Below are 72089 nucleotides of genomic sequence, written 5' to 3' on the forward strand. Positions count from 1 at the left end.
CCTGATCACCTCTCTCCACCATTCGCTCTTTCTACCCCCTTCCTCCCCTCTGTCTTCGCATCTCTCAGCCCCCAGCTTCAGCAGCCATCATTATTCTATGCCTACTCTCCCCGACACCTACACTTATTCTTTCAGCCTGAAGTCGAGGAGCCAGTGGGGAGGAGCGGGGCTGCACATTTCCTTTCTGCACCAAACTGTGCATTTACAATGCAATGGTCTCGGCATTGTTAAAGTTAGAGCTATTGGCATTGCTCATGACATTATTTTTGTTTGTTTTTGTTTTTAACAATGCCGTTTCTTTAAATGTTTTGAAAACAAAAACATAAACAAAAATAATGTCATAAGCAATGCCAATAGCTCTAACTTTACCAATGCCGAGACCATTGCATTGTAAATGCTTGTTCACTTTCTGTTTATCACAAGAATCTTACAACACGCAAGATAATCGCAGCCATGGTCACCTTAATTTGGCGGGAAGTCCAACTGTACTAATCCCGTCGCGTTTTTCCAAAGCAATAACAAGGGAAGCTGAGAGGAATCACAAGGAAGCTTCGTGAGAGACATTACGCGCCACCAGCAGCCCACAGAATTACAAATGCGTCACACACCCTCTGAAAGCAGGTCTCCACATGGGGTGCCCTCACCCCTCCCGGTCACCCCACTGACATGAGATAACATGTTTGTCAAGTGCAGGAAGGGAACAGCTACCACCATCTTGCGCGCCCAAGTGTTGGGGAGAGGGTCTGCATACGGAATGTGAATACATCACTACAACAGTGCATTAGCCAGCACTTTACCCCGCCCCGTGGAGAATCCTGTACTGAGAATTGAAACCAGGTCACATATAACTCTGTGGGAGTTCCCTTGCCTAAAGCGGCCCTCCTAATGGGCCCTCTGTGTCAAATGCAATCGTATCCAGTGAGGTACCTGTCTGTAGCCTTTGTGTACAGGAGTGACTGTAAACAATAACAAATCAATCATCGAATTCCGAATGATGGAGTGTTACGTTGGTAATATTACATTAAAAATGTCCCAATAAAAAAATATATACTTTTATACCTTTAAAATATTATTATTTTTTAAGTTAGTTTATTCACAGTTCCTTCTTTTTCTTGGACAAAAAAAATTGAAGACCAAATTCAGTCAGTGGTGCACATTTCAATGCCAAATTACCTGTCGATGTTAAAAAAAAAATAAGTCTTTGGGGATCAGTTTCGATTGAGAGAAACTCTTGTAGTGAAATTTTGCACCAGCAGTTTTTTAAATATGGCGCTTCATAGCGCATTCCTGTAGTTTGAAGCGCTGTAAATTACATATCTTAAAGTAATGTAATGGTTCCCCATTGGGTGACATGGGGAAGAACGGAAGACTGAGCTGGTTTTGCCAGGATTCGGACTAAAAATCTGCAGGTCATAGACAGTGGTTAACTCACTGAGCCATTTTACCAGGTAAAACATTTCCACCGACCTAGCAGTGCAACAAGTACGTTTTTCTTTCGGAAATTTCAATGTGTTTGCTTTGCCTGGTGCACGAAAATACATTCAAAGTGCATATGGTAATGCAGTTTTTAATTTCTGTTTATTTTAATAATTATCTTTTATATCACAGGCCCATTAAATTAAACCTGCATTCAGTTATATATCTCCAGGCTCATCTTTGAAAGGAGACAAGAAATGCTTGTAAATCAATCTGCCCAGCAAATGCTAGTTTAGGATGGCTCCCAGCACCAGGCAGGTGCAGTTCTAGATGCAATTTCTTGCATCTAATTTTAAACTTTACAATGCACTGCTCTGAATAGCGTCCGCATAAAAAACAGGTCTGAATTCTCACTTCAGTTCTTCCTAAATTTCTGGCTGTTGATCCTGTGGTAAGAATGGGGTGTATTATTTCTCTTAAAATAGTATTACATAATAACAGAATTGGCGTTTTTTCTGATTTTCTGTGCACACGACATGCACTTTCACCACATATTTTTTTTTATTACAATGTTAAGAAGCTATATCATTTGATGTGGTGTGACAGTTTTATGATTTTTCAATATGTAAAGGAGTACTGATACACTTTTTTCCTACTTTAGTGCAGTGATTCCCAATCAGATTATGATCTATAAGTCTGCCAAATAACAATTCACAATGGAAGCACAGTGAGGCTTATTTACAAGCTCCTTGCGCCGCCGGTAGATCACTTTTCCCCTTGTTAAAAGTGACGCACCGACGGCGCAAGGGACTTGAGAATAAGCCCCAGTGGGTTTTCAGTGTGTCGGTGTATGCACTTATGTAGTCTTCGCCCTTGAAGCTCACGTTGATGAAAGAAAATCTTTTAAGCCTAGATTTACTAAGGATTGCGCAGTGTAGCGCAACTTTGCGCTCCAACCGTGGGATTTCATAATGATTACATTTTTTTTTTTTTAACTTTATTTTTCCTTTTAAACATACAATCTCGTTACTCCCCCCTCCCCCCGACATCAGTGAAAAGCGGTACAGCCAAGTCCAGTCAAAACACATATACTTATGTAGCGCTTCAGAGTGAGACAGAGCATAGTCCATATCGTGTGAGAATCCGGCCCAGCCCAGCTCAGTGCAATACAGGAGTAGCCTCGCTGTTATCCCCTCCCCCCTCCCCCCTCCCCCTCAGAGGGCATCGGGGAATACAACTCTCCACTCGTTCCCTCCGATTCACTCTGTGACAACTGCCCCTCCACTGCCAATCCTTCCATACACAGAACTCGCCACGCCAGAAGGTCCTCCTGCAATTTTTCATCCCTCCTAGAGCACTGCATATGCGTTTCCTCTGCCAGCGTCCATTCCCGCACATCCCTGAGCCATGTGTCAAGCTCCGGGGCTTTCCGCCCCATCCAAGTGATCGCGACCCTGCGCCTAGCCAATACTAGCATTAACTGCAGCAATTTATAGGACAATTTCCGTTTCCTCTGCTTGGGAACCAGGGCCAACAGGCAATGTAGGGGTGTCCGCTGGACCCGGAGGCCAGTGGCGGCCGCAACCACCCCAATCCAGAACCTCTCTACCAGCGGGCAATCCCAGGCCAAGTGCAAGAATCCTGCTCCTGCTGCATCGCACCGCGGGCAGTTGTCCACCCTGCCCGCTCCAAATCGACTCAGCGACTTCGGGGTAAGATAGGTGCGGTGCATAAAATTAAAATGCGTGAGCTTGAATCGCGCATTACAGGATACACGCCTCGTCAAGGCTCCGATTCGCGTTCGTTGCCACCGATCTAATGGCACTCCCAAGTCCGCTTCCCAGGCCGCCCACGCCGGAGGCTCCGGAGGAGCCGAGTCGCGTTTCATAGCTGCATATAGCAAAGCAATCAATCTGCGGCCCCGGCCACACGTCAGTATTACATGAAGGGTCTGAGTCATTGGAGGTATCTCCGGGCACTGCGGCCAGACCGATCGCACCATCGCACGCAGTCCCTGATAATGTAGATATTGTCCCCCGCTGAGGCCATAAAATTCCTCCGCTTGTTCAAAGGACAGGAAGGTTTCCGAGAGGTACAAATCTGCCAGCACCTCACAACCCCCCTCTTTCCAGTCCCGGTAGGACACCTGGCGTTCCAGTTCCACCATGGGGGCCAGTATCCAGATTGGTCCATGCTTAGCGCCAGATCTGGAGCGAGCATGTAGCCTGACGGTCAGAGCTGCCGACTTTTGGAACTGGGGAACGGGGGTTCAAGTCTCACATCCTGCGATTCAGGGGTTCAAGTCTCACATCCTGCGATTAATCTCTCCGTGCCTAAAACAATGAATGTGTCCTTGTGCAGGCGCGGTGCGTCCATTGGGGCGTTGCCCTTCCGCCCGCAGATCCCTTGGCGTCTCTGAACCTAGTTTACTTAAGTTCAGAGACGCCGAGGGAGAACTGACAATCATGTCAGTCAGCATGACGTCGAACCGCCCAACCCCTTCAGAGTCTGAAGGGGGTGGGCGGTCCGGTGTCATGTTGACTGACATGCATTGTCAGACCAGCCAGGGACAGGCAGCACTGCAGCACAAGTGCGCATGAGTGGGGAAGGTGAGCGAATTTTTCGCCCGTGCCCAGTCATGCGCACTTGTGTTTCCACTGGCTTGCGCATGCCCATTAGGAGCCCCTCGGTCTCCTAATGGGCAGGCGGCGGGCGAAGAGTAACCGTGCCCTAAGCCAATCCTGGTGCTGCAGCAGCGCCAGGATTGGCTGAGAGGTTGCCACTCCAGTGCTGTTCCTGTTTGAAGAAGCGCCATTGCAAACGCAGAGCAGAGGCGGTCAGGTAAGTTTTCTTTTTCTAAATTTTATTTCACCGGCGCGACACCCCGCGAGTACTGCGAGCCGCGACTGTACATTTCCCTGGGGTATGAAGTAAGGCTGTTTGGGGGGATTCTAGAGCTGAAGTGCGTGCCTGCAAGGGCGCGTGGTTGGTACAGTATTGTTGTCTTTGTTCTTTTAGCCCTGGGAAGGGCTTCCATGTTGAGTGTGTGACCGCCAAGGGGCAGGTATCGTGTTCTGCAGGCGCGCAATACCCATTGGACTCAAAGGGCTTCAGCCCCGCTGTCGTGTGTGGCAGCCCAGGATGAGACAGCTTCCCGGCGCACACATAGCCGCTTCCCGGCGCACACACAGCCGCACCCGAGCACTTCACAGGTCTTTAAAAGACCATTTACATGTTAATGAGGCCTCACCCCTTCTAAGAGCCCCTGCAGCTCCACTCTGCCTATTGCTTAAAAGATTCAGCCCCCCCCCCCGAAATGTTTTCTTAGCCCCCCCCGAAATTTGGCTCTAGTTGCGCCTCTGGTGTTCTGGGACACGCACTTAGCAGCAGTGTGTATGACGCAGTGAACAGTAAGGAGCACTGGGACTGCTAGAGGGGGCTGGAATGGCGGGTTTCCTTTCCCGTATGAAGAATGGCTGCGGCGAGGCCGACGTTGTAGACTGTAGCATGGAGAGCTGTAACTGCTTGAATGGGCAGAAGAAGGGCTTTCATTTCCCTGGGGTATGAAAGGTGGCTTGTAAGGCTGCCCTTGACGAATTGTGTGCTGGGCTGCAAGTGACTGCTGGTGATGTCTGATTCAGACAAGCATTTGCAATGCAATAGGTCTCGCATTTATACGAGTTTGAGCTATTGGCATTGTAAATGACAATGCCTTTTATTTATGTTTTAAAAACCCACACATAAATAAAAGGCATTGCCATTTACAGTGCCAATAGTTCAAACTCTTAACAACTGCGAGACCTATTGCATTGCAAATGCTTGTTATGGTGAGTTCATGTTTACTATGCGAGCAAAATAGTGAGTAAAGCATTCTGCACTTGCATTTTTACATGTAAATGTTTGTGTAAGCAAAATGTAAAACGAAAGCTAGCAAAGGCATTGAATTAACTTTAGACGTTGTTTTAGAAAAAAAGAAAGGATAAAAAAAAAAGGAATCTGCTGTGAAAGGAAACAGCAATGCTACAATAAACTGAAAGTTAGCCTCCTAATTAAGATAGTTATCAGTGTTGCCGTGGCACCCTTTCAGCTGAATGTGTTTGAAAAGCGTTCACACCTCGGTTTGGGAAGAAGACCGAATGATGCGCCAAGAAGTCTGGAGTGGTGTGAAAAGTTTGAATAGTTTGTAGATGTGTTTGATGTGGAGTCTGCAGTGGTACAATACAGAGAAACGTCGCCTCCTGGTTAAGATCGGTATCACTGGTAGGAGCTGTATATGCGGCTTTCATCAACTTGTACATATTGATGGAAACAACAAAGTGGGAAGTTTCAAACTGAGACCAGAATGTTGTTTTAAAGTTCCCTTTCCGTTCCCGCTCTAACAGTTGCACTTTCAAAACGTTAAAATAGGACGGAAGTAAAAAAAACTATGAAATTATACAAAGTGTTTTGCGGTTAAGTGGACAAAAAGTGTAATTACTTCTAACTATATGCACCCTATGGAAACCAGTGTGTTTGTTTGTTTGAGCACACACACACAAGCACACATACAGAAACTACCAAAAACACAAGCACTCTTACAATCACATGCTCCAGAACAAAAACACCCAAGGACATAAACACAAGTACATGCAAACACACACACACAGACACACACACCATCACACGCACAGACATGCACAAGCACACACACACATGTGCGCGCACACTCTCATACGCGAACAGAAGCGCGCACACAAGTACGCATACAGAAACATCCACAAGCACGCATACAATCCCATGCTCTAGTACATAAACACTCAAGTACATGCACACACTATTACACGCACAGACATAAGCACACATACAGAAACATCTGCGCGCAGAAGCACACATAGAATCACATGCTCTAGTACAAAAACACCCAAGTACATGCACACACCATCACACGCACAGACATGCACAAGCACACACACGTGCGCACACTCTCATACGCGAACAGAAGCGCGCACACAAGTACGCATACAGAAACATCCACACACACAAGCACACATACAATCCCATGCTCTAGTACATAAACACTCAAATACATGCACACACCATTACACGCACAGACATAAGCACACGTACAGAAACATCTGGGCGCAGAAGCACACATAGAATCACATGCTCTAGTACAAAAACACAAAAGTACATGCACACACCATCACACGCACAGACATGCACAAACACACACAAACGTGAACACAGTCTTTGATACATGCACAGACGCACACACAAAAGCACTCATGACACATTTCTCCAGGACTGCCGCAGCATTGATGGCACACAATGGCAGGTTTGGACAGACTAATGAAAGACATCTGCTGCCGGTTCCGAAAGTGAAAACAGTTCTCGGATAATTTACCAGATAGAAGGGGGCGCGGGGTCACGAGCAGCGACGGGAGAGAGGGAAGATGATAGACGCAAGGCAATAATGGGTAGTAAGCTGGTTAAGAAACAAACGACGTCGAACCGTGCACATGCGGTTTAAGTAAGGTGTATGCTTATGTAAAAAGCCTGTAGTTTTGCAGAAAGGCGACATTGACATTTCCGGGTGTTTCAACCCTCCAGAAAGAAGCAAAGAAAGATACTCGTTTAAACTGATCGGCAAATAAAAACAAGGATCGGAAAAACAGAAGTGTACATATAAAGGCACTGTGGAGGCTGTGACACAGGGCCCGTTGCCCCGCTACGCCTTACGTCACAGCGTCGTTGGTATATCTGTGTCTGTTATTCTTGTAAAAGGATACCTTTGTGTACCAATTGCGACAGTGAAACTTTTCCTAATAGGGTTTCACTTGTTTTGGACCAGATGTTTTAGGGCTGTGAAGCGTTGTCACACCAGCCAGAGCTTTAAGTAATTATGTGCTATCTTTTTCAAACAATTCGGCAGCGGAATGTGAACAGAGGAGCTCAGCTCCTTCCTTTCATAGACACAAGCCCCCCGCCACGAAAGTAAATGGTACCGCTCTGCGTGCCTGGAGACAGCAACACCCATCTCCAGAATGGAACAAAGCTTCAGAGGGGCGGCACTGCGGCGGGCTATCGAGTAAATCACTCGCAGGGAGTGGGATAAGGGAGGGGGTAGGGGAGAGAGGCAATGCAGGCTGGCAAATGGTGAGCACTTTTCGCGGGCGGCCGTGCGGCCAAGAAAGTGAAAGAAAACGAATGCTTTCAGGCTGCCAAATGGTGCGCGCGCCCGGAGCACATGCACTGTAGTTGGCGGCCTGAAATGCACTTGTTTCCACTTCCAAAAGTCGCTTACTATAAGTCTCGCCAGAGCAGCGCTAAAGCGCTGTCTCAGGCGAGACCTAAAAAACGTGCAGGGATAAGGGAGGAGGGAGAGTCTGCCCATGGTGTATGAATGACTCCTCTGGGGGCAAGATGTGCACAGGGTATGAGGAGTGCTGTAGTGGCCTGGACTTGAAGCAGTGTAGGAAGGCAGCTGGGCCAGACAGGCCTTTTATACCATCCCTTCCGAGCCCCTCCCACCACAGGGCACTCAACTCGGACCTCCACGCCTCGCCATCTTCAAATGTCACCAGCCGCTACTGTCCTTGTGTGATGTAACTAGTGCTCATGTAAAGCGCTCCAATAGCCTCGGGTTAAGTTCGCGCTATATAAAGCAGCAAAAAAATAGAAAAAGAGAGCTGTAAACAAGTATCCCTTCAAGCCCTGGTCGCGGCCCGTAGGGGAATTTTTTATTTTATTTTATTTATTTTGTTGCATATTTATATAGCGCGAACTCGACCCGAAGGTATTGGAGCGCTTTACATAGCACCGTATTTACATTACACATTCAGGACGGGGAGATTAAGTGATTTGCCCAGAATCACAGGATGTGGACGCGACCTCGAGGCTCGAACCCTGGTTTCCTGCACCAGAGGTGACAGCGCAGTCGAATATCAATCTCAGGCTGAGTCCCAGGAACGGGGCAGCTTCAAAAGCTGTCAGTCAATAAATAGATTGTGACAGGATTTAGACCACTGCTCAATCTCATAGTCTGGTGCACTACTCCACACGGCACCCTTCGTTCTTCCTCTTCACCTGCGGACCAGGTAGCAAGCTGCTGCTACAGCCTAACTTGGCCTCTAGGGTCAGAACTACTGACATTCGCAGTCCGTGCCTAAATCACATCTGCCAAATATCCAAATGAAACCTTGCCGGTGTTCCAAAAGTAAACCGTAGCCACGTGAGGATTACAATAGCCAATAGTCTCTTCGGAATTCAGTGTAGCCACTAGACTGGCTGAAATACGCTCAATGGTCCAATCATATGTCACCTTAAATATAAGTAAAGCCTACCACTCCCAGGCGACTCACGGAAAATGTACGGCTGTTGGATTGGTTGTCAAGCGACCCGGAAGTGGTAAAATGAAGGCAAATGACATTCGTAAAAGATCAACAACGGACGAGAGACAATTGGCAGGTTTCACGAACGGCTGGTGTAAGGAGCGGACATTTGACCACCTTCAGGTGTGCAGATTCCAAATTCGAAGTCGGAACTGTACCGTGTTGTATTTGTTTATAGTGGTACAGGTGCGAATATCTGCTTAAGGCGTTGAGGAATTAAAAATCTGTTATATGGCGTCCTTAAATAATTGTAGGTGTGCACTTATGAACTGTGATCAGTCTTGAATTTTAAAAACGTTTAAAGCTGTTCGTGTTTTTATTGCAGGTATGATCTGTTTGCTGTTTAGCAAAATGAATATGTTTTCCTTTAATGGTCACGAATGGATTTTAGAACATACTTAAAGCTTTTATTGATGCTATAAACTGATTGTTATTCTGTAAAGTATGTAAGGTTGATTTTTAATAACCACAAAGTAAGTGATTGTAATAACGCGAACAAGAAATATGCATCATTTCTCAACAACTATAATACACCCACGCTTCCAAAATTATTTTACTTTGTGTGAGTGGAAATAATATACACAGCATTTCCCCGAATATTAACTATTTTGGATGCGATAGCGATATGTGGCATGGAAAGATAGTCTTTATATAGTAAAGTAGCAAACACCTATTTTCTGTACCCTACTTACTTTAGAATAATTTGAAAAAACCTGACAAATAAGCACAGTAGACTATTATTCTTGCACCATCGATGCTGTAAAACATCCGCAAGCCTTCATTTACGTGTCTTAATGCATTTCTCCATACAAGTACACCTGTTGCTGTTCCTTGGCCAAATGATTGCTCAGTCTAAATCAGTTTTGTATAAATTATTACAAATTATTTGTTAAGCGCGCAGTTACTCTAGCAGGATGTCCTGGCTATAAAAGAAAACTAAAGAGGAACTTATCAAAGATGATCCATTCTTGGGAGAACCCAAGGTGCTGGGAATGGCACGGGTTTAACTTACGAACTATCAGATGGTTGGTGACATTATTATGCAAGGCTGGGAAGTAAAAGAATTTCGTTGTTTGGCTGTAGAATGGGCAAAAGAATGTGCGCTTCTGCGGCCTCGTTCATCTTGAACTTGTAGGAGGTATGGGAAGTTTTTGGTGGCCACAGTCTAGCGGACACTGCAAACAAAAGGGGAGTTACACTTTCTCAATAAAAGGAGTAGAATGAAGAGGCACAGAAAGGCAAGTCATGTGTACGGAATCACAAAACTTGGCCAAGTGGGAACTATTTGCTTCGAGAAGTGCTGGTACCCTTTCAAAACCTGTATTGCAACAGTGCTGAAAAGTGCCGGTGCTCTCCCTCAAAAATTAAAGAAATTCAGGGACTCAGTACCAGACAGTACCAGCCCGTTTAAAGCTTTGTTTGTTTGTAAATGCTTTTTAAACTTTATCCAGTTGTTTCTGTCATTAATATCTTTGCCCTGGTCATACGAACGTCCCTCATGAATATGTATTGGTGCACATGTTTAATCATTGTAATGTACTCTTGAAAATATACTTATTCAATTAGTATTTGTAGAGGACAGCACTGTCACCCCTGGGGGTATCTGGGCGCTGAGGGTGCAGAGTCTGTCGAAAAGCCAGGCCTTGAGTTTCTTTCTGAAGTCTGCCAAGGAGGTTGCAGTTCGGAGGTGAAGGGACAGGTTGTTCCAGGACTTGGTGGCGAGGTAGGAAAAGCAGCATCACCCACTGCGGTGGGTGGGTGTGAGGGCGCGGCAGGTGGAGCGTTGGTGTCTTGCCGGCAGGTGGAAATTCAAGGACTGTCCTACATCAACAATCAACTGATCATGTAGGGGCTTTGTATGCGTGCATGAGAATCTGGAACTGGCATCTCTTCTGGATGGGGAGCAGGTACATGTTTCTGAGGTTGGGGGGGTGAAGCAGTCTGTTTTCGGGAGGTCCAGGATGAGTCTGGCTGTGGTGTTCTGTATGGGCTGGAGTTTTCTGACATGCTGGGTGGAGATTCCGTCGTAGAGGACGTTGCCGTAGTTGAGGCGGCAGGTGTCGAAGGTCTGCGTGACAGTCATTCTGGTGTTGATTGGGATCCATCTGAAAATTCTGTGGAGCATGCAAAGGGTGTGGAAGCAGGAGGAGGCGGCTACGTTGACTTGTTGTCTCATGGTCAGTTGGCTGTCGAGGATGATGCCCAGGTTGCATGCATGGTCTGTGGGTGTGGGTGTTTGTCCGAGTTCTGCTGGCCACCAGCTGTGCTCCAAAACTGAGGTGTTCTTCCCCAAGATTAGTAGTTCTATTTTGTCGGAGTTGAGGCTGAGGCAGTTCTCCCATCCAATTGGCTGCGTTGGTCATGACACTGCGAAAGTTGGTTTTGGTGTTGCCGGGGTCCTCGGTGAGGAAGAGGATAGGTTGTGTGTCGTCCGCGTAGGATATTATGCTGATTCCGTGGGTTCCGACGTCTGTGAGGAGCGCTGTGTAGTTATGAACTAGGCGGGGCTGAGGGATGATCTTTGGGGTACGCTGCAAATAACGTCCTTGGGTGCGAAGGTTAAGGAATGCAGTTGGATGCTCTGAGTGCGTCCTGTTAGAAAAAGATGCAATCCACTTGAGGGTGCATTATTGTATGCAGATGTTGTAAAGTCTGTTGATGAGGGTGTGGCATGTTTAAAATGAACTATAAAACACCTTAATATGTATAGGGTGCGCATTGACTTCTGTAACTCCCCACATGAATAGCTCCCCTTAAACGCATAGCTCAAGCCACGATTGCCCTGGTGCGGCCTCTTGCATGTCAAATGGATCCCTTGGGACATCACCCACCGTAGCTTCAGGATGAAGCTTCGCTGCTTTGATTTCATACATTCCATTCTGGTTTTTTTCTTCCTTGCTCCAGGGTAGAGTCCAAAAATGTGGTCATAAGCAAGTCCAATAAGAAGTGTTTATGAGCTGCAGGTAGGGCTTTAAGTGGGACAGATCTCTCTGGGTCTCGGACCCAGTTGTAATTAAAAATGAACACTGAAACTGATCCCTGTCTGCCCTGTATTCATGTCCTTAGCTTTTCTGGCAAAAACACTGATGGAGTTCTGAACTATGAATGTAAAAATGTGAAGGTAATTCAGGTCAGCGATGTAGTTTCTGTTTTATATTTCATGTTTTACGTAATTTTGCATCCCATGTGAGTGTTGGCTATTTATGCATTATTGATTTTTTTTTTTTTGTGTATCATGTTACTCTTGTTCAGGGCATACTACAAACTGAATCGCCTCCAGGTGTTTATAATGAGCCACTAGTGAGAGCTCTGAAGTCAGGCTGAAAATAGTGCAACTTTCTCACAGTGCATGTCCATGAGTTAGAAAGGTGTTCAAAATACCTGGTCATCCATTCCTTCGCTTTTCTGCAAAGCACACAGAGCAATGGACACGTATTCCAGCTACAATTGTGATTCTGTGCAAATGTGTTTGAAGGAAGTATACAGTTGTCAAAATATTGACAAGACATAGGTAAAAGAAAATGCAGTGCTTACAGATAGATGGATGCGTTGTGTTAAGGAAAGAGGTGGAGGAGAAGTGAGGAAGTGGATTCAGTACAGAGTAAAAGAGGGTGCTGAAAATGAAAGAGATGAGGTGTATGCAGATGGACGAGATGTGAAGAGAAAAAGGGTCTTCATGTCTAACATACAGTGAGCATAACAGGTGTGATTGAGACACTCTGAAGATCTCTATCCCTTCCGCAGATCTCAGTGGTGTTTAATTCAGTCTCACAATTTCAGAATTGAAGCTTTTTAAAAATTAATTATTTACAACAAAATCTTTGTTACTCATTTAGTTTAAACCGCTAACGACAATTGACCAAGCCAATAGTCCTGGCTGGTTTTAGGTGTGGGTCACGTGTTACTTATCTGCAATAATAGAGCTCAGACAGGAACCAAAATACTGGTTTGAGGGGGCACAATAAGGGAATAACAGTAATTTAGTTTACGTGTTTAAGCCACAATTACATTGGTCATGCCACTTTTAGACATACACACACCACTCTTTTTTTACATCCCACTTGAAGCCCAGGGAGCAACATTCCATAAGTATGGCTCTCGCTCTTTTTCTCTCACACGCACATGTGCTTACATTAGATAGCAGAAGTGCAAAGTTCGCTTCTGCGATAAATAGGTGCAGTACGGTTAGCATTGTGGTCAGTTTCCCTCAACCACAGCAAAGGTAAAAAACAGTATTGGCAGGTACAGTGCTTACTGTGTGCGCACATAATCAACCTCAACCTTACAGCATTAAAAACACTCATCTATATTTTGAAACAACTAGTTTTAGCTAAAAATTAACAAAATACATTATGTTTGAACTTGCTGTTCCAAACCGTTGAGAACTCTGGTACTATTATTACCTGAGCTTGATATGCAAAGGTACCTCACCTATGTTCAGTCACCACTATGGCTGTTCGCTTGTGGTTCTTCTTTTGAGCTCAGTAGGTTAGACATAAAATGCACACAAGGGATGCTGCCATTAGCTCTCGGGAGGAAGTTTTAGGGCGCACGTGTGCTATGTTTCAGCAAACTATACTGACTCATCAGTCTGCCACAAAACTAATAGGATATCGGATTCCTTAGAAATTCTTTGTAATATTAAATGGAACACCTGCATATTTTTATCCAATTATACTTATGATTTCCTTATTTTTATAGAATTAATATCTCCACTATATGTTGCAGAAAATGTTTATTTAATATCATATTGCTTTGCTGTGGATCCAGAAGTGTGGAACATGATTGGGTGTTTTGTAAAAGAAACCGTTCCAGACCCCAGGACTCCCTTTTTGATATCTAAGCACTTTAGAAATGCCATTCATTTATGAATTCAAAATGTTTGTAGAATGCGGAGTACTAAAAGCATATGTTTGTTAACTTTGGTATGTTCTACCTAGGCTGCCTTCAAAGGTGTCATATTAAGGCCTCCTTATTGGACCAAAGCACCAGAGGCATGGAAGCAGAATTTGGTCTTCAAGTAAGTCTTTCTATGGTTTGTTGTTGTTTTGCCTTGCTTAGTACCCATTCATTGAGAAAAGTATAGATTACTTGCAGAAGCCTTTGCCTCCTGTTAAGGGTAAGGGTTTCCCAACCGCGTGAAAGACATTTGTAATTTATAATATTTTCTTTATGCAGGAGCCATTTTAAGCTGTTTATGGAAATGTGCATGCCATAGATGGTTAAAACCTATTCACCTCAGTCCCTTGGCTATTTTGGAAGCACAGTATGTGTATTCTGCAGTATTTTTGAATGGAGGATTACAATTTACAGTGCAGTCAACACTACTAAATAAAAATAATTAAAAACGAAATTTAATTAATCTACTCTCTGCCATTTTTAGGTCTCGCCTGACCCAGCGCATGCGCTGGTTTGGCGAGACTTTTTGTGAGGGCTCAAAAAAATGCTACCATGGCCAGCCTAGAGCTACAGTGCATGTGCGCGGGCGCGCGCTTAGGAGCAGAGGCTGGCAAACCTCATCATGCCCATTAAGCGCCCGCGATCACTTTCGCGGCGCCCCTTTGATGTTCTCGTTCAAAGAACATCAAACATCAAAGAACATGTTGTGTTAATGCTTTGCTGCGCCCGTTTGACTTGGAATGTGCTTTCTCTTTCAACAAACTCGATGTTTGTGTTCCTTTATTTTGAGATGCTTTTAGTATTACTGTTTTGTGACTTAACCCCTTCGATGCGGCGCCGATTCCCGCTCAGCGCTGACCGTTTCTTGGGCGGGCGTGGTCATGACGGAACGGTTCCGTCATGAGCACAGCTCAACCGATGCTCATGACGGAACCGTTCCGTCATGAGCGCCGAAGGGGTTAAAGAACATTAAGGAACTGTTACTGTGAAACTGGACAACGTTCACAGTGTTTATTTCTGATCTCAGCGGCTGCTTCATGTCCGTTGCACCATTCAGGGAGTCCTTTCGTTGGCGCTTTCATGAGGACATGATAAGGAAGCTGGAAACTTTTGGCACATTCTCTTTAGAAGCACAGCATGTTGGCGACTGGTTAATTGATTAGACCTATGTAGCGCTTTAGATCTCAAAGCGCTATGGTGGGTGCAACAGTTACAACTCATGAAATATGGGGTGCAACTCACAAGGAGGGGGCAGGTTTGAGTGCACATTGGCTGCAATCGAACTCTTAAGATGATGGGCTGTGTGTATCCATTATCAGCACTCCGTTTTCGCTAAGTGATCTTGTTTGTTTTGTTGTTCTGTTAATGCTTTGATGCGCCCGTTTGACTTACAACTTGCTTTCTCTTTCCACAAACTCGATGTTTGTGTTCCTTTATTTTGAGATGCTTTTAGTATTACTGTCACACACAACCGCACAACCACACACACACGCACAACCACACACACGTACAGCCACACACAACCCCACCCACACACACCCACCCACACACAACCACCCACACACAACCACACACACAACCACACACACAACCCCCCCACACACACAACCCCCCCACACACACAACCCCCCCCACCCACACAACCACACACACACACACACACACACACACACACACACAACCACACACACACAACCACACACACAACCACACACACACTACACTACACTACACACACACACACAAAACACCACACACACAACCACACCAAGCATTGGCATAGCCAATAGGTCTCGCCTTTGGGACTTTATAAGTGTTTAGCCACGCAACAGTTGATGTAGTTGTACCGAGGATATTGTGCTGCATAACTAAATACTTATAAAGTACCAAAAGCGAGACCTATTGGCTATGCCAATGCTTGTTTATTCTTGAAGTGAGAAAGAGGCACGGTCCGCGACAGGTATACACATTTCTTGGAAACCACACTTCTCTTTTTCCACAAGTAGATTTTTTATTTTTTGAAAACTAGTTTTATTCATCAAATGACACATAATGGAGCAGAGCTCTGCGCCCCTGAGACTTTTGCATAATCCATACACAACATCCTTACTTTGATGTATTTTTTGTCAATAAAAAGAACCAGGATAAAGAAAGCGCAATACAGATGAAAACATACCTCAAAGAATGGTGGCTTGGATGTTGGCTATCTTTAATTTAACTTTCATTCTGCCATTTTTCATCAGTAGTCCGTCTACAATCTATTTTACAAACTTCTTACATTTATGGGTAACTGACTACCAGAGAAGGCTTTGAAAAGCAAGAATTTATGTCCCTAATAAGCTGTTGGGGACAAAGTCCCATGCATGGTAAAGATGTGTACCCCTACCCGGAGTACCCAACTGTACCGTTTTCTAGATCCCTAATGCAGATTTTGTTGTAGTTGACTTTTTGTCATAGGCGAGCATAGGTCATGTGTGTGTGCCATGACATCGGCCTGTCTCATGAATTGCGGTCCTGTTGGACTGGGAGGGGTGCCTAAAACACTACCCTCCTAGTGGTGGGAGGTTACTGCCTTCACCAGAAGTCCTACTTTTTCACCAAAAGGAAACTGAGCCGAGAAGTAGACAGGGGAAGGAAAAGAGGGACAAGGGTCCCGGTAGAACTCTCTAATCTCCCTGGGGTATCCAGAGATTTTGGGATAGACGCCTCACTCGCTTATCGTTACATGCTATATCATCTGCGCCTTTCCACACCCTGATAGGATGATACCACCAATGCGGACTCAACCAGAAGACTGTCTCTAAGAGTTCTTACATATAATGAAGCTGGATAAAGCAAGAATCCAGAAAAGAGTAGTAGAGCGTGAGTAAAAAATATCTCGCAGTAAATCTCAGTCTTTTATTAGTAGGGTACTGGGATTATGGTTAAAAATAGAAGTGTAATAAGGTTACATTTTGGAAGCTAACTTAGTTAACCTTGATTCAATCGAATGCCAACATGTTTCGGCCCTCACAATGAGTCCAACACAGATCTGGGGCCTTCTTCAGGACTAAAGTTTCATCCCTGCTTGAAATGACTAAACCTTTATTCCTTGTGAGTGTATGAAGCCTATAGCTCTCATCCACAGTTAGGATACATCTGTGGATTCTGCCTGAGGACAAAAAAGGGGTATGTTATTAGAGACACTTCTTCACTAGTGCCTCCCCAAAAAGACCACGATTTAACTACTGGGTACCAGGTGAAGTATGTCCTTCTTTTCTAGTATACTCTAGAATGTATGACTTTAAAATCATATTTCGTTTCTAAACACCTTGATGATGTGTAAAACATTTCTTTACCACTATTCGACACACCTCCCGGAAATCACGTGGAAAAAAACGTGTGTGATGTTTATTTAAAAACAAGGGGAAACATCGTCCATGCATTAAAATGGGGATACCAACATATCTCTTACCCCGATTATGGGTTATTTAAGCATTGTGTGTCTGTCGCCTGTTGCCTTCCTGTAGTCACTCTGGTTGTAAAGGGAGACCCAATCACAGCTCATTACGGCTCATCTAAAGATTTTGTTTCTAGAGCATGCCACTGGATGTTTTGTCACCAGAAGCTTTTCCCATCTCTTTTGTGATGGTTTTCTTTGAAAAAAACTTGCGATGTCTCCTCCCACCAAATCAACAGGATTTAAAAACACTACCCTTGCAGGGTGGATTAAAACCTGCATTGTTCATGTTCTCAAACTGACCTCCTATAAAATACAAGGAGTTTTTTGCAACGTTTGCTGTTATCCGAAATAATTACTCTCACTTTCCTAGTGAACTACAGTGAACGCAGTGAAATGACTGCTCCCGCCAAGCCTATATAGTCTCGAAACAACTGTTGCCGGGGAATTTGAAGTCTACGCCTTTCCACTGTAATAATGCTCCCATACATTATCCATTCAACCCTATGTAAATTATGGGTCAAAGAACAACCGTTTTCTAGGTAGATAGAAACCTCTGTTTTTTGCTTAGATCGTAATCACAACTCAACCTCATTGAAGGTGTGAGGGGATCCTGCGGTGTTGGTGTTACCTCAACATAATTCCTCTCGCCTTTATGATTCCTGCGAAAACCCAGGAGTCAAACAGCACAAGCGCTGTGGTGGCAGCATACTGTGTAATGATCAGTAGTAGTGACCAGGTCCTTTTTACCTTGTCATTCGACTGAGGCCTACAGGCTCACTCACCTTTTTAAAAGTTCCGCTGCTGTGTGTTTAACTCACCCTTGACCTACACTAAGTTGAAAATACAGTGCGTGCATGGTGAAAAGATGTGCTAAGTGCATGCGAGTGTGCAAGACGTACCCTACACAGTGGGTGCAGTGTGCACATGGTAAATGTGTTTGTGCTGGCAGAGGGTGTTTAAAGTGACACACTCTGGTGCAATACAGAGAGACTGCAGTATTGAACTGCGTGCTTGTGCTGCATGTGGAAATGCTGGTGGTAGCAAGGTACATGGTCACAACCCTACTAGACAGTGGAGTGTGCTATGAATGTTTAAGGGCAGAAGTTTCTTTTTGGTAAGCCAAGGCCTGGCTGGTGATAACATGAGGAGTAGAGTAGTCTCTGCCCAGATAGAATTGTATGTTGCTGCATTCCTATAAGCTGGGTGGGACAAGCACTGGGTGTGGGGGAGCTAGGCTCTCCCTGTGCATTTCAAAGGGCTGTTTGATTCAGTAAGAGATCACATGGAAAGGGCCTTGACACATATTAGGAAGTGGGAAATGGGCCTGATAGGAGAGTCATAAAGTTTAGGGCCCAGAATTAACATTTGAGCACAGATCACTGTGACTGACATACAGGTTTAAAATCTCGTCACTCCCATGAATCTTGTTGTGGGTTAATCGTCTTCGGATTCCTACCTGCTGTGACAGAAATCCTTCAGGAGGAAGACCAAAGGAGAGAGTTTTCCATTTCAAAGAAGCAGAACCCCAGCATAAAACTTCAAAGGTCCAGACCCTAAGTCACATTTTGTGTCTGAAAAAGAACGATAAGTAGGGGAGTCTGAGACCTCATACTTTGTCATCTGCTGAGCAGCCAGCCGGGCTGCATGATGGGGGAAGCTCTGCAAGACTTCTGCCTGTGACTAGGACTAGGGGTCTAACCTGCTAGTCTCTCTGCTGGGTGAGGAGACCTCCACCAGGGAAACCAAGCTAATCTTCCCTGGAGTCTGGAGCATCAGTACCTGCCTGCTCACCAAGACAGATGTGACCTTCAGGGAGAGGAATGAGATCCAGAGAGGAGCCCAGACGTGGGGCACCAGAGCGAGGTGTGAGGAGCTGTGTTTCACCGATCGGGCCATTGCCCATGTGCCGAGTTGTGAAGATTGATGACCTGTATGGCAGGAGGGGCTGCTGAGCACCAAGGACAGTGCTGCATCGATAGGGCTGCTGCCCATGTGCAGCGTTGTGGATGTTGGTGACCCAGTATTCCGGGGTAAGCATGTTTGCCAAGAAAGTGTCACATCGATCGGACCGTCGCCCATGTGCAGAAAGTTGCTGCGACCCCCATAGGCCAAGAGGGGCCGCAGAACAGGCAACCTGTTGCCAGCGTGACCGGGCAGTGTCGTTCATTGGAGTGACCCCGTCTGCTATAAGAAGCTACTTGAAGTGCTGAGGCCTGCTGTCCGGGTCATTGCTCATGACCCAAATTGCTGCTACAACCAAGACAAGGGAGACTTTGTATCAGAGGATCCCTGAGGACAGAGTTTGCAGTCGTCTCCCTGCCGGAGCAAGGAGACTGCCCTCATCCACAAGCATGGAAGAACAAGACTTACTGCATGAGGCTGAAGCCTCTCCGATTGTCAGGACACCGGTAAGCGCTGCTCAGGAGAGTGAGTCCGCACCTGCTAGGAACTGTGCATGTTAAAGCGTGCAGCCTTACTTTGCCGATCCGGGCCAGGACTGCATTGCACCACTGCAAGGGTTTGTAGGGTAGCAAACAGAATCCACAATTGTAGAATCTTGACAAGAGGTAATGATGATGTGACTCAGTGATAAGAAATAGACCATGATTATAGGAGAGCAGGGTAAGGAATAAGAAAAAGATGGATAAGACAAAGAAAGTGGTGCATGAAATAAAAGTAACAGAGTGACAAGAAAGGAAGAGAAAGTTTCATGACAGAGGTTGTCCATTAGGGAGGAGTAGGAGGGTGATGCATGTGTTACAGCAGATAAGGCGTGTGAGAAGTTTGGAGTGACCAGGGGCTCGGTAGCCGAATGCCCACCAATGTCGGGAGCTTCAGGTGTGAAGGAGACCTTGACTCTACAGCTGCAGCGACCAGGAGACGTCGAGGACGACCAGGAGCCGGATATGATCTGTCCCACGAAGTATGTTGAGTGCTGAGGAGTCGGTGTCCGGCGGGAGCACCAACAAGCCTTGGCAGCGGCAACCCATGAAGGTCAAAGAAGGTTACGGTCTGACCCAGCAAGGACCAGAGGACTCTCCACAGCAAGGGGAGTCAGGGCAGACCTGGAGCAACCAGGAGAGCCCAAGAAAAGCAGTGTTGTTCCTCAAGTGAACCCTTCGGCCGAAGGCACAGGAGTCGTGAGGGGACCTCCTAGCAGTTTCACAAAGTCACAGCTTGTGGGGGCACAGAGTGCGAGGAGGCTGAAGTCCTTTGTACAAAATGTGCGCAGAGGTTGGGGCTATCGATAGCCCAAGACACTTAGTTGGGGAATGCCAACAAGTATATGCACTTGCAAATGTACGCGGTGCACAGGGGTTCGGGTTATGCAGTCCCCACGAGGGATACTGGCCTTAAACTTGGTGAGAGGGCAGCTCGACCTCAAGGAACGTAGTAACCCGCCTCCTGTGTTGCTGGAGCCTTCGTAGTCCGCAGCAGACCGGTAAGTTGCGCTATGGTGCCTGCAAATGCTGGCACGGAGCCTGTATGGTGCACGGGCACCGACAATGCTTTGGACTGAGAGGGAGACTAAGTCGGGCCCAGGTGAAGTCCAGACGGTCGAAGGTCAGTGGTTTCTTGATAAGAATCTTCTCCACGTCGAAACCAGGGTCCTACCGTCAAATATGCCATCTTGTACGCACGGGAAAGTGTGGAAATGTGCCTAGGGTCACCCTCTTGTCCACGGGTCCAAAGACCAACAAAATAGAGATCGGCACTGGAGTTGGAATAAATAACAAGTTTATTAATTACTCATGAGTGGGACCACGTCCACACAACACTCTAGTGCTGCAGGAGGTAGTACACTGAACTCACAAACCATCGTCGCTTTTTTACCGGTTTTCTGCAATGTAAGCATGTGAACAGAAATGGAAAGAACCGTTTTAGAAATGGCTATCAGCAAACAAGGGCAGATGAATAACCACTTGGTCAGCAAAGTGGGAGGGGGAGCGGAAATGCTTATGGCAGCAGTAAATGGTCGACAGTTAAAATCTGAGACCAGGTGCACTGGCAGCTACAAACCCCCAACATGTACATTGCTTTAGCTGAGTCAGGAAGGCAACTAAAATAGATAACACAAGCAGAGTGAAAAAGACGAGCAACAGAGGACGGAAGAATTACGAAGGAAACTAAATGGACACCACAGCCAACATGGCTGTCACTTATGCTAAGTAAAATATTACACATTTCCATAAAAGGGTTGGACAGATTCAGAGGACCCTCCCTGGGGAGGGTCAGGACATTGGAGAGGTTACACCCATGTCCTTTGTCCAGTTTTGCGCCAGAGCAGGAGCCAAAGGCTCCCAGGACTGGTTTGAGCTGGACTATGCACAGGGACACCAAATGTGCCCCCAGTGCAGACTTTCTGGCACTCTGAGTGCACCCACCCTACCCCAATACACTAAATCCTTCTGGGAAGTGCTCACATCTTCCTGTGACAGGATGTCTATTGTGCAGATTTCCTCTGCTCAAGCTTGGCTCTGCAGCAGGAGGGCAGAGATGTGTCCGGGTCGAGAAGGCTGGTACCGGGAAGACCAGGGACCTCACGAAGCTTGCTTCTGAAGGGTGGAATCATGCCTCCCACACCGGTTACTGGTGTGGAGGTATGATTTCAAGGTGTTTGACACCAAACACGAATGGTTTGTTGCAGCCGTTTTCGAGATAGCATTTTACGCGAGCATATAATGTACCTCTACCTATATGTCTGGCTGCATCACCGACAACCCAGGAGAATGGTCTCTGAAGGCTGCAGGGGTACTCTGCTCATGTAGGGGCACCCTCTCATGTAAAACCCAGTACCCTGCCTTCAGGATTGTCCAGGCTTGCTATAGGGGTGAATTATAGGTTTTAAGTGTAGTGACCTATAGATGTAGTAAACCTATATCTAAAGTAAGTGGTGCATGCACCATCTTACACAGGCTGCAATGGCAGACCTGTAGTTCCATTTTGCATGGCCACTCATGGGAGGCATAATACATGCTTCAGCGCATGGGAGGCCTCTGGGGTACCTATGCCCTGGGTACAGGTGTACAATATACTAAGGACTGACAAGGGTACCTCCGTATCCAATCTGGAGTGTGCCTAAGTACATGGCATAACATTTTAGGGCAAAAGCAGATAGACTGGGGCCCTTAATAGCAGTATCCCAGTCAAACTAGTCCACAACCAGCAAAACACCATGCAAAAAGTGGGGGTAACTATGCAATCAGATCCTACCTTCCTACAAGGCGATAAAGATGTTGTGAGGGGTGGATAAAGGAGGATGAAAGAGGAGTCTGAGGAAGTAGGATGATGGATCAGAAGAATGCTGAACACATTTTGTGATGGGAGCGGGGTGATTGGTAGGCATGTACTGACGGGCGATAAAATGGGAGTAGAAGAATGGTGGAAGATGAAGCTGATTGAGGATGACAAGAAATGATGGTGATTGGAGAGGAATATGATGAGCAGATGATACGTTTAATGGGGGAGAAGGACCGTTCAGAGGAGAGCAGAAGAATAGTAGAAAGAGGAGCGAGATTAGTGGTGAGGGTAATGTGAATAGAATATTCTAGTGGGAGAAAGGAAGAGAACAGGAAAGAGGAGGGAACATGCCAGAAAAGGCAGTTCAGTTTTTAGGCATCCGCATTAAGCTGTTCTGGCCACCAGATTAATAGTCCATGTGCCCGCTCTGGAAGCTGAACTGTTCACACAGTGGGCAGCTAAAGAGAGAAGCGGGTTCACCTTTCTTGCTTGGTAGGTTTTGCTCAAGTAACTAACTTTGTTGGTCTTACAATTGTTATTGCACTTATATGGAGTAAACACAGTGGGCACTATCCACAGTCTTAAAGTTGCATAGATCATTACTGTCTCTTGAAATTACAAATGCCCCCCCCCCCCCCCCCCTCCATTTTTGTCGTCCATCTGTACACCCTATACATAATCCAGCCTGCTGCTGCTCCTACTCAAAATGTTGCGGACCGCCAGTGAAGAACAGATACAGGGTAGTATGATTGCAAGTTCTGATTACTTGCAACCACAGAAGCAGAACCAGATGTATAGAAGCAGCTCCAGGTCCCATTATATACACAAAATCGTTACACAACACACAGTAGTAGTAAATGGAAGGCTGACGGAAGAGAATGAAGTGGAGAGAGTCATGTTCGCACAAAGACAGGGGAAGAATATAGGTAGAGTGAGGTGGAATTGGAGAAGAGCGAGGCAAAGCAACAGAGGTTAATGAGGAAGCTGATGCTGAGAGGGAGGCTGGTGTTGCAGAAATTGAGTAGGGCAACGCAGAGCGAGAACAGTAATGTGACGATTTAATGATGAGATGGCGTCACAGTAAGAGGAGGGTGTGGTGAGGAGAGTGAGGCAGAAAAAGAGGAGGTGGGTGAAGTGAGGACGATGAGAGTGAGACAAAGAAAGGTATCGGGTTAAGGCAGGAAGAGATGGGGATGAGGCGGAGAAAGAGGAGGATGAGTTGAAGAGAAAAGTGGGTGAAATGAGAGGATGCAGGGGGTGAGGTGGGCAGGAGAGCAGGGTGAAGTGGAAGGAAAGGTGGTTGAGGTGGAGAGAAAGAACAGTGTGAAAGATACAAAGGTTAGTGAGGCAGACAGAGGAAAATGAGGCAGTAAGAGATGAAGCACATAAGTAGGGTATGCAGCGTACCCCCCCCCCCCCCACACACACACACACACACGAAGATCATCCACCATGCCCAGACCCAGCTTGCGGACACCTGGGAGATGCTAAGTATCTCTATTAATCTTCATGCCCACCCATGCTTCCTGGTGGTCCTCTCCGATCCCTGGAGCTGGGCCCACAGTGCTAAGCAGACGGATAGGGTAATGCGCTCTTATTCTGGCGCTATGCTAGAACTGCTTTGTCCCACCCTGGGTAGCAGTGACTCACTGCGGGAGGGGTGGGGGAAGAGGGTGAGCAGCAGCTGTGAGCCCACTTACATAGCACTCATTCCAAATATCCTGGAAACAGAGCCAGGTGTGATTAGTGCATTGGTCCTTTGAGCAGCAGCTCCCGCACCAGCTTAGATTTATATGTAGTAGCCACAGAAGACCTACTTCGTAGAATGATGGCTAATACAAAGAGGCTGTCCACTCTATTGTCGCCCTGTGGGCAACGTGGCCAGCCGGCATCTTCTTGTATTGGCTGTGAGGATAGCTTTGCTTTATTTTTTTTTAAGCGTTCTCCCCGCTTCCAATTTCCAGACCTTCATTCTCCTTCACCTGAAGATTGGGTCCAGTTACGCCCTTACAAGTTAGCCCTGAGCGGACTCTGTATGTCCCAGGTACTCTGGCTCCATGCAGCCCTATACCCAACTACTGCTTAATTATTGAGTGTTCCAAGATGTAATCACACGATTGTTTGCAAACAAGCAGACCCCTGGAGATCTGCACTAGAGAAAAGCGTGAGACTGGAGCTGTTGGAGATGAGTGATCTATTGGAAAAAGTTGCTTCTGGAGTGTCCTTGTGGGGATCCTACCTTTTCAGTACTTCCTATTGCTGAATTCTTTGGTTATGCCGTGACACCACAAATTGTTTCACCACACCAACAGAGGTTTCACTGGAAATTTTACAAGTAGTTGCAGGTTTACCTGGGAGAGCCGTTGTTTCCTGTTCCAGGTCAGGGGAGGAAGAAACCATATGCATAGTTTCATATTTGTGCAGTTGCCGAGCCATGCTATCTGTTTCCACAGCAAATATGAGAAAATGGTTGGCTGCCTGTAGGTTTGTAGCAATGGTTCCTGGCTTTAAATGCTAGACCTTTAGCTATAATCTTTAGAGCATGAAAAGGAGAGGCCAGGAAACAGGACAGCTGTAAACTGTATGGACTAGATCCTGTCAGGAATAGATAGTTGCTCTCAGCCCATTGGCACTGTAAGTAGACATGTCCTTGTGGTTGACAGTTGCAGGCATACAGGCGAGGGAATGGGCTCCTCTGCACAGGACTCAGGAGGAGAGTGATATAAACGACTGGAGGAGAGGCATGTGGCCCAAGGGCCATAAATTCTGTTGGGTAATTCAGCTTGAACCCAAAGATTTGAGGGCCAACGGAAAGAAGTTAATCATATTTGAGAGCAGGTTTAAATGAGTCCACGGCACAAGTTCGAACGCATTGGCGTAGCCAATAGGTCTCGCCTTTGGGACCATATAAGTGTTTAGCCCATGCAGCATATTACCCTCGACTTTGGGAACTACAAGCACCAAAACATGTAATATACATGAATATGCCAAACAGCGTCACAGGCAACACCTGCACGTTTTGCCAATGGGAAATGGGTGCAGAGAAAATCAAAGGAAGAAAGTGTTTGTTCATGATTCCTACCACATGCCTGGCTAGTACGGATGTTTTGAGTTTCACAGAAAGTGGAACAACACACTGTTTTCTAAATTGTTCAGCCCATGCAACACCCAACGACAGGGGGTCTGGTTCCTTTTCAATTGGTCACCTGCAGCGTTTAGAAACTGAAAGATTAGTTGTGAAGCGCTATGCAGAAACAAGTTATAATTACTGGGTCGGTTTACGCTGCTGAAAAAAATCAAATGCTAACTAAATACAAAGTTGATGTGACATGGTTATAAGAAGGCCGGCGCGGCTGGGGCTGGAAGCGAGTCACAAGCACCCGGGGGAGTTGTACGAGGCGAATAACGGGGCACGAGTCCGGGTGGCGGGGGAGGAGGCTGCAAACATCTGTAGAGCGCTTCCGAGCTGAAGCAATAAGGGGGTCGAATGGAAACAGGCGGGACAGAGGCTTGTGATGGGGAGAGAGGGTGCTAACTGGGACGGGGTAGGAAAGAGGGGAATGGAAAGGGGGGAAAGGCAGGTAAAAAGATAGATGATGTGGAGGGCAGGCGAGAAGGGGCGGGTGAAAAAAGAAAAGACAAGCAGTGTTGGTGAATTTTGGAGCTGCTTGAAAGCAGCAGCGAGATGGAAAACAAAGTGAGTGCGGAGGGATGTGGCGAGACCCAGAAGCAAGGATGAGACGGCCCGAGAGCGGTAAAGATGTACGATTGAAGTAAAAGTAGACCGGAGGGAGAGGCCGACAGTGAAGAAGAGAAAGAAAAAGATTGAGAGGAAGAGGGGAATAAACGGGAGACTAAGATAATGGGGGGGGGGGGGCAGACTAAGGAATGTTGAAAATGAGGAGAGGGAGGGAGCTTAGAGCATGTGGTGGAAATAAAGGAAGAGAGAAAAGGACAACGAACGTAGAAGTAATTGGGGAGGGGAGAGGAGAGACCTAAAATAGTGAAGGGGTCTCCATGGACATCGATGTTTTACTTACAGATTGTAATTCCAGCCTAACATACATTAAAGAAACTTTGTCACTCCCATACATGAGTGCTAAAAGCGAGCCCCAGCACCTTGACCGCCTGTAGGTTGAATGGGCGCTACACAAACATCTAATAGCATACCCATCAGATCGTAGCGCTGAGAGGCTGAGCTAGAAACAGCATAAAGAGAGGATGATGAAGAGATGACAGAGAGCTAGAGACTGCCCGAACATAAAATCGGCGGGGTGGGGGGATTGGAGGAGCAAGAAAGGGGGAAAGAAGAGTAGAGAATCGTTCAGAAAGCAGTGGGGTGCGAGACACGGAGAACGACTTGGAGAACGGAAAAGAATTAGGAATGAAGGTGCAATAGAATAGAGAGATAGGGGGGGGGACCCCCAGGGAGCTGGCTGGACAAAGTCGGACGATATGGGGTTGGGCGAGAAGCAGAGAGCTAGAGACAACAGTGATCTAAAGGGAGGAAGAGAGACTGGAGGGCAGAGAGCGGGTGAGCGGCAGGGCTTCTGCAGAGTAAGAGCAACAAGTGACAGGGGGGGGGGGAGCCAGGGCCAGCCTGACTGCCATCTGTTTAAATTAATGTGACCGCGAGACGCGGGCGCCATAATTGGAAACGGATGGCGCTGCTGCTCGCAAGTCGTAGGCCGTGGGCGGATACAAAGGTGGGACATGCACCTGCCTTTGCCCAATTGCGTGCTATCTTTTTAGAAAGACGCACGCAAACCCCAATAGCGTGTGAGCACCACACGCACGAGCTTCAAGAAAAGCTGAGAAAAGATGTAGCGATTCCAAGAGGCCCTCTCCTAGAGCGGCGCATGCGCGCTGTGCTAGGCTTAACCTAAAAACCGGGCAAGCGGGGAGGAGTAAAAATAATGGAGCTGGGGAGGGCTTTGGAGATGGGGGAATATAGCGTTAGAGTATGATGGGAGGCTCAACATTCTGGGATGGGGAAGAGGGAGGGAGTAGGCAGAACGTAGCAATGAAAAAGATATGGCGTAATGGCTAGCAGACTATTTTGAAGCTGGGGAACCAGGTTCGAACCAGTGCTCCGATGCCTTCGGAGTGCCAGGACAAAAGTTAAAACGGGCAACGGAGTGTGCAGAAAAGATGAAAGAAAGCTTAGGCTTGATCTAAAAAGACACTTGATTTCACATGCTTGAGTTCAGTGTTTGGTCATCCAGGTGGTCACTGCAGTACGACTGTGAACACACACACAAAAAGTCCTACAAACACATGATAAAAAGAAGCAGTGGAAGAAGATTGTACTTGGTCGCTGTGCTCGGGGAGGGTTAACACGAAATGAGGCATGACAAATGCATGCCAGAAAGAAATAGAAACAAACCTTGCAAGAGTGACAAACGTATCACAAGCCTATGGGCCGGCATAAAACCAAAAGACTTATTGACGCATGTCAAGAGACAGTGCATGCGCGCTGCCTAGGCTCGACCTTAAAATGAAAAAAAGTATTAACTAAAACATCTTGCTACATGAGAAGCTAACTGATCAAGGAGACACCTTCCTTTTTTAATTTAAAAAAAAAAAAAATCTTTGATCTCCTTTATGGCGGATATTGTACATTTATGTTTACTAAATTCTAAAGAGGGGTAAATATTAGGTCTAGGTATTAAATGTCAGCTTTTTATTTTCTTTTTTTCCCCCCTTCCAGAGGTTAGTGTACAGTACTTAGGAAAGTGGGAAACTTAAACACCAGCCTCTGGTGGGCATGATCTCCGAGGATACCTTCTCCACGACTCCTTGATTAATTGATATTCCTTGGGAAAATTCGGTTCGCAGGTTGCACTCATTCCTGCCTCTCTCCCAAAGTTTTCAGCTTCAGATAGGTCAGTCTCCACCTCTGATTCCGATGTCTCTCTGGGATCCTGTGCTCTGGTATTTCTTGATTCCATTGCTGTTTGAAGGGCTTTTCGTGGTGTATCGTATTTTTCTGCCAAAGTTAGTAGCCTGCCAGCCTCATAGTCCTGTTGCTCTCTTGCAAACTTATTTTGTTTGCAATGTTTAATATCATTCTCATACGCAATGAGTCTGGTCTTCATCTTCGCCCTGAGACTTTCCATCTGTGTTTTGTCATCGAAGATTGCCATTTGTTCTTCAATATCATTAATCTCACTTAACAGTTTAACTCTGTCGCTTTTGGCATACCTTATTAGAATTTCTTCCATGCCTTTAGATGACATCACTGTATGGTCTGCCCAATCTTTCAATACGTTGGGGTCTGGATTCTCGTATGAGGGAATGGTGTAGATTCTAAGTCCCCGCGGTATGCGTCCGACATCCAGATATCTTTGTAAGGAAGTGGCCTCCCACCACTTCCTTATTTCCTTCTCATAAGTACGTTCCAGTTTTGTAAACCATTCTTTAATATTGTCTGGTCCTTTGCCCATACTTTGCCAATACTTGCGCCTCCGTCAATTTGCTGCTCAAATTTTTGTATACATTAGTTCTTTCTATTTTGATATTGAGTGATAGCGAAATTGAGTAACTCTTTGATCGCTTACAAAGCCAATTGGTCTTTTGAATTTTTCTCCATGCCAAACAGACTGTATATATGAATGTCAGGTAGGGGTTGGTATGCTCATCAAGAGCTCAATTTTGAAAAGCTGTGTGGTGGATGAATTGAAGAATCATGCCCATTCAGGGCTCAATTTTGAAACCTCTTAAGAATTTTTTCCTATGCCAAACAGACTGTATATGTGAATGTTAGGGAAGGGGGCAGTACGCTCATTTAAGAACTCCATTTTTAAAAAGCTGTACGGTGGATGAAGTGAAGGATTATGCCCATTTATGGCTCAAATTTGGAAATGCAGGATTTGATTCCGCTTATATGTTCATCAACTAATTATTTAATGGACAAGTACCCCGTAACATTACAGATATTATATATTTGGTGGCTAAATGAGAATATTAACCGCCATCGATATTATTTTTCTCTGGATTGTGAACTGTGACATCGAGGTATTATGTTGGATGTTTCAGTTGTTTTGGCAAATAAGATCATTTACATTATAGAAGACCATTACAATAGCCAGTTTAAGATGGCCGCTGTATGAACAAGCAATCGTTTATGTAAGTCCTTTGTTTGTGTTTTTAATATGCACCTTTACGAATGAAATAATCTGATATTTAAAGGTGAAGGTTTGTGTTAACTAACACTGACGAAGGCCAGGTGGCCCGGAACATGGGTGTTAGGTTCCTGATTCCCGAAGTGTGCTGGAATAAACTAATCTAAAAGCATATGGAGCCCGAGTGCGAACATTAGGCGGTTTCCGTGTGTGGAAAATATATTTTATTTTTTTATAATCAACTTTATTGGTTTTTCATAGCATGAACGAAACATAAAACCCCTGAGTGATGCACCATCCACAACAGTCCTCAGAATATCTTTGGTTACTCTACTCATTATAGTAGGTCTCCCAGATCCAGTCCGTAGTAGTCGGGCCATTTGCACCCGATCTTTTCATGTTTTCCTGGACAGCCTCAGGCAGCATATATGGGCTCTTCCAGTTGTGCGCACTAGCCCATTCTGTAGTGCCACTCTCAGAGTAGGTGGGATTGCTGATCTCCATTTGCGGGAAATGTCACGTTTGGCCACAATTTTGGCCATCCTGATAAGAGAGCGGTCTCCTTAATTGTCTCCCACTTTGTCAGGAATGCTCCCTTAATGTTTAACCTCTACATGGACCCATCAGAAGTACTCCTTAGTCCACCCAAAATAGCCATTCTTCACATGATGATGATATCTAATTATATCTTAAACAGTTGTCAGTTAAAGAAATCCTTATTCTTGGAGCTTGCCTCGATGTCATTCAGACGTGGATGTCTTCAGTATATCTTAAAGTCAACTCAACAAAGACTGAATTTGTCTTCACCTATAGTGACATCAATTTACCCCTCATCAAAGACCGTTTCAAACAGATTGCCGCAAAATTCCCAAAATACCTGGGGGCGGGTCAGGGCCTGGGTGTCGGGCATTTTAAATAATTTAATAGGGAGGGTGCATGAGTGGGACCGCTTCCCCCGAGATCTACTATGCTCCCGGGGACCCTATTCCCCAGAGCGCGACACAACCAGGATGGTCCAGGGGGACCCCATCTCCTTAGGACCAAAGCAAGGAGTAGGCTAGTTGCCCCTCTTGCACCTTCCTCAAACCCCTTACCCACCCCCCCCCCCCGCCCTGCCAGTGATGAAGCTGGCCCCTGTTGGCATCCAGGAGGGGTGTACCCACATGTAGGAAGCTGGCGGGGGCCATGGGACATTGATTCACCCCTGCAGCCCCAACCAAATAGGCATGTGATGGCCTGGGGTAGGACTGGGACATCGGAAACCAAAAGAAAACGTTGTGTGAAGGCCTCATATTGAACAAAAATCCTCCAGCAAAGTCGGAAATGAGAAATTCACTGTTTCTGGGAAAGGAGCCCCCCCAGAATCCTCTGGGGTGCCTCCAGAAAGATTTCTGTTCACTTTTGTCTTACCCCAGGAAGGGCAGGGGCACCAGAAGATACCTCTATAAGGTAGAACAAAGTCTCCCAAGGGTTAGATTGATGCCCCCTGGAGAAGTTAATTTGTTTTCTGGCAATCTTGAAGATTATGCCTTTGTAAAGAGTCTCTGGAATGGGGACGACCCCTATTGATTATCCTAAAGCTGCAGTGGCAGCAGTACAAAGATAGAAAATGGACTAATGTCCATGTGAATGAATTTACAATGCTTTTTTAAACATGCTTCCAGTAATAGGGGATTATATATATTTTATATCTCATTGAGAGATGGTACAATCAGAGAATGTTATTAATGTGGTTTGCTACGATGGATGTCATATTTCTATCCTTATAATTGTGGTGACACCTTGCCAATAGGCCTGACTTTTTATAATTGCACACTATGGGGCATATCAGCAAGCAGGCGTTAAATTATCGCCGCTTTTGCGTCCGTTTTCGGACATAAAGCGGCGATAAAATTATCTGCAAGGTCACGCTATCGCGTGAAACCTTACCTTATCTCCATTTCCCTTAACGTCCATCTTTGCATCTCTAATGAGATGCAAAGTGGGCGTTCCTCCCCAGGATAACGGGAGAAATGTCGCTAAGCCACATTTCTCCTATTATCAAGCCTCACGCAAAGCAGCATAGTGACAGGAAAAGTAGCAATAACCTCTTGTTATCGCTACTTACCTTATGCCTGCTTTGAAACTGACTTAGCCATGATAGCCTATGGAAGGTGGATATCATGGCTAAGTATGTGAGGCCCTATCAGCAAGCTATCGCCAAACTCTGTGGAATTATCGCTGGGTTTCCAGCGATAATCACACGTTTGGCAGTTAGTGCTAGGATTTTTATCGCTTTTGAGGGAAGCGTTGCTAATAGCACGCTATCTCAGCGATAAAAATCCACGCTAGCCGGCGATAATTATCCTAGCGCTAAGTGCGCTTAGCGATAATTATCGCTGGTTGTTACTGATATGCCCCTATGATATGTCTAGGCACATGTGTAGGAAATACTCTGATTTATGGTTATCATTTACAGGGGGTGGCAACTGTTTTGAGAGTGTCACCAAAGGTATTTCCATCTACCTAATTGTAAAAATTTCTAAATTAATGTGTAGTATTTAAAGGTGTCGGTAATAAAGTGTTTTCTTTTTATGAGAGAAACCACTGACTGGGGAATGATTTATTGAGTGTTGTTGCATACCAGCAAGCTGGGGGTACTAGCCCACACCACCTCCGAGTAGGCCTTAGATTGCTCCACTTGGCTACCCTGAGAGATTGAAGTGCTATAATGGGGTTCTTAGTTCCCAGTAAAGAGAAAGTTGCAGACTTGTCACTTGAAAAGGACTCCCATCTTTTGCATCTAATATCGCATTTCCTTACACACGCTGTTTGGTACTTTGATTTACTTATGCATTTTACTGTGTTTTATCCATCTTGCTTCTAGCTGTGTTTGCGGATTTTTCATTACTCTCTGACACCGTCCTCTAAATTCTTGTAAATTAATTGCTACATGTCATCTAATGATTTTTTACGATCGACTGGCTCTTTGTTGTATATTGCAACCCACGCAGCACTCCGTACTGTATGAATACTGTACCCTAGACAGTGCAATAAACCTAAGGAAGACTCCTTCGGGCAACGGTCGGCTGGCTTGTGTCTAGAAATGAAATATGCAGCACAGGGGTTTGTCTTTTTTTATTATTTTTTTTTTGCAGATCACTGGCCCACGTTCTTTTTTCAGGAACGCACATACTCTTTAAGACTTTAGGTTTAGGATCAATGCTTACGTTAACTTTTTGACACGGACAATAAAAAATGCAAATGCTGCTGTACCCTCATTGAAACTTTGGAAGTAAATGTGTCTGCATAGTCCGTCGCCCTGTTATCTGGATGTAGGCTGCCTGCTGTGATTAAAACTTGCAGTTAAGTTTCCTCTTGTGTTTGCAGAAACGTTTTTTTATTTTTTATATACCTGCATGTGGTTGTAAAGAAAACTAATACCTGAAGGCTACTGCAGAAAATCGTGAATGTGATTTTTCGAAGAGATATCCCAGTTAAAATAAGACTGCCAACTTTCAGCGAAGTACAAATCCAGCATGAACCAGACATTTGACATCCCCAGGCCAAATATCGCGTAGACTGTGTAAACTACTTTCTCCACCTTCGTGTTTTTGGATCATTCCCAGCAGGTGAAAGCGGACACCACGTACGTTGTGGTTAAACCTGCTGAGCAGGGACATTATCTTAAAGCCTTTCGACAAAGGTCTCTCCAGTTTCTTTTATGTGCAAAGGTGGAGCGAAAGATAAAAGCGAAGGTCGGGCGGGTAAACGCGCTTTATTCATCCAGGTGCAATTCTAAAACGCTGCACACCCGAGTAAAAGAAAGAACAATAAAATGCATTGATAGCCACATTAAGAAACGGCGGCAGCAAACTGAATTGCCTCTGAGCGCCAATTGTTGCTCTCTTCCTCTCTTGGAGGAGGTTACGGTAGGGAGTTTAGAGTTTGAATACATGCCATGTCAGCATTTTTCTAAACTGAAGGTATTTTTTTCCCACAAGTTCTGGATAAAAAGGTAATGGGATGCCCCTGTTTGGCATCTTGGCACGATTTTGGGGGTAAACACGGGCTCCATGGCATGTACATCAGAGGTTTTGGTTTAGTGACTAGTGTGCACTGCTAGCTATATTTCATAGGGCCCTTGGATTAGAGTGGGTAAAGGCATGTGTGCGAGAAATTTAGATAGCCATTCTCTCATTTCTTCGTTTGTTTTGCGTATATGTGTGCGTTGCCTGGTTCACGAAAGTCCTCTGGACTGTGCCTTGAAATTGCTCAAATTGTATAGTTCTATGCTTTCGCCTAACCCTAAACATGTACTTTTTCTGCTGAAGGACTGTATTTAGTGTACTTTGCCCTGTATTATTTTTTTAGGTCTCGCCTTCGCATCATGAAAGCGCTGCTTAGGAGGGACCTCTTGGAATCGCTCTGTACTTTCTTGGAAACTCGTGCTATGTTTTGCACTGTTTCCAATTAGTACTCGTGCATGCAGAGCGTTTGCCTTGTGGGAGCGAGCAGTGGCGCCATCTGTTTGCAATTATCGCACCTGCCGCTGCTCGCTCCCGCAAGGCAAACGCTCTGCATGCACAAGTACTCTTAACTTTCGCGGTTGGGGGGCTGCGCTTGTTATTGTTTTGCATACGTGTGCTGTGAGCAGCTATGAGAGACCCCAACGGGATCCAATCAGAGTGTACTACCAAGGGGTCAGTGAGTTCGCTGCTCCCTTATTGGCTGCTTCTGCGGACCAGGCTCATTCATACCAAAACACGCAAGGCACGATTAGTTAACCAAATGATTTGCCACCAATCACTTTGCAGCCTTGGTGTATTTTTTGTGTGCATTTTTAAGTAGCGCAAATTTAACCCAAAGTAATCAGAGCGCTTTACGTGAGCACCACTTACATTACACAAGGACAGATTCTTTGGAACCACTCAGATTAAAATAATGTGCCTAGAATTACAGGATTCTGAGCCGACACGAAGATTCAAACCTAGCTTCTCATTTCCAAAGTCGGCAACTCTGGCCGTTTCCCCACATCTGCTCCTTAATAGCCTAATGAATCCTGCAGTGGCAGCTCCCCCATAGGGGTGTTTGGGCGTCGCCCCACTGCTTTCTCGCAGTGCAGGGAGCAGAAACATAAAATGGTAAAACTACCATTTTATGTTTCTGCTTCTTGCACTGCGAGAAAGCAGAAGTGCCTGGTTGGGGGCGGGCGGGTGGGCGGTCCTGCTCGAGGGCAGGGGGGAGTGGCTTGCCAACTGTTATGGGTACTGACTCTCTGGTCGGCCCTGGAGCCAACCAAACAGTCAGTACCCACAACAGTGGGTAAGCCACTCCTTTTCCCCCCCCCCCCCCCCCAACCCCCTTCCTGCCGTCGACCAGGACGCCCACTCTCCCCTTTTCTCTATGCAGAGAAAATTTCCCGACTGGGGCGCTCTCCTGCTGCGCCTACCAGTCACAACGCTGTGATTGGCTTGCGTAGGGGAGGGAAGCTGCCTGTTCCTGCAGGAGGAAGTTGGAACACGCGGGAGTGCGAGGAGCTAGCTGTACCATTGCACTGTGACCCGATCGGCTTAGCCAGGAGTGGAGGTGTAAGGGCAGTTTCATTTTTTATATTCCCCCGTGCCCCCACCCCCCTCACTCCCGCGAGCATGCCGGCCACTTCTGACGCCCACACATCAGGTACCTTAAAATAAATTAACGGAAAACAGTATTTAAGCAAACTGTTATAAGGAATATGTGGATTTGAAAATACACTGACTTAGTTTGGAAAAGGTGCGATCCTTTTTGCTCTAATATTGCACTGATCTTTTGCAACAAGATGATTTTCTAAATCGTGCCCCCCTAGAGGGCGTGCGATAACGCTTCGCAGAGTGAATGAAAAAACATCGCTGGCAGATATAACTTGTATTTTAATACAACGCTTCTTACAGCATTTCTGTCCTCTGCATCTCCCTGCTGTACATATCCCTACATTTCAAACGACCCTCTATGTCCCTAACTGACTCTTCACCTCTAGAACGTTAGGCCCCCCCCCCCTCGCAGGTCGATCGGGGCCTTTATTGCACGCATCACCAGTGCTTCCTAAACTGCTGAACCCGAGGCAGTCATGAATATTCAAGCAGTGGGTGTGCTCAAGTTGTGGTTTATTTCATGTGCCGACATTCTTTTGTTGACCTCAGAAGGTTAGCAGGATGGGTCGACCCTGCTAGACTGATATCGTGACTTGCACTTTAAAAGCAGATCGCTTCAGGCAGTGCATTAGCCTACTGAGCTACCTTATCAGAAAGGAGCCAGAGTAGTCCAGACCCCTGTATTGATAGCTGTACCCCAGAGCTTGGATGCCATTCTCCACGCAGACCACTCCCTCCAGCCCACTGACCACCACCTGCATGGGGCACTAGGGATTACTGTCCATGCCACGTGCCTCGAGGCACCCACGGCTGCCCGTGAGCTCTAGTTTAGGAGATTGGGAGGAGTCAGCCCGAGGGCGACGGAGCAGGAGGGGGTGCATCAGGCTGCATTGTGAGCCACAGGTCCTGGACACAGAGCCTTGAAATGCAGAAGTTCAGGGTTCTCAGTAAACAAGTACCCCAAAGACCGGCCCTGGGACAGCGCCTCGAGGTGCAAACCAATGTCTAGGAGGGAAGGGCAGGAGTAGTTTCTAGTGCCTAATATTGGTATTTGCCCAGTATTTGCATGAAGAGAGTGAGGAGAGTGAGGAGAGTGAGGAGAGTGAGGAGAGTGAGGAGAGTGAGGAGAGTGAGGAGAGTGAGGAGAGTGAGGAGAGTGAGGAGAGTGAGGAGAGAGAGAGAGGGGAGAGACACAGAGAGATGGGACAGAGAGAAATACAGAGTCTAGAAAGAGAACCTGAATGTGCCTCAGAACAGTAAGGGAGGAGAAAGTGGCTGTGAATAAGGTGAAAGCTCTAAAAACACTCGATGGCACATTTCAATAGATGGCGAAAGTGGCTGTCAGCAGGGACTGGTGAAATGACTGCACAGGCGCAGACCATGATGGCACAAACAGATCACAAGATCTTGATTCCAAAGTTCCCACAACTAAACGGGCACCTCGTGACAATAGCAGCATGGCTGGTTGGACAGGTGCAACGACAGTGTAAGGATCAACATGTATGTTTAAGAAAACAAATGCATGCATTACTTTGTAGGTGGACTCTTTATAGGGAGGTTACTGCGGGAGGGCTGTGCACCCTTCCTCAGCTCAGCATGTCTTCTAGCGCGCAAGCTCAGACAGAAAGTTTTGATCACGAGCTTCAGGAACACAGCCGGCTCCATTTGGAAAATGAGAGATAGAGATGGATATTTAATGAGCTCCATGCTTCTGCTTTCCCATCTCCGCAAACCAAAGGGAAGCCAATTGCAGGATAACTTGCTTTCTCTATATCCATTTGATCAGCATTTAAACAGGACAAGGTCTGAGGTGGCGGTGGCTGCAGATGAGTAGCCAGAGCCGAGCGGAGGATCTGGCTCGGATCTTACAGCCGGTGCACGAGCCGAGCCCTGAAAACTTTGCTATGTATATCACACAACATAAATAAAATAAGAGAAAGTTGTTTCAAAGTTCAAAAATGTGTATTTCTATTACATCTGACCTGAAGCTTTGACATCTCTTGCCTCTTCGTGCACTGACTGATCGTTTGTTTCAAAACTATTACTTTTACTAAGGACTTCTCAGTGCAGCGCTATGATGTGACTGAAATACATGTTAATGTGACTTCAAGCGGCCCATGGGTATGTTTGGCTCTTGCAGACATGTTTTTTGCCACTTTCGCTCCGCTATCTCGGTCTAGTTTCATTTTTGCTGCACGTTTCAAACGTTTGCATGTTTAAATTAGTATTTGGGGTGTTACATTTTTCCATCACCAATGGGAAAGAGGATTTATCAAGTTCTTGGCAGAAACAGAAGTGTGATATGGTGCGGGAGGGAAGTGGGCAGGTCCAGCCCAGTTGGAAAATATTCTCGACATCAGGAATTTTTATTTGCATTTGTGTTCCAATGAGAAACAGGTTTTTGCTTTGTAATGTGACAGAGCTGGCCACGTGTTCTATTCTGTACATTGGCTGGCATTGTGATTCTTTTTGTGCGCTTTTCTAAGAGGAATAGAATTGGGGCCATGTCTCACATTGAAAACTGAAAAATGTCTTCTGCCTGGAACGAAGTAATTGTTTCACAGCAATATTTGTCTTCGGTTAATAAGCGCTGGTGGGCAGATACTTATGCAGCCTCTGTGTGTTTCATCATTTGTGCTTCATTAACAGATTAATGATCGGGGTGGGCATTTTAGCTGCATTCGAGTACCATTTGATATGTACGTGTAATGTGCATTTAGAAGACTTTTAACATATCTCTGTTGGTAGGTTCATTTGCTAATTGTGTCACTTGTGTGCCTTTTGGTTTGTATGTATTGCACTTCTTTTGTGCTATTTGGAGTTTATTTAATTTACTTGTATATCTGTTAACTAGTTTCTGTCTCCTCTTTGGTATTATGTACGTTTGAGTTTCTGGTGTGTGGGTGTTGTCATTTGTTTGGATGTGTTCCGTTTCGTTTGTACGTATAGCATTTATTGTGTTTGCTGCTTATCTTTATATTCCAGATGGTACGTGTGTGTATGTTTGTGCCAGTTGTCCTTTATGCTATTTACTATGTATGTGGCATTTAGCGTTTCGGAGTGTCTGTGACGATTTCTGTATTTAGGCCTGCCTTTTGTTTGTATTTTATGTCCACGTTCTGCTTGCTGCTGAGTGTGTATGTGGTATTTGGGGTTTTTCTGTTTCCATGTGTATACTCAGTGTGCCTTTTTATTTTGATTTTCAATTGCCCATTGCGCTCATCTGGGTATGGAGCATCCTTTGTTTGGGGTGTCTGTTATTTGAAAGTGTGTTCTGTTTAGTGTATGTATGGCACTTCTATTTGTTTCTAGTTCTCCCACTTATCTACTGCTCTCGTCCCTGTGCTGCAGCTGGCTCTATTTGTAGCACCAGTCCTAGTCACAGTGCTGCAGTGTTTGCAGCTCTAGTCTCTGTGCTTCTCAAATTTGCTTGAAAATGCATCATTTACCCTCCTTTTTTCAAAATTTTCTCGGGGGAATTCCCCCCGAAACTCCCTTAAGATGTTTGTGCTCGCTCGCCACGGTGCACTCCAACAAAGTTTACGCTTCTCCACTTTAAAATGTCACCAGCCGCCACTGGAATCCTGGGAGTCGTAGTCCAGCTGAGCGTTAGTTCATCCACTAGAACTAACAAACCTGGAAACAATAATGGGTAAATTAAAGGACCTGGATTGAAGAGGTGCGTTTTTGGCGGCATTGAGCCATCTGGTAACTTGAACTTTTTTTTTTTTTGTTCTTTTTTTTTTTTGCTCTGTTTTGTGAGCAGCTGAGAGTCCCCAACAGGATCCAATCAGAGTACGAGCAAGGGGTCAGTGAGTTCGCTACTCTCTTATTGGCCACTTCTGCGTACGAGGCTCATGCATACCAAAAGACGCACGGCACTCCAATTTTTTTTTTTTTTTTTTTTTTTACGAGTATCTTTCACGCTTCTTAGAAACATGATATACAGCCGAGCTCTTGGAAAGCGCTGCCCCGCTGGGAATTTCTTTGACTTAAAGGGGAAACTCCAGGCAGATGTAAACATTCCATAGTATTAGTGTTATTCTTCTCTTCTGGCAGCCCCTACGCCTTTTAGTCAAAACCTTTGCTGGCTCCCCTTTCCTTCTCTATCTGATGGACTAAATTCCTTGAAACCAGAGGCACCCCACTTTAAATACAATAAGCATTGGCAAAGCCAATAAAGTTGGCGGCCTTTTGGTTTTGTAAATGCCTGAATAATCTGTCATGGTTCTTAAACTTTTTGAGGGGAAAGTTGCTAAGCTGTCTCCAACATTGGAGAAAAAAAAACATTAAAAAAAACGATGACTGAAAGCAAAAATATTTTTGGTCTTAAAAAGCACACTGACATTGCAGTCCCTGGCAGTGAGAGAACTATTTTGTGTGTATGTGCTCCTTTGAAAGAGCAGAATGCCAACACAGCGTGAAGTTAGCAGTGGCAGAGATAGACTGAACTAGTGCCCCAAGCTGTGTGCTGTAAAGGCCTGAAGAACAAGCATTGGCATAGACAATAGGTCTCGCCTTCGGGACCTTTTAAGTATTTAGCCATGCAACAGTGGATGTTGTTGCACCAAGGATATTGTGCTGGATAACTAAACACTTGTAAGGTCCCAAAGGCGAGACCTATTGGCTACGGCAATGCTTGTTACTTTGTTGCCTTTACAGGGACAATATTATTCCTTGTGGTAAAATCGCTTTCTCTAGGCACCGTGACATATAGATGTGCTGGGAAGTTATTCACCCCTAATGTACACAGATGCGACAGCCTTTGACACTAAATTTAGATGTGCAAACTGAGTGCAAAACCGATCCCTAATGTTTTACGGTAGCCCGTTAGTTACGACTTTGTACTTATTCATTGTCTCCCCAAAGGCAGCGAGTGCCCTGTTTCGACCCAGTGAACAACTATGCCCCATCATCACACCTGTAACTAGAGCTGCAAGCAGTTGCTTATAAAATTTGATGCAACTGTGTTCATTGCTCTAAATTCAATTTTTGGCCATAAATATCTGCAGATTCAGTTTTTTAATTCCAGTGGTACCAGCATTGCCGTCACTTGTGGTAAATCCTGGGTTTTGTTGAGTTCGGAGGAACATTAATGTATGTCGGTTTAGCTGCCTACCTTGCATTTTTCACGGGCGGCTGGAGGAGTTCTTATAATGAAAGTTTAGAGTATATTTTTCTTGAAGCTACTCCTTTATTGGTAAAGTGTGTCATATGAATGCTTCACGAAAGACTTGTGTCATATTTATGTCCTGCTTGCTAGTTTAGTTTTAAGTCTAGTGGGCCATTTAACTGCGAACCATTCAGACAGGTGAAATGTTCTTGGATTTGAACTGACCAGACTATACAGATGATCCACTTGGAGCCGAACCTTTATTTCGTTCCAGGTCTGGGCAATTCAGCGCTGTTTCAGTTTTATTTGCCCTTTGAGTTAATCTTAAGAAACCCAAGTGCTATTTGGAATTGTATTAAACATTTTTTATTGCCACAGTATATATACATCAACATTTACAAATATGGAAAATGCGGCCCTTTTCATTTCTTATTGTACAGGGCAAAAACCTAACACAACTTGGAAATAAAAAAGCAAACATAAAGCCATGAAACGTTGGGGAGAGAGTTCATTCTAATAAGGAGGACAGAAAGGAACCAAGGGAAATAGACCAAAACGAGAAGTTTAAGCATGGATCATAAAACACTGCCTTTTAATGTTGTCTCGTCGAAATTAGATCATAGTATCAAGAACTAATGTGCCCTAAATCGGACTTTGCCGTCAATTTCTCAAAGCGGTGGACACCATGAACTTCATATTTCCACCCACTAAGAGGAGGAGGGCTTCGGACTGCTTTACTGCCGGCAATCAACAGTCTCATGGCCAATATCCCAAAGAACATAAAATAATCCTTAGGGGCCTGATCGCTCCAGTTATTATATACTTCTAAGGTGACACACAACTGGTTACTACAGAAATCAATGAGAAAAGTGTCCTGAATTTGGAACACAATGGAAACAAATGCAGTATGTCAGCCAGATATGCCTAAATATTGAAGGGGCATGTAATCTTGCCTTACCTTGTCAAAGCTGGAATTGACGCCCATCCTGGGCTTTCAGCAGTTGGAAAGGTCCTTGAGAAAAGGATGTGACGTTTAAGGGCATCCTGTCATGCCTCTCAATAGGAGAATTTCACCTCCCCACGATTTTTGAGATACTTACTTTCTCATCCCAGGTCATCCAAGCACAGCACTGTAAACCCTTGAGGTTTTCTATCTGTGGCTTTCATCAGTTTAGGGTGCTTTTATTCAGCTTGAAATCGACATCTAGGGTTTTCACCAAATGCATTGCTCCATTTGCAGTGAACCTCTGGAGGGTGCTACCATGTCTTCCCCTATGAGGAACATTGTGTGCTTAAGGCATCATTGTCATTAAAAGTGGTTCAAGAGGTGATAGCAGCTCTGCTACAGTTGATGCAATTATTAGGTGTCTTCTACAATGCAGGAAACTCCTCCTGGACGTATGAAGAATTTAACGTTCCTGGGAACGTACCAGATTACTAGTCAGTGCAAAGTTTAACCTGTCACCAGAGAGGGCACAGGAGTTTTAGCTTTCTCCTATCCCCAATCCACATGAGGCCAATATGAGCATTTCAACCAACAGCAGATCCAAGTTAAGATATGTGTCTACCAGGAAAAGCAGTTCACGATCCTGCCACCTGGTGGCAGGGGTACCCATAGCTTGATAGTTAGACTCCTAATAACATAAAGCTAACTATCATGCTGAGTCCTCCATGAAGTGAATTTGGCAGTTCCTGATCCTGCGGCGTACCAACAACCGATACACTACTACCATATACTCTTCTGGGCCCATAAACATATAATCTTGTAAACCGCTGGAGTGAAAGTTTATATGTGTGATCACAATATCAAGATTAGTTATTCATTATTCCTAACTAACCTCTCACTGATTAAAAAGTTCTTTCCTCTGGTCGATTGACCATTAGTTGAACTAATTGATGGTGATAATGAACATCACTCCAACTTTTCTATACCTTGAAGTATATAAACAAAGACTCAGGAAAGTTGTAAGTCTTCATCTAAATAAAATGCTTGTGAACCACTTAAAAAATACAGTACAGGCACTGTCACTCGTAGGAGAGACAATTCGATTAATCAATCATCAAACACATACTCCGAACTCTTTCAATGACTTGTGCTCAGAAAGGGAGAGGACAGAGAAAAGAACATCAACAAATGCACAAAGTTATATTTACCAAGAATGGTGTGAAGACCAACCCCCTGGCCAAAGGGCTGGTAAGGGTCCCCCGGGATAGTTCAGTAGACAAAGACATCAGGACAGGATTCAGGACAGGATAGATGACCTCTCTAACACAGACGCTTGCGTAGCACCCCTCTCTGACACACTCTTCCTCATCGAGATTCTTCTGCGATCTTCTTATCTAACCTAATTAAATTAGGATAGAGAGCTGTGCATTCAGCTTCTTCATCAGCATCTCGCCCAACATGAGCATCACCCGCTACACCGACAGCATCCCAAGCTCTGCAACATTCAGCAAATCTTCGTCTAACTAAGGCTATCACAATTATACCTTTCGTTCTTCATGTACAACCCACTAAAGTTTCAATATCGTAAAAATACGAAATCTAATTGGTCAGGCAAGGGGGGGGGAGATCATCACACCATGCTTACATATCACTTTTTCAGTTAGACCATTGTTCATAGACCATCCCCTTAATTTGTATTCATGATTTTTATTTCCCACCCGCATTCACATTTCATCTGCAAAATTTGGTAAAAATCTGACATGTAGATCCATTCAACTGAACTTTTCACCGCCTGTTCTCAATCTCGGACACTCTGCTACTTTGTCCTTCTTCCGACCCTTATGTCATCCTTCCGGGTCCACTCTTAATAGTCATGCGTGGCTGTCATCTGACTCCGATTACTTCAGCTATACACGAGAGGCCCAAATGCACACTAGTGACAAAGTCAAAAAGAAAAATGTTACTTTAAAAAATAAATAGTTTCACTGTATACCATCCATCTGTACTCTATTCCCCTTTGCTTATTAATACTTTCCCCGCATTAGCATTAGTAAATAGCTTGTTTTCGCTTCAGCTAAGCAGGTGCCATACACACGAGTCTTTAAGACTCCATTTTAGTGCCTTCTGCTCATGCGCAAGAATTTCCCTCCAAGCGCTATTTCGTCACACTGCTTAGATGCGGTTGACGCATGCGCAGTAAAGATTTCCCTGTTAAAGCAGTTTTAGTAATTCGTTTGAGTCGTTAACGTTTGCAAACACATATGCAAGCTTCACTAACTCGTGTGTTTGTGTGGTGCGCATTAGTTATTCACAAAACGTATTTAATAACATGTTAGTGAGTTAAAGTAGCGGATTGCGTACAAGCACGTCTCTTTACGTCTCTTTTCTACGAGTCCTTGCTCCATCAAATAGCGTGTTAGCCGAGTAAGTAATCTTTATTTGTAACAGTTAATTAAAACCATTACAATAGCAAAAAAGAAAATAGTACTTTATACACTGCAAATAATCTCAATTCCATAGATTGATATGAGTTAATAATTATTTTAGCAGCAAGTATCTTGGCAAATGCATAATTAGTAATGTGTAGCCCTATTAATTAATTAAAGCACTTAAGTGTGCACATTAATCCTTTATGTAGATTGGATAGAGTTCATTTTCTACTCTCCTCAATTATAGATTACTATTCCTCATTTAAAACGTAAGCCGAAATGTAAAGATATCCAATAAAATGCAAGTTTTTAACTTGAATATCCAGTACTTTTATTAAAACTCAAAAGGTAAAAATGGTGTGAAATTGATAGATAAATAATTCCTTCATTAATTACATTAATGCTCTCAAAGTCTAACAACCTGTGCATTAATGGTCACTGTCCTCTTTTTGTTCTTTGCCTACTTACAGGGATTTATCATTCAGTTGCTTAACTGCCTGCCTAATATATTTCAGGTAGCGAGCTGACCATTGTGAACATTTCCCAGATTGGCAGGTGGCAACTGCATCTTTACATGTTCTTAGATTTCAGTGCAGGAACACCTGCCGCGACAATACCTTCTAAGAGTCAAGTATACGTGATAGACTTTTCCACAAGTGATTACTAAAGTTCCATCTTGAGTGTTTATATGGACACTTTAGGCCCATTCCGCATTCATAGAAGGTAAACTAGGTTCTGTGCTGTGATTGTACAGTGTTTTCATTTCACTATTAGAATGTTTGCTTGAGGACCCAGTAGTCCTGGATTCTAGCTACATATAGGTAAACAAAAACAGTATAGATTTGAAGATGTATTTTCACTGCCTTGTTGAAATTTGTTTTGAAACTATTTCGGAAGGGTAGACTCTCAAGCCTTCCGTTATCTATCTGTTATGTGTAGCACATAAACGCAAATAATTATGTGATACATTTGGCATTCATCTTATTCATTAATTGGTTTTCATATTTGTTCCAGCTATGAAGCATCCCAGCGTCACCCCATGTGAAGAAAGAAACTGCACATCAGTCAGGATGGATTCAGAAGCTCACAAAAAAAGCCCAAATGATCTCCTATTATCCAATTCAAATCAAGACTTCAAACATCACGTTATCAGTGTCAGCTCAGGAAAACATTACTTTTGTGGTTACTTTGCTGCCTTTACCAATATAGTTATCACCTTTCCCATTCAGAAAGTCCTCTTCCGACAGCAGCTCTATGGACTAAGGACAAGAGATGCTATTCGTCAACTTAAAACTGATGGAGTTCGAAACCTGTACCGTGGGATCTTTCCTCCCTTGATGCAGAAGACAACCACTTTGGCACTTATGTTTGGGCTTTACGAGGACTTTTCAAGCCTCCTTCTTCAGCATACCAATGCTCCTGAACTTGTGACTCGTAGTATGGCAGCAGTCCTGGCGGGTTCAGCTGAAGCTCTCCTCACTCCTTTCGAAAGAGTTCAGACTTTACTACAAGACTACAAGCACCATGACAAGTTTACAAACACTTTTCAGGCATTTCGAATGCTCAGGGATCATGGGATGAGGGAGTACTACAGAGGCTTGGTGCCCATCCTGGTTCGCAACGGACCCAGCAATGCACTCTTTTTTGGTTTAAGAGGGCCCATCAAGCAATCCCTGCCAGAAGCCAAAACCTACAGCGCTAATATAGTTAATGACTTTATCTGCGGTGGGTTACTAGGAGCAATGTTAGGCTTCATCTTCTTTCCACTGAATGTTGTGAAAGCTCGCATGCAATCCCAGATTGGAGGAGAATTCCAGTCTTTTAGACGAGTGCTTCTCATAATATGGACCGAGCGTGATGGCAAGCTGACTCATTTGTTTAGAGGAGCCCATCTGAACTACCATCGTTCCATCTTGTCATGGGGTATCATCAATGCAACCTATGAGCTTTTGTTGAAGCTCTTGAACTAAGCCATGTCATGTACCCAAGTGAAACTGCGCAAAGTGACAAAGTGTTTTTTGTATTTCCAAGGAACAAATTGAAAGTTCATTAGGAAACAAAAATGCCTTGTCATGAAATTGTGTTTCGTAAAATTTGTCCATACGAGAAATGTATAAAATGATTTTTTGACCACTCTAAATCATATCAAAAGTGGAAGTGTCTTTACCAGTGGGTGTTCTTTCAAGAGTACAGATCAGTTTTGTTATTCAGCAATTGATCTTTTTTTGTTTATGTATGACATGTGACCTCATTTTGGTAGGTTATTGCAGTTTAATTATTACTATTTTTTTTACATTTTGACAGTGTGCTGTGCCTGCCCACCATTGCGCTTCTTGAACGTTATGTCTGGTGAGTAGGTGCCAAAAGATAGCTGTGTCCTTTGTGACATTGATGGTTCGAGGATGGTGAAAGAAGTGTGACGAGGTGATGGTGTGGGAGACCGTGAGCAAGAGCTACTGGGCATAATATATGAATTGTCATGATATTGATGCAGTGCTCTTAATGAAAAACGTTAAAAGTGCATTTGAACCTCACCAGAACTTGAAATAGTACAGTAAAGTTTTCTAAGGGCCCTTGTTCATATAAGAAAAAATCCAACAGGGTTACTCTGTAAATACTGAGCTGTTCGTGACCAACAAAGATGCTTGAAGGAGAACTTACGATGATTTACTCCCTCATTTAGCCTCTCAGTTAGCTAGTAGCCTGTGGAAAGAAGTGCAGGAAGAACCAAAGGTCACTTATGAAGGTTTAATTTCTTTTAAAATATTTCAATACGGAATTACATTGGACGCTCTCCATGAAAAAACAGGCCCATTTGCGGTATGAAAAGATGGCATGTTGGGACATCAGATTATGTTTGTAGCTGGATATCCTTGAGCTGAGGCAATTGGTGTGCATCCGACAGGAATGTGTGAAGTGAATAAAAAAGGTTGAGTGTATTGGCATGGTGGATAAATGGTTTGTTCAAAATACTTGAAACCTTTGGCAAAAGGTTCGTTTTATATTGAGTTCCTGGTGGAAATGTAAGTCAGCCAAAGAGTTCTCTAATTTGGTGCATGTGCATACGTTATCTGCGCTCTATGTAAGATGAGGACACCACCTTTTCCTTGGATTAAGTTCCAGCTTAGAGTTTTGTAAAAAAAAATAATAAAACCTAATTTCCCGTATGAGATTACATCACAAAGTGTAACAATTCGGATTTGTAACCTGAAAAGATGACACATGATTGGCAGTAGTGTGTTCTCAACCATACAGTGTGTAGTACCTTGGTTGTGGGGAAAATTAGCATGATCCACATGATTGAGATCGTGATCTTTCTTATGTGTTTTCTAAATCATTGACACCCCCCCCCCCCCCTCCCCCACCAAGTTCCATCTCATGTTTGTGTTCAGGTACTCCTGCTTCACTGAGTTCCTTCGGATGTGTTTTTCACAAAGAATTAAATATTGTTGAAAGCACTATAGGACATTGGCCTCTTAAGAAGTATACTTGAGAGGCTGTATTGAACTCCATTTACTGTGGGTTTGTGTTCAGGCCCAAACCTGAGCGTTTTTGGTATATTGGGCAGGCCAGATCACCATAATTTTGATGTTCAAATATTAAATTCACGGAAAGTGGCCCCAAGTCACACAGGCTTTATGCAAATGCAATCTTATTTTGCGACCCCCAACCTATGTACAAATTGATCTGTTCATAAAATACAGAATCGCAGGGGGTCGCAAAATAACCTGCCTAGTTAGTAATCATTAATACTAATTAACCCGCGCCACAGTTGCAGGAATACTTGCCTGCAAAAGTCAGTGTCTGTGATGGCATTTACATAAAGATTTTTTTTAATGCTGTCTATTTTTCTTAAAGGGACCAGGACTGCGTTCTTAAAGTTTTTTTATTTTTTTCCTTTAAAAGTTTTACTGAGAGAGTGGCAATGGTCCACTCCGGTGGACCTATTCCTCCTAAAACCTTTTTCAGCATTCACCAAGGGGGAAGAGGTCTAAAGGATAGGTCTTCCCTTTTGTGAATTAGTTACCACCCCAAAATGGGAGTCGGCAGTTGATCAGTAGTTTGCAACCACAATTACAGTTGCAAACTATTGATGCATCAGGGTAATAATCGCAGTTTGGAGGGGACGTCCACAACATGCCCCTTCCAAATTGTGAGCTGAAATTAATTTCTAAACCCATTTACTGATTCAGAAACACTTTTCTGAATCTGTAAATGTGTTGTGTTTTAGTAAATATTAAAATGCTTTTCCACGGTCTCAATTTTAACAGCAAGATGGTCTGTTAAATGGCACTCAATTGTTGGCCGGTTTACACACAGACATTGAATACTGATGTACATTGTGCTAAATTTACTTACCAAGGAACACCGCTAACAAGGGCTCATTTAGTCATCTTATTAAATGTTTTAAATAATTTATGAGCTCCAGGAAAGTGTTGCCAAAGTGTCTTTTGGTGACATCATATGCTATGAAAAGTAAGCACTCCAGACCTGTATGGTAGCTATCAGTGTGAACATGTATAGAGCTATGTCTGCCTTCTAGGTTTAGCTGTTTCATGTACAATGAAACCACTGTAGATTTCCCTTTTAGCATTTATACCAAGCCATTGTTGTCATGTTTGAGATTTTAGCTCAGGGTTACTAACTCCAGTCCCCTGCTAGTATAATGTTGAGCAGGTGTTGAATGTTAGGCTAAGGTCTTTCTCCTTAATGGGACGGCACAGCCTTTAAAAAGAACTTAAAGTACAATTTACAGTGATCTGTTCTTGCATGACTTTGGCCAGCATATATCGATATATCGAGGCATTAGCTTGAGTTGAACACTACTAACAAAGATCGTTCTATTTTTTAAGGTTTCTTCCTTTCTGAAAAATAAGTGAGGCTGGATGGTTGCATGTAGAGGGGGCGGTGCTATGTTAATAACACGCTTAGAATCGTTTGAATTTCCTAATCTTACTCTTGCCAATGAATGGACTTGCCACCAATTTTGGGGTGAAGAATCTGCCTCTTTAAAAGCTGCTAAAGACCAGAGCTATGCACAGACAAGACTGCACATGCCTTGGACATGAATAGAGGCACAGGAGTTCCAGCAAAGGTGTCTTTATCTTTTGGTGATGGGAACACATTTAGTGCTACATAGTGGGAGTGTGACGTACTACTTAAACACTATGTATCTTGGCAAATAACCCTAAGTGTCATTGAACATGCTGATGACGTCAGATGTTCTGCCTTTAAAAAAATATATATATGTTTTATTTACTTCTCAGGAGTCGATGGATAGATCCTGTTGCCTTAAACAGTTCTGTAACTTATTAATTCAAGTATTGATTACACAGGGAGTTTGGCACTGTCTTCCACCTTAGTTTTGAACTTTCATGTCAATATTGTCATTTGTTCCTCAAAGAAAAATGTTAATTAAAAAAAAAAAAAAAAGCATAATTATGTTCCTTACCAGTGTCAGTCATAAAACCCAGACATCTGCATTATTACTTTATGGTCCCCTTGCAAAGAATGTCTTGTGTAATCATATTTGAGCCTTTTTGTTACTATAACTTTAAACTGGCCAAAAGTGGGACTGTAGCTAGACAACAATTGTACTACAGTGTCATGCAAATCGAGGCATTAGCAGACCCTTACCTGAAAGTGGTGTCTTCGTGTAAAAGAACATTTTTAGTTCCTATTAAATATTTGGAAATCTGAAACTATTGATTTCTCATGTGTAGCTTAATACTAAACTTAGTCAGAACTAGATATGATCCTTGGACTCAGATTATAAAATACAATATATTACAAGATTTCAAAACAACAATCCTATGTGTCGATGTACTGGTTACCCCTTCTTTCCAAAGATCCAAATTGCTTTTTGTTTCTGAAATTCCTGTTCTTTGTAAAGTAATTTGGGGTCATAAGCTTTGTCCTATGACTGCAGCATTTTGGACCAAAATACTTCCCCAGTCAGCCGTTCGAAAATGTAGAGAGCAGGTGTGGCAAGCAACAGTTCAAGATCAATTGTTATTACCATTTTTGTACTGAATGAGGAAAACCGATCTTGTAGGTTTCATTAAGTCAGTCCATCCGAAACATTGCCTCATTTGTGTTGAGCTCCAGTGGGGGATGTTTGAAAGTATTTTTTCAGAACAGCTACATACAGTGTCACTAGTATGAACACTACAAGATGATTCAAAACCACTTCCTTTTAGTAAATCCTGCTGAAACGGAAAATATAATCCATAATACACTCCAGATATGCAGCCTCTGGGGTGGACGTTCATTGAATTGGACGCCTGGGAGTTGAATAAAAGATGCACACCTCCCATTCCCCAGAAATGTAACTAATAGGAAACTAAGTGTAATTTTTGCAGATGAAGAGTGGCCCAAGGCTTTTTCCAAAGCGATCTGAATTTCTCAAACCAATGTAATTGTTCCTTGGTTTTGATATGGAAGAAGAATTATTTGCGACTCCTTAAATATCTGCTGTGAAAATGATTAAAATTCACTTCATTGATAACTGATTGCTTTGGAATTAACAAAGAATTTCTGCTGCACTCCTGGCTGGCTATAACTGATGCAGAAATCAGCTGTGTAAATATCTAAGAATTCCGAAATGAAGCCAAAGTACATTTCTGCATTTGGCAATATAACCCATTAAGGCATTTTTATTGGATGTTTTTTTTCCTCATTTTATTTACAGGAAAATATTTTTCTAAGCGGAGTAATAAATCTGCAATTGGTTTTATGGCGGGCAGTTACCTGCAAAAGGTTGAGTACTCTCATATCTGCATGTTTTTGTGATTGATATGTTTTTGCAGCTGTCCCCGCCCCATCCACAACCCATCTCCACTAAAACGAGGCACTTACATGAAATGTTATGGCATACCGGCATACTTCTAGGTGTGAGAACATACTTTTACTATTAGGCATTCATGTTTTTCACTAATGTGAATTGTGTTAAGTCTAGTGAATCACGAATATGAATTGGATCTACCCAAGTGACTCAAGTGATTTAGAAAGGATATTCAGTCACACAGATATCTTGGAGTCAAAACTGCCTAGCATAATAATTGACACCATTCACAATTAAAGGGAATTTTGATTTTAATATTCAAAAATAAAACTGAATATGAAACCTTCGCTTTTGTGCATTTCAAAAGTGGTAAGCTGTGGTTGGTATTCTCTTACTATCAATATGAAATGTACTGCAGATAAGTGCAGTATAACATTTATAATTGTTGTAGGAGGCAAGATTGGTGGACCTTGTAAACGTTTTGCTGCTCATCAGCAAGAGAGTGGTAAATGAAATGCTTATGCCAGGTCCTTTAAATGTACTGTATGATTGCCTTACATAAATTAGTCAACATTAAGGTTGTTACTTATTGTTATCGGTATGCAATGCCTATAACTGTAGGTTGAATTGGTAAGGTGCACTCATGAAAAAAGTGAATTTTTGAGACATCTGCACCATTAAACACCCACTGTATGGGCCAATTCAAAATTAAAAAAAAAACGTACTCTATGTTGAATGAACTTCAGGTTGTCTTGCCTGATTATATTGTTTAGCTTCTCCACATACAGGCGTCTTAATGAAAGCCATGCAGTTCTAATTTTTTTTTTTTTTTTTTTATTTTTTTTTTTTAATTCAGAGCATGAGCGCAGTTCTTAAGTCTATTTCCATAATAATCTGTAGTAGGAAAAACACATCTGACTGTAAAGCACCATGCAAGTGTATATTTACCTAAATATCAATTTGTAAGCATTCATTTTGCAGCTTCACATGAAAGGGCTGAGAAGCCTAAGATTTTTCACATCCGTTGCTTTTAAATTCTGTAGTACTCGTGTTTTTTAATTTTTTTATTATATAATAGCCCGCCTTGTTTCTGACATCTGCCTTTTGTTGAAATATTCAGTCGTAAGCACCAAAAGAAGCTTTAATAACACTTCAGAGTTGCTTGCCACCTTGTGTTGTCAGTTGGTCTTTAAACCACATACTTGAAAGATTTTGTTGTAGGCAAATAGCCCCCAAAAAGCTTTATCCTTTACAGTTTTAATGTGAAGTACTGTATAGAACATGATATGCGTTTTGTTTGATGCATCTTGCAAGAGTATATATATACAGCTTGTCAATATCCTCCTCTGTTCCTATACACCTGTCAAACACAGCCCTTGCAGAGTTATTTGATTTTGTGATCATTCCTTCAGATTTTTTTCATGTACTGTAAATATATGTACACATGAGCAGGCAAGTCACAAAACCCACAATACATCGATATGGGATTACTTTTCTTACTCTCTCGCATGACCTGGAGGTAAAGATGAATGTTATTTCTGCAGTGGCCCTATGGTCCTTCTTCCCATGTTTTGGCTGTGTTTTGCTTTTAGTTTTATTGAAGGACTGACTTTTATTTTTAGTAGTAATATGTTTACCTATATTTTTGGTTGGTAGAGTTTTGTTTCTCTATGAGTTTGTGCAACATCGTATTTAGTAGATGTCAATCCAGAACGATGGGCCTTCAGACTGTAAAAATACATTCAGAGCTGGAGTTATTTGGGCTTTGCCTTCTTGTGCTTGATTCAGTGATGTCGAGTGCTGCGAGTGTGAGCCGCACAGGGACTTCTCAAAACACACCAGAAATGCTAAAGCACGCATAGTCTTCCTTCACCCACCCACCACCAGCAGTACGCTAGTTAGATGTTCTTCTTTCTACCGCACCTCCAGTTAGGTCTACCATGATGATCGTGATCTAAAGGAAGGCAGGCTTTGTTGACATGCAAGGCATGAATGATTTGCTGCTGACATTAAGCAGTTTATAAAGTTCGGGGGCACATTCTTAACCAAAAATGAATCTGTTAACCATTGAATGGGTTGTGGCAAAGGTCGTTATGTGCACAGTTCCCATGGATATGTTTACATTTTACCCACAAGCGGTGTATTCAGTGATGTATTATAAAAAGTATTCTCGTAGTTCAATAGGTGGCATGATTTTGTTTGTATTATTTCGTAGATTTCTAACTGGGCAGTATTTGTGTCATGTTGCACATGCCTCATTCAAAGTAAATTTGGTTTTGGGAGGGTAGACTGGTGAATAAAAACTGATAATAGGTGATTAGACTTTCCTGTTTCTGTGTGCTATCCCCTGTTTATAACCTTGCTGCAAAAGTGTTTCTTTAGTGCGCGCAAAAACATTATAGAGGTTTTAGTAATTCTGTTCAGTATGCAAGTTCTCTACATGCGCATGTCCTAGGAATATTAACTATAGGCATTACTGGTTGTCAGATCTGGGGTTTTGCCAGAAGCATGTAAGGCTTGATTCACCCAAAGAGCTACAAAGAACATACTGAATAATTTGTTCTACACTGTTCTACCTTGCAGATATATTTTATGAAGCTTGCATCAATGGTTTGTGTTGTGTATTTATTTATGTTTCTGCATTTGGGTTGTTTTTTCTGATAATTGAAAGTTGTATTTTTCTGCTAGTATCCTATTTTAAATTGTTTTATTGAAAATACACTTAAAAAGGAAAATCTGCTGTCTTTTTTTTAAAGGCATACTGTTGCAATATATAACGACATATAATGTTGCCAAGCACAATTAAAGTTACTTTTAACAATTTTATTGTATTTTCTAATTTATGAAATTATATTAATTTGAATCCAATCACTGTGTGCTTGTGACTTCTTTATTCTGTTCTACTCTTATTACATATGTCATTTGTGATCTCTGGGATAACTGTTAAAATGTGTAATAAATATTCACAGCCTACATTCTCCTACATTCTATCATCAAAGCAATTAGGTCTACAGGGGCTTTAAGCAACCCCCATGTTGGGCTTACCGTGCCCTAATTCCTAAACTGTGTAGCAGAGAGATCATAGATTTGTAACTCAAAGCCATTTTGTAGGCCTTAAAACGTACTAGGTCTCTACCTCTCTGGTTTTACCTGCACAGCTCTTGTGCTGTTCCTGTTAAATGTTATGTAAATAAAAATTATAAAATAAATCTGAAATGGGGCTTAGAGCCTGCTCTTTATTTACAGTTACTTACCATGGGTTGGCTCCCACATCTCTTCCGTTTCCTTGCTTCCCATTGATCAGCTGTTCCTCCTGGACTCTGGCATCCAGCATGGACCAAGTGCTGCTTCCTGTGGCCAGTGCCTTCCACTGGCTTAAGATACTCCTGTGTGCTTGTTTTTTTAACCTGCATGCACTCTGAGTGCATCCTCCATAGTCCTTCTCCTTCTCCCCGCCCTCCACCCAGTCTCCGTGGCATTACCCTCCACTCATTCCCCTGTGTCACCTTCCACTAGCAATTTTCACCCAAACCACCTGGCCCTCCTTCAACTTCCCTTGGCTTCACCCAATGCCAATACCCCCCCTCCCCACCCCCCCCCCCCCCCCGTTGTCTTTCCCACCCTCCTTCCTTGTGGCTCTTGTGGATGGCATTGACCTACTTGGAGAGTCACCCACACAATGGTGGCTCTTTAGCAAACCCATGGCTGTCTGTGTTGCATGGCAGCGCCAGCCCAGCCATATCACATGCATAATGGTGGTTCATTGGCAGACTCTGGCACATGTTGGTGGTTCATTGGCAGGTTTTTCTGAATGACTGTCTGCACAAGTTCCACAGTAAAGCCAGCTTTTTTATTGCATTAGTGGAGGACTTGTGAAACCTTTGTGCATGATGGTGCCTGCTTTTGATAACTTTTGTTTTTCTCTGTAGTTTCATATACTGCAAACTCGACCTGAAGATATTGGAGAGCTTTACATTCGCACCAGTTACATTGCACCTTCATTGTTTTTTAGGCACAGCAAGACTAAGCGATCTGTCCAAATGACAGGATGTTGAGCCGACACAGAGACTCAAACCTCTAACCCTGTTCCCAGTTCCAAAGTATGTATCTCTGGCCCTTATGCCACATCCCTCTCTCCAGATCTTGTGCAAAGCGGTTTGCACCTTTGCAGGGTCTTGTGAGTGTGAGTGGCTCCTATTGGTAGCGTTATTTTGCAAGGCTGTAATGAGTGACTCCCTAATCCCTTGCCAGTGCACAGCAAGAAATAAAGCCATAGCAGGTTACTGTGCACCATGGTGCACATTTGAACGCTACTGTGTGTGGCTGGGTCTTCTTTGCATTATATTATCCCTGGCAGGAGCTGAGGCCTTCACAGGGTTCTTTTGCATTGTGTGGGCACCATTGCATTGTGTCTGCTCCCTTGCCAAGCTAGAACACAAAGCGAGTGGTTCTCTTGGCACACACTTGTACACAGCTCAAGTTGAGGTCTTTGTAAGCCCTTGTGCATAGGAGTGACGTGGGTATTGGCAGCCTCTTGCGCACTGTAGAAGTCTTAAACTTGGCAAACTCCTCTGAGACTGCCGACATGTTGGCGAATTCTTGTACACAGCAGTGATCGTGTCATCCATGTCAGACTCCTGTGCAGATTGGTGGCTCCTTTGACGTTTGCTTGCACATAGTGGTGGTGACTCTCTGCAAAGCTCCGGTTAACTGTGGTAAGCTTTCTTTGGAGTGGTTTGTTCTCACTGGCTGTGGCTCTCTTGGCATTCACTTGTTCACAGTGATGGTGGGTGGCTTATTCATGCTCGGCAGTAGCCCACTTGCCATCTTATTGTGCACAGTAGCCAGTGGTGGTGCTCTCCTGGCTCTTGGCAGTGGCTGAAGCCTTAGAAGGCTTCAGTGCACAGTAGTGATGGCCCCCCTTCCAGGTTCTTGTGCACAATAGTGATGGCTTCCTGGTCAGATTTACATGCACGTCAGTGGCAGAGGACTTAAACTCTTGTGCACAGCAGAGATAGGCTTCCCTTTAAGGCTCTTTTGCACAGAATAAGTGGTTGCTTTGCCAGACCCTCGTGCACATCATGGCACTTTTTAAAATTTGTTTTAGCCATGCGGCACAGCAGCTGTGTTGCTGTACAGCCTGGCTACAAAACTTTGGCAAAGCCAATAACTCGTAAGCAAAAACCTGTTGCTTTTGCCAATGCTTGTTGGAACAGTTATCTTTGAAATGCCTCTGTAAGTTTTAGGAATACAAGCAGAGAAAACCCACACACATTCTCTAGGCAACTTTCTGACGCAGCTTTTGAACTGATTCCTCTGACATTTTTCTTGTACCATTTTTAGTCAACTCCGAATTTCCCCTAGTTTAACTGTTTTGAAACTCAAGAGGCTCTTGCTCTACGTTAATGGTACCAGTCCTCGTTTGTCTTTGTGAAATGTGGCTCCCACAGAACTATTTTCTAGCGCTACCTCATATTTCAGATCTTCTAGACCGGCACAATGCGCTAGTTCTTCACCTCTCTCAAATAGTGGTGAGCTGTGAGCCGTGATCCTGAAAAACTAGCATATGTAGTACAGTCGGGCGTATTAGAGGGAAACATAGCCATCATATTGATTGTGCTTGTGTTTTACCTTTCATTGAAGAAGGATGTGAGTCTTCGAAATAGTTCTCTTTTGGATGTTTTAACATTTGATTCCACTTTGCACACAGCTGGTATTAAGGTATACTTACCATAAGCAACTTTTGTCCGCCTCTGAGCTCATTTGAAATTGCCTTCTGAACTCTTCTTGATTAATGATGTGGCGGGTGCTCTTTAGATGGACGCCTTCCTAATAAGGCCCTGTTCCTCAGTGGGATCTGTTTTTGACTGTGCTCATATATAAGAAACTTAAACGCAAATTAAATCTGTCATGTAGAATTGTTTTTCGAAGGTAAGTGTGCATTCTTGTTAGGAATCACCTCTGCCAAAAGGGTCTACAAGCTCTCATTTGAGTACTACCTTGGAAAAAAACAAGTTATTTGGAAACCCGGAAAAACGTGGAACATTTTTAATTCATCAAAGGAGAGGCCATAACATATATATTGTTGTTGACTACTACATTCCCAATAAAAACAATCTGGGCATCTCCTGTATAAGCCTAGAGTCCATTCCACTAGAGGTAATACAGTAATTGCTGCTCTCACGTGGGACTTCCTTATCAGTGAAATTTCGGATACCCACAACCAGCTACGTACCTCATTAAACTTGATAATGTGTCCTTCAACTCCCAAAAAAAGTGCTAGTCTGAGCTCAAACAGTTTTAGTCTTTCCTTATGTTGGGGCACGTTTGGCTGCCTAGCGCCAACGCAGAAACTCTTGCACCATGGTTCATGGGTGCTTGCGGTGCAGGCAGGATTGTATTTGTGCAGGAAGGTACATCTTACTGCACAAAAAAAAGCCTTTGAGGCTTTTTCCTTTCCTTGTTATGCCTCTCTTGGGAGGGTATAGCATTTGATGCAATCCCAGGTCTACCACTCATGGTAAATTTGGGAATGTGCCAAAATCTAGAGGTGCATGTGTGGAAACACCCACACTTGGAACACCTCTCTGGGGCAGAGTAACGCAAGGCAGAGACTTGCTTTGCCTTGCGTTTTTGTAGATTCCCCAAACGCCGCATGGCCACGTAAGGCAGCTTTGCGCGGGCTTGGTGAATCTCATCTAGGTTTCACATCGTTCTTGTGTGGAGCTAAAGCGATGCAAAACTGAGATAAATATGCCCAAGGTCTTTTAGACAAAATTCATAATAGAAACAAAAATGCAATCGATACCTTTTTTTTAGGACAAAATATTTAGGTGGTAATGCTCGTACAGAAACAGTTTTTAACTCCAATTGTGTGTGTATATGTTCAATGCTGTTCTCTAATGTAAATGATTCTGCTTCTACATTTGCCAAGTACTCTACAGCGTTGACCCACTGCACTTTACTAGGTCTCTGTGCTTATTTCCACGTCTTGGTGATGCCTCTCTTAAGCAGTCATAGGGTCATAGCAATAAGTCTATTTCCCACCTTCCTCTTTGGTGAAGGAAGAGACCCAGCAGGTAGAACTGGAGGTTTAGCAGACCAGGTCTACCCATTGCCCTCTCCACCGCATCCCTCCTATAGTCCTCTATTATTGGGCATAACCAGGCCAAGTGGGAGAAACCCGCCGCCTCCTCCTCTTTACTCCTTAGCTATTCAAACGTGGTGTTTAAGCTAATCAATGCTAGTCCTTCTTTCAAACTCTGGCTGGATACTGTAATGCAATAGTCAATTCTTGGTCTGACAATTCTTGACCCAAGTATACAAAAGCATGATGGATAGAATGCTTGAATTAATCTCAGCCACTGGTAATTACTATAGGGTGCTTCCTAGTCTATCGTTATTTTGCACAATAGGCCATCTCAGGTTAGACCCAGTCATATGCAAATCAGTCTTGACCCTGCTTGTAGTGCGGTAATTTTGACACAATAGGACACACCTGGACCCTGCACTCCCAAGAGGAGGCAAATGCACTACTGCACCTTTAAACAATACACGTTAAACAGCACTCCCAAAAGACGAGGTGATAAAACAAAACCCAGCACTCTCAAGGCGAGGCAAGAAGACCAATTCAGGTGCATTTAAAGTGACACATATATGTTTATTAATTCAATATTTTAGAAAGGAAGGCACAATAGGTCAGTTAATGCAGACTCCCAAATATCAAGTAATTCAAGCGCAAAACCAGAATAAAATGCAGCATATATGCATGTAGCAAAGAGCAAAGAAACGTAGAAATTATGTACATAAAGGAAGGAACACCTCACCGATCGATCTTGCAACATCCTTGCCAACTCAAGCTGGAGAAGCCTTTTGACAGCCCTGGAAGGAGTTCGATCGGGACCAAAGTTCCGTCTGTTTCACAGCAGTACGTCTACTCTGTGCTGAGCTTCTACCTGCCCCCCGAAGACCGCCAGCTTTAATACCTTTACTCAACGTGAGGCGAAGTTTCTAGAAACCTCACCCCCTTTAGTTGGAAAAAACCGAGCTGGCCGTACTGGTCTGTGTCAAGGTCAAGACAGAAGCTGGCCAGGCTCCTATATTTTGACTCTGAGACAGAGCTGTACATTCCGCACATTCCCTGAAAGGTTCCAAGCACGCATCCCGCACATGGTCCAGTTCACTCTGATCGGTGAGGAGTGAAAAACAAGTAAAGAATGAAAACATGCCCTTCCCCACTTTGCAACTACGTGCGAGCACAGAAAATGGAGTCTGTAGCACAAGATGGAATCTGCACAGAAAATGGAGTCAATTATGCCAAATGGAGCCAGTGGTCAATATATCTGAATATCAGTACATTCCACCCTTTAACCATTGGCTTTCATAACATATCTGTGTTAGGTCAACTGCTTTAGGTCGAAGCATAGATAAGAGATTAGGCACACACTGGATACAACAACATAATGATATCAAGATACATATTGCTAATGTTATCCCACCTAGAACAGAGCGTAGTTTACCAAAATCCGGCAGCCACCCAAAAAAAACAATCCCACCACCCTTTTTCTACATCCTGCTTGACCTCTTTAGCTAACTTGTGTAAAGCGTCAATGTGGGATTGAATTGATTTTAGAATGACCTGAAAGATTAAAGCAACACATTCACTCAAAAGTCTGAACATCCATGATCATGTTTTAAGAGTAAATAATTGTGGCTCTGTTCTGTAATATAGCTTTTCTTGCCCCTCGCACATCTAATAATTCTGCTAAAGCAACTGATGTATGATTAATATTTTTCACCATCAAACATGCTAATTCACTAACCGATCTAGAATTATAAATGGTTAGGCCTGGAATTTCTACTATTGAAGCAGCTAAACTAATATTTTCAGACTTCGACAATAAATGAATTTCAGAATCACAATGTTCACTGAGTTGAACAGCTTCTCTCGTATTTCGGACACGTGATGATGGATCTAATGGGAACATCATGAGGCCTAATCTAGTAAAGGCACACGGTCCACTTGTGAAATTTGCTGGAATATATGTATATGTAACATTACCACATGAGAATAACCACCCTACAGGCAATTTGACATGCCTGAAATGACTGGCAACATTTTTGCACATCATGTGATTTTGCATATTTTTGCATGTACTTTCATTTCGATTTCTGCATAGGGTCTGTTGTTCCCACGCCATTCGCGAGTCACGTCCTTCAAGTCGTATTTGAGCACATTTACCAATGGTAATGGGGTCACAACTCAAATTATAGCAAATGTCTCCTTCAGAGATGTTGAACGTTATCACTTGTTAGATTTTTCCAATCATCATCAGTAGTTTCTGGACAAAATTGGCAAAACTCATATGGTGATAAGTGAGTTTTCACATCCTGTTCCTCCACTGCCTTGTCTGCATTTGTGACATTGAATGTCTGCAACAGCACATCAACAGGGGATGGTATAGCTACGAGGCACGTGGAAATAATATCCATGGTGCTTTTCATGTTTGTCATGCAAAAGTACGACCTGTTGAGGACTGTCTGTGCAAGATAGGACCACACATTGTCAGGCCGAGTCAACAGTGCTGTTGATTTGTTCAGTTGGCTGGCCACTTCGGAGTAAGGTGCACCTGGTCCCTCCCGGCCCCACTCGAAGACGACCAAACACTCCAGCGTGTGCAAGCAGAGCACAGACACGCCATGCTGTGATCTAAAAGAACAGAGAACAAACTGGTATTGTTCATTCTCGCAAGTAACATTTATCAGCAGGCACATGTTCCCATTTTTCCTGCCATGGCTTCATGACTAACAGGACGTTATCCTATCCTGTTGCAATAACCTCTGCCTGTTTGGGGGGGACTATTTGGAGATTCTACCCACACTTTGGTTCCTGGATTCTTGTCAGTAGAGCCAAACCCTCCTTCCCCATGCACGGTGAGGAGGGCTGGGGCAGTCCCCCTTCTTGACTATCCCTCCGTATACTGGCATGATCACTATTTGAGCAACTCTGTCTCCAGATTGTATTATCAAATTAGCGTCTCCACTATTAAGTAGGATGACCTTGATTTCACCTTGATCGTCTGCATCAATGACCCCTCCCAGCACTTGAATGCCCTTTAGAGCCAATCCAGATCGAGGGGCAATCAAGCCAAAGTGCTCTGGGGTAATCTGGATTCCCACTCCTGTCTCAATGAGTGCTATATACTTTGGTTTGAGTCTGCAGCCTCCGGTGTCGCCCGGTACGGAGCCAAAGCTCCAGGAGCAGTCTCCCAGTAGAGAATGGTATTGGTGGCTATATGAGGCTGAATCTGCAAGGCTGGGGTTAGCATTCACATCAAAGAGGTTTCTGCATTTGCTAAGGGTCTATTATTCAGTATTTGCAGTGCCTCATTTAAGTTGATCTCTCCAATTTTTCAATGACCTATTAGACAACTTTCTCAATTGATCTTTCAACAATCCATTCATGCGCTCAATCAGACCTGCAGCCTGCGGGTAATACGGAATATGAAAGACCCACTCAATGTTGTGTTGTATGCAATATTCCTGCACCAATTTGCCATTGAAATGAGACCCATTGTCATTTTGAATCTGTAATGGAATTCCATAATACAAAATCAGCAAGTAACGTTTTCAATGTGTTCAACTGAGTAGCACGTTTACATGGAAATGCTATCAAATATCCAGAGTTTGTGTCTACAGCCGTGCACACATATTGACATCCTCGACTAGTTGGCAGAGGCCCAATGTAATCAATCTGCCAGATCTGTGCTGGTAATTTTCCTCTGCCTAGCGGGCCTCTCACTATCTGTGGGACTGGTCTATGTTGGGTATGTTGACAAACAGGACATTGTAATATTGCAGTTTTAATCAGATCTAGGGGAATGTGTATCCCTCTATTCTCTGCCCACCTGCTAGTTATCTTTTCTCCAAAGTATCTGCACTCCTGATGTGCCCATTTCGCAATCCCAACCAGGTCAGAATCTTGCATTGCCACCTCAGCCTCCGAAATCTTAGCTTTTTCATCTGTGAGGGAACCTTAGAATATCCCCAGGCGTCAGGCTGGATCCAGAAGATTTTTGTAGCAATACCCCTTGCGCGTCGCTAGGCGTCGTCTGTGGCTCCGCGTCCGTCGTTGGCGTCGTGCGCCGGAATGACGTCGTCGGAGTACTTCGACGCCGCCCTCGCGCGCTGACTTCAGTTCTTGTACATAGCTTTCCGCGCCAGGAACGCAGAGCCATGCAAGAAACCGACACTGGTGCCAAAAAATCTAGGGATAGCCTTAACCCTAGATGTCGGTTCGCAGAACGGGGAGGATGGGTGGGTCGGTGAGGAATCTAACTAACTAATGTTTCTTACAGATACATCGTTACCGAAGGTAAGTAACTTGTTCATCTGAAAGAAACACACTAGTTAGATTCCTCACCTTAGAATAGATACCCAAGCAATACCAACCCCGGTGGTGGGTCTGCGAACCAAGATCACACCAGAAAGTCCTGGAGGACAGAACGGCCAAAGAAGCCATCGCTCCGGACTTGGCTGTCTAGGCAATAGTGCCTGGCAAACGTGTGCAGCGAAGCCCACATCGCCGCCTGACAGATGTCCTGCAAAGGGACTCCCCGTCCCAAAGCAGTAGTAGCCGCCGTGGCCCGAGTAGAATGGGCTTGCAGCCCAACAGGAGGGTCCTTTTTTGCCAAGGAATAACAGATTTTTATACACAAAACGACCCACCGGGAGATGGTCTGTTTGTGCACAGCTTTTCCCTTCTTAGCACCCACGTAGCCAACGAAAAGCTGGTCGTCCACCCGGAACTGTTTCGTGCGGTCCAAATAAAAGGAGAGCGCACGTTTTGGGTCCAGACGGTGGAGCCGCTCTTCCTCTTTGGAAGGATGCGGAGGTGGAAAGAAGGTGGGCAAGGTGACAGATTGCCCAAGATGAAAGGGGGGTCACCACTTTCGGTAGAAAGGAAGGACGAGGCCGAAGGACAACCTTGTCCGGATGAACAGATAGAAAAGGAGGCTTGGACGACAGAGCCTGGAGCTCACTCACCCGTCTAGCCGAGGTGATGGCTACCAGGAAAGCAGTCTTAAGAGTGAGAAGACGAAGAGGACAATTGTGAAGAGGCTCAAAGGGAGCGCACATCAGAAATGTTAAGACAAGATTCAAGTCCCACTGAGGCATTACGAAAGGGACAGGAGGGAACCTGTGAGTAATGCCTCTAAGAAAGCGTGACACTACAGGGGACTTGAAAAGAGAGGGCTGATCAGGAAGCCGTAAGAAGGCAGAGATGGCAGCAAGATAACCTTTCAAGGTGCCCAGGGCAGAGCCCTGCAGGGCCAAAGAAAGAGGAGAACCTCAGAAAGAGGGGCGGAAAGAGGATCCACAGCCTTTGCTGTGCACCATGCCACAAATGTGTTCCACCGGCAGGCGTATACCGTCTTTGTGGAGGGACGCCTGGCTGCCAGAATGATATCACAGACTTCAGGAGGCAAGTCAAATGGCATCAACTGCCGCCGCTCAATCTCCACGCATGGAGGTGGAGGCTGAACAGGTTCGGGTGGAGGACCGTCCCCTGCTGCTGCGACAGAAGATCCTCCCGAAGGGGCAGACTTATTGGAGGATCGGTCAACATACTGAGTAGCTCGGGATACCAGTACCTTCTTCCCCAATCCGGAGCCACCAAGATGATTTGGGCCCGGTCGCGCCTGATCTTCTTCAGCACTCTGGGCAGAAGTGGTATAGGCGGAAAGGCGTACAACAGACCGCAACTCCACTCGCGACGAAAAGCGTCGCCTAGCGAGTGCAGCCTTGGAAATTCCAACGCGCAGAACTGCTGACATTGCGCGTTCTCGTCGGTGGCGAATAGATCTAACCAAGGCTCTCCCCACTGCTGAAAGAGACCTTGCGCCACCTCTGAGTTCAGACGCCATTCGTGATCCATCATGCACCGGCGGCTGAGTTCGTCTGCTCTGGCGTTCAGAGAGCCCGCCAGATGTTGAACCACCAGGGTGATGCCTTGGTGTTCCAGCCATGTCCAGAGGCGCAGAGCCTCCTGACAAAGGGTCCATGTCCCCACCCCGCCCTGTTTGTTGCAATACCACATGGCGGTGGTGTTGTCCGTGAACACCTGCACGACACCTCCCCGGACAGAGGGAAGGAAGGCTTTCAGTGCAAGTCGGATCGCTCTCAGCTCCAACAAGTTGATGTGGAGGCGAGACTCCGCCGGAGACCAGAGTCCTCTGATCTCCGCCTCTCCCATATGGCCACCCCATCCCAGGAGGGACGTATCCGTCACGACGACATGCTCCGGCAGGGGTAGGGACAGGCTCTTGCCCGCGACCCAATTGCGGTCCGTGAGCCACCACTGCAACTGCTGTGCAGTGCCCTCCGAGATCAAGACCTGGTCGGACAGGTTGCCGTGATGCTGGGCCCTCTGAAACTTCAGGTCTCACTGCAGAGCCCGCATGCGCCGCCTGGCGTGATGCACTAGTAGGATGCAGGAGGCCATCCACCCCAGAAGCCGCAACACTAGCCTGACCGAAACCCAGGATAGAGGCCGAAAGATGGGAATCGGGGCCTGTATATCCCGGACCCGCTGTTCCGGTGGATGGACCCGGAACTGCGCCGAATCGAGAACCGCTCCGATGAAGAGGAGCTTCTGAGAGGGGCTCAGGTGTGACTTCGGCACGTTGATGGAAAACCCCAGCAAATGCAGGAGATCCGCCGTAGTCTGGAGGCGGGAGACGACTTGTCTGGGACGAGCCCGCCTTCAACAACCAGTCGTCGAGATAGGGGAAGACTGGAAACCCTGATCTGCGCAGATGAGCTGCGACCACCGCCATCACTTTCGTGAACACCCGAGGGGCACTGGTAAGGCCGAAGGGGAGCACGGTGAACTGAAAGTGCTCCTGACCCACCGTGAACCGCAGGTAACGCCGGTGGGCCGGCAGGACGGGGATATGGAAATATGCGTCCTGCAAGTCCAACGCTACCATCCAGTCTCCAGGGTCTAGGGCAGCTAGAACCTGAGCCAAAGTCAACATTTTGAACTGTTCCTTCCGGAGGAAGGCATTGACGTTCCTGAGGTCCAAGATAGAGCGTAGGCCTCCTTTGCCCTTCTTGGGAACCAGAAAGTAGTGGGAATAACAACCACGACCTACTTCTGGGCTCGGAACGCGCTCGACGGCCTCTTTGGCCAAGAGGGCCGAAACTTCCTCTCGCAGAAGATTCAAATGATCCTCCGAGATACGGTGGTGCTGCGGTGGCATGGCTAGAGGGGTCGTCTCGAAGGGGAGGGAGTAGCCCCTTCGGACGATTTGCAGCACCCACCTGTCCGAAGTAATGGTACGCCAGTGGAGCAGGTGATGGCGAACCCGGCCTCCCACTGGCGAGGAATGGGCCTGAAAGCTCGGACTAGGAAGGCTTTGAGGCGTATGCTGCCGGGGTGGGGGTGGATGTGGACTGACCGTGTTGTCCTCCAGTACCGCCTCGGCGGAAACCACGTCCGCGTGCAGGCTGGTTCTGCGGCCGGTGGCTAGGCGGACGTGAGGAGGTGCCCCTTCCTTGGCCACGAAAGGAGCGAAAAGCGGAAGTTTGGGGCCGAGAGGCCCAAGGACTTGGCCGTAGCCCGGGAGTCCTTGAAGCGAGCCAGGGCACTGTCCGCTTTCTCACCAAAAAGGCGAGTGCCTTCAAAAGGCATGTCCATGAGAGTGCTCTGGACATCCCCTGAAAAGGACGTGGACCGCAGCCAGGCGTGACGTCGAAGCGCCACCGTGGTAGAAATCGCCCTACCCAGCGAGTCCGTAGTGTCGAGTCCACATCAGATTGCATGGCGCGTTGCTGCATCGGCGAGAGCTGAGGAAGGCCGTGCCCGGGCCTCCTCCGGGCACAGGGGCAGCACGTCCTCCACCGTATCCCACAGAGAGTGGGAATAACGGTCCAAGAGACAGGCGGTGTTCAAAGACCGCAGGCCCAAAGTGAGCGAGGAGAACAGCTTCTTACCGAACTGTTCCAGTCTCTTGGAATCCCAGTCCGGAGGAGCGGACGAGAAGGCGGATTGGGAGGTAGAGGCCTGGATAACCAGACTCTCGGGGGTGGGGTGTTGGGACAGAAAACTGGGGTCGCCCGGAGCTGGGCGGTGGCACCTGGCAACGTTCCTATCCACAGGAGGGACTGTGGAGGGCTTGGACCAGGTGCCCTGCAGAACGTCAATGAGGGCCTCATTGAATTGCAGCAGAGGCTCAGTGGAGCATGCGGCAGACTGAAGCACCTCAGTGAGGATGTTAGTCCTCACAGCCACGGCAGGCAGCTCAAGCCCAAGGGCCGCGGCCGCCTTGCGCAGCACCACAGAAAAAGCTGCACCCTCCTCCGAAGCCACAGTCGGAGGAGAGATGAATCCAGTGTCCGGTGAGGTATCCAATCCACTGGCCTCCCCCAGTTCATCTGCCCAGTCCTGAGAAAGTTGCCCTTGAAGGGCCATAGGGTCCTCAGACCCCTCCCAGTCGCCCCCGTCATCCGATTCCTGGTAAACAGGAGGAATGATCGGAGCCGGTCGATAGACAATATGTGTCTCTAGCGGCGTCGGATGCGGTGTCGCATCGGCGTCGGGACCGGACAGGGGCTGAACCGGGGATCGACGTCGACCGGAGTCGGCGTCTGGGGTGGTACCGGTGTCGGCGGAGGAGGCGTGACGAGGGGACCTTCGGCGTCGGGGCCGGAGCCTCCAACGGCGCCGGAGCCGCCGGCACGCGCGGTCGCCCAGTCGAGTCCGCGGGGCCCGAAGGCGCGCCAGCGGGCGTCGACGGCGGGGCCAGGCTCCTCATGGCCGAGAGGAAGGCACTGACCTCCGTCGGCGTCGCGTCAATCCCAGGGACCGGCGGGTATGGGATTTGCGCGGCGCCTGCAGCTCCAGCGGAGCCGCGGGGGTGGAACCACCCGGACCCTTGGCCGAGTCGCGCGACCGGCGAGGGGAGTCCGAAGAGCGGTGTTGCCTCTTGGACTTCTTAGAGCGCTTCGACTTACCCGAAGACTTCGAGCCAGACGAGCGACAATGTCGAGTGCGGCTCTGCGACCGATCCTTGGACCTCCTCCTGGATTGGGATCGAGAGGGGCGCGGAGCCGAGTGGCGAAGCTCGAGAAGCTTGCGGGACCGCTCCCGCCTAGCTTTCGAGGTCAGGGCCATACAGTCAGAGCACGACTCCGCGTCATGGTCGAGGCCTAAGCAGTACAGGCACCGGCGGTGATGATCGGTCACCGACAGCAGTCGGTGACAGTCGTCGCATGCCTTAAAACCAGGCATCCTACTGGCACCAGAGTCAAGAAGTGACCAAAAAGAGTCAAAAAAGTTAGTCAAAAATTGACTAAAGGGGTAGCTCTCCCGGATTGGCGCTTACTGGCGCGGAAAAAAGAAGAACTGACGTCAGTGCGCGAGGGCGGCGTTTAAGTACTCCGACGTCATTCCGGCGCACGACGCCAACGACGGACGCGGAGCCGCAGACGACGCCTAGCGACGCGCAAGGGGTATTGCTACAAAATCTTCTGGATCCAGTCTGACGCCTGGGGATATTCTAAGGTGAGGAATCTAACTAACGTGTTTCTTTCCGATCCAGCGGTCGAGTGAGTCGGTGGAACAGTGAGCATTTACATGATAGACAGTAACTGCTTTGTGGCAACATGGTCCAGATCTCTTTCCGCAGTTCCTTACCCCACACTTCCTTTGTATTTATCATCCAGTTGTGGGCATGCCACGTGGGAAACCAAGTGGCTAACCCATTGGCAGTGGACCACGAGTCAGTGTATATATGATATTTTCCTGGCAATTCTTGTTTCAAAGCCTGATACACAGCATATAGTTCTGAGAACTGGCTACTCTTTCCCTCTCCAGTAGTGGTCCACAATTTCTTGGCCATAGGATTGTATGACACCGCCTCCCAGGGCCTTTTAGCCCATACATACCTGGCTGAACCATCAGTAAACCACACATGCTTCCTGTCCTCTAAAGACAATTCTTCAAATGGCTTAACCTACGAGTGTACAGCTCTCCAGCATCTGGTAATTTCTTTGTCCAAAATCCTAAAGGCACCCTCGTTTTTCCTTGCTTCTGCCAAAGACTCCAATTAGCATACAGTCTTTGCAGTGTCACATTCAGCTCAACAACCCCCTCCCGCACTGGCCACAAATCCAAAGCGAGCTGTATAGCCTCTTCTGCTAATTCAAATGCAATTTGCTGTTGCTCTCCCCATTCAAATGCATTTTTCTTTCACTTAACTTTGTACAAAGGGGCCAAAATCTGACTCAAGTGAGGGATGCGCTGTCTCCAAAAAACCAAACAATCCAATGGACCGCTGGGCTTCCTTCCTATTTCGTGGCACTGCAAATTCTTTGATATTTTGTTTCACCTGGGGCACCACCTCTCTGTGTCCCTGATGCCACTGAATACCCCAAAACATCACACTTTGAGAGGGTCCTTGTAATTTGGTAGGATTTATCTCCAACCCCTTTGCTCTGCAAATGCTCCATAATCCTTTTCAGCTGAATCTGCACCTGCTTCTGTGTCTCTCCCTGTATCATCATGTCATCAATGTAATGGCAAAGCTGTACCCCAGGAATAACTGGCACCTCATCTAAGTGCTCTGCCACCAGCCGGTGACAGCTGGTGGGACTATGTAAGTACCCCTGGGGCACATTTCTGAATGTGAATTGCCTACCAGTCTATGAGAACGAGAATTGCTCTTGGCAATATTAATAGTCTCATACCAAGTCCCAGGATGCTTCTGTATTTTCTCAATTAAAGTAACAGTATCTGGGACAGCAGCAGTCAAAGGAGGTGTGTGCTTGTTCAATTTGTGATAATCAACTGTCATGCGCCAAGTATTGTCACTTTTGTGCGCAGGCCACACAGGGTTATTCTAGCCTGTAGTGATTGGAGTCACCACCCCTGCCTCTATCAAGTCCTGTATGGTTGCACTGATCTCATGCCCTTCTGGGATTCTGTACTGTTTCAAATGAATTACCCTAGTAGCCTGGGGCACCTTCACTGGAGGAATCTTCAAGTGACCCACTCTTATGGCGCCAACTGAAATGTGTCTTTTTGATCCAAATTGATAGTACCCATCCTCCAAATACAGTAATTCCCTTCAAGATATCAATTCCAATAATATATTCAGAGAGGGGCACAATCAATACAGTGTACTCACTTTTTGGTATTCTCCCTATTTTCATTTGGACCTTTGTCTGCACTACTGGTGTCTCTTTTCCGCCTAAGCCTGTGATTGTGAAATACTGTCCTTTAAACTTTTTGGGATTTCCGTATATCAAAGTGGCCTGTGCTCCAGTATCTACTAGGGCTCGGGCCCTCTCAACCTAACGATGTTTCCAATGAATTTCTATGTCAACATAAGGTCTATTGTTTTTGCGAGCCCATCTCTGTACCGGAGCTTGACTTATATCCTAATCTGCTTTAAATCTGTCAACCTTTGGCCAGGTCAAATCCGGGTACAACCTGTCATATCCTCGAGGGAGGAATTCCTCCTCCCGTCGGTTCTCACTGAGCCATTCACTTTCTGAATCTCTCCTATTCCTTCGTACTCAAATGGGCAGCTCTCTCACCCTCTTTTTCCTCCTCATCCACCTCTGGCTTTCTTCGTATTTTATTTTGTTTATTCACACTCCTGCTTCCTTCCTTTTTATCCAAACCTCTTTTCTGATACATCTCCCCCAGACTTTTAGTCTCTATTCCATCTATCTTCTCTTTCTCCACTCCATCCTTCAACAAAGCCAAAAACATGACTCTTCTAGCCTGTTATTGTCTGTATGAGTCTCAGACCTGGAAGCTCTTTCAGTCTTTTTCCAGTCCACCAGCTCTCCCAACTCACGGACTGCCTCAACCACCTGCGCCAAAGTATTACCAGTCTGATTAATTAGCAAAGTCATCATCACATGTTTGTAAGCAGGGGGAGCCAAACTGATTGATTTATTTCGCACAGACACATTTAACAGCTCATCCATCAACTTGTGTGCATTATCCAGGAAAATAGCAGTTTTCATCACCTCCTCCTTAAGCCTCTGTATAGCATCTCTCAGTGTATACCAAGGTTTATCATTCACTGGCCAGTCTGACTCTGTTGGGTATTTATGACCTCATTCAACCACTGCCAACTGCAACAGGCTGATTTGATTATTGTCACTGTAATTCCTAAACTGCTCCTGCACTGTAGAATCAGTACTGAGTGTACAAAATTTCACTGCATCTCCATGATCTAACATCACCCCAGAGGCGCCCATATCAAACAACCACACCATCCACGTAAGCAGAGATTCTCTTAAGTCTTTGTCGGAATCTGTCTGAGATGTCATTAATCTCCTGCTGAGTAAAATCCTCTATACAATCCATCGCAACCCCCTGTGGATAATTTGGACCACCCTGTATCTTCCGATGATATATGAGCTGCGCCTGAACCACTTTGGGTTCTTCCGACTCACCCTGGCTGCCAGCTTGATCAAACTCTCCTCCAGAGTCTGAAAACTCTGAAGAATCCTAAATATTTCCATCCCACGTTTCAGGGTCCCAGTCAATTCCTATGTTTGCAATAGCTAAACTTACTTTTTCTTGTTAACCCTTCCCCTCCTTTTCTTGTACTTTTATTGCGCGATACAAACCGCAGCCTTTTCTGCCGCAGTCTGGTAAGTTTCCAACTTATCTTGTAATAACTTATTCTGACAGGGTAACATCGTAGAGGTATTTTTGGTATCAACAAACTGTTTCTCGATTTTTTTTTCATGTTTGCGCTGCAGCTGAACACATTTTCATGCATTTTACGATAAGCACATAAGAGGATCCAGCCCCTTTGTCCGAACGTGCTAAACTCTTTTCCTTTCTCGACGGGCACTTTTTGCAAACACACAACCACTTGTGCTGGCTCACCGTCAGCTAAACACACATTCCAATTCTCTCTCAGACCAGCACAATGAGCCTACTCATGGGCAAGCATACCATATGGAACTACCTCCCATCCAGGTATTTCAATTGGTGTCTGGGAATCTGCCTTTGGTTTTCTAGAAAACATTTTTCTTTCCTCTTTTTATTATCTTTTCGAATCCTGACAAGTGATGCCAAGATGTAGTGCGGTAATTTTGACACAATAGGACACACCTGGACCCTGCACTCCCAAGAGGAGGCAAATGCACTACTGCACCTTTAAACAACACATGTTAAACAGCACTCCCAAAAGACGAGGCGATAAAACAAAACCCAGCACTCTCTTAAGGCGAGGCAAGAAGACCAATTCAGGTGCATTAAAAGTGACACACATATGTTTATTAATTCAAAATCTTAGAAAGGAAGGCAAACTCTATCAGTTAATGCAGACTCCCAAATATCAAGTAGTTCAAGTCCAAAACCAGAATAAAATGCAGCATATATACATGTAACAAAGAAACTTAGAAATTATGTACATTAAGGAAGGAACACCTCACCAATCGATCATGCACCATCCTTGCAAACTCAAGCTGGAGAAGCCCTTCGACAGCCCAGGAAGGAGTTTGATCGGTTACCAAGTTCCGTCTGTTTCACAGCAGTATGTCTACTCTTTGAGCTTCTACCTCCCCCCCCCCCCCCCGAAGACCTCCAGCTTTAATACCTTTACTCAACGTGAGGCGAAGATGCTAGAAACCTTGTCCCCTTCTGTTGGAAAAAAACGAGCTGCCCGTACTGGTCTGTGTCAAGGTCAGGACAGAAGCTGGCCAGGCTCCTGTATTTTGACTCTGAGACAGAGCTGTACATTCCACACATTCCCTGGAAGGTACCAAGCATGCATCCCACACAACATGTTCCAGTTCACTCTGATCAGTGAGGAGCGAAAAACAAGTGAAGAACGAAAACATGCCCTTCCCCACTGTGCAGCTACGTTCGAGCACAGAAAATGGAGTCTGTTGCAAAAGAAGGAATCAGCACAGAAAATGGAGTCAATTATGCCAAATGGAGCCAATGGTCAATATATCTTAATATCTGTACACTGCTCCAGTAGGAATAGTCCAGTCTAAACTGCCAGACAGGTCCTCCCTGAACCGTAATACAAGCAACCCAAGACCGGGTTTGCCTCCTCAGTTTGGTATGGCTTGGTTCCAGGGGCACAGTGTGCATGGGACCAACATCGGACATACTCCTCTATTAGGGTGTCGTACTGAGGTATACCAAAAAGTGATGAATGGAATGGTTGAATTAATCTACGACACTTCTGGGCGTCATCCCAGTTCCTTATTCTGCACAATAGGCCAGCTCAGTTTGGACTCCGCCATATGCAAATCATTCTTGACCCTTCTCCAATAGGACCAGTACAGCCCGAGCTGCCAGGCCAGGTCCTTCCTGAACCGGAACACAAGCACCCAATACCGGGGTTGCCCTTAATATGGTTCATCAGTTGGCTGTAGCTTGGTTCCAGTGGCACTTGACCCAAGTCACAAGCGCACTTGTCCCATAATGCGAATAAGTCAACTTCCAGATCAGATTGAGACAACTTGTATAACTGTGTGATCCCTTTTCTCTTGCCAAGAGTCATCAGGACATGCAGCATGTGATGCCTACTTGGCTCAGTTAACACTACAAGGCTTTGCGTGCATGATGCCAGTAGGCTTGCCATGATACAAGATTTGCCCTGGGTGGGAAACCGTTGGATTCTATCAGCTCAGGAGATATTCTCGAGGTACCAGTTTTGCACAAA

At 45.1% G+C, this 72089-nt stretch overlaps 1 protein-coding gene across 2 annotated transcripts; it reads left to right on the forward strand.

Moving 5' to 3' along the window:
* Nucleotides 1-8771: 8771 nt before the first annotated feature.
* On the forward strand, nt 8772-49020 carry SLC25A51 (solute carrier family 25 member 51). Of its 2 annotated transcripts, none has more exons than XM_085636582.1 (3): nt 8772-8909; nt 13727-13806; nt 44607-49020. In XM_085636582.1, exon 3 carries the CDS (start codon nt 44609-44611, stop codon nt 45560-45562), a length of 954 nt encoding a protein of 317 aa, XP_085492708.1. In that variant the 5' UTR covers nt 8772-8909; nt 13727-13806; nt 44607-44608; the 3' UTR covers nt 45563-49020. The 2 variants fall into 2 exon arrangements, with proteins under 2 accessions (XP_085492708.1, XP_085492709.1); XM_085636583.1 differs by lacking the exon at nt 8772-8909 and adding an exon at nt 8915-9036.
* Nucleotides 49021-72089: the final 23069 nt, after the last annotated feature.

Source organism: Triturus cristatus, chromosome 2_1 (assembly GCF_964204655.1).
Source record: "Triturus cristatus chromosome 2_1, aTriCri1.1, whole genome shotgun sequence".
Lineage (NCBI taxonomy): Eukaryota > Metazoa > Chordata > Amphibia > Caudata > Salamandridae > Triturus > Triturus cristatus.

Bases quoted from the DNA above. Each gene is read 5' to 3' on its own strand.
- SLC25A51 (XM_085636582.1), top strand. From the start codon at position 44,609: ATGAAGCATCCCAGCGTCACCCCATGTGAAGAAAGAAACTGCACATCA.